Consider the following 72,089-nt stretch of genomic DNA (forward strand, 5'->3'; position numbering starts at 1 on the left):
AGTTGTGTTACTTTCCTCTGGTGAATCCAGAATGACAGATTTGTGCTGGAGTCTTTCCTCTTCCACTTGTAAACACAGAGCACGACACGACTGTGAAGTGTTGTTCTGACGTCACCGGACGTTTGGCCCCTCGCCGTGTCCCACAGCCGGAGTCCAGCACCTGTCCAGCACCTGTCCAGCACCTGTCCAGCACCTGTCCATCATCTGTCCAGCACCTGTCCAGCATCTGTCCAGCATCTGTCCATCACCTGTCCAGCACCTGTCCAGCACCTGTCCAGCACCTGTCCAGCATCTGTCCAGCACCTGTCCAGCATCTGTCCATCACCTGTCCAGCATCTGTCCAGCATCTGTCCATCACCTGTCCAGCATCTGTCCAGCATCTGTCCATCATCTGTCCAGCACCTGTCCAGCACCTGTCCAGCATCTGTCCATCATCTGTCCAGCACCTGTCCAGCACCTGTCCAGCATCTGTCCAGCATCTGTCCAGCACCTGTCCAGCACCTGGGTCAAATGTCCAGATAAAGATCGGACGCTTAAGTTTCCGAACGACTCGAAGACGATCTGTGTTTTTCTCACTCATCTCGATATTGAAGCGTTTCCATAGTGACCGCAGTGTGTCATTTACTTTATTTCTGAATTTTCTCTGTTCTCTTTTTATGTCCAGTTTGTGTTGTCTTTATTGTTTAATGTCTCCACCTGAACATTTATGAGATAAATCCTGTGACTTCAGGTGAAACACGTTTACAACAAACGCAACACCACAATAATGTGAAACTATTATTTATTAGAGTTCACGTAGGATTTTTCACATCTGTTTAAAATACTGCATTGGGCTGGTCAGTTGGTTCTGGTCAGTTGGTTCTGGTCAGTTGGTTCTGGTCAGTTGGTTCTGGTCAGTTGGTTCTGGTCAGTTGGTTCTGGTCAGTTGGTTCTGGTCAGTTGGTTCTGGTCAGTTGGTTCTGGTCAGTTGGTTCTGGTCATAGAGTTGTTCTGTTGTTGTTCCAGACGCTGAAGCGATGTCGACGTCTGCAGTGAATCGCTCCAGACCAGAGAAGAAGAGCAGCTTCTTCAAGGTATTTACACTTTACACCGACTTAACTCTCCAGCTCACGCTCTTATTGTGACGGACTGAACGCACTGAACGCTCTTATTGTGACGGACTGAACGCTCTTATTGTGACGGACTGAACGCTCTTATTGTGACGGACTGAACGCTCTTATTGTGACGGACTGAACGCTCTTATTGTGACGGACTGAACGCTCTTATTGTGACGGACTGAACGCTCTTATTGTGACGGACTGAACGCTCTTATTGTGACGGACTGAACGCTCTCATTGTGACGGACTGAACGCTCTCATTGTGACGGACTGAACGCTCTTATTGTGACGGACTGAACGCTCTCATTGTGACGGACTGAACGCTCTCATTGTGACGGACTGAACGCTCTCATTGTGACGGACTGAACGCTCTCATTGTGACGGACTGAACGCTCTCATTGTGACGGACTGAACGCTCTCATTGTGACGGACTGAACGCTCTTATTGTGACGGACTGAACGCTCTTATTGTGACGGACTGAACGCTCCCCTCCGAGCCTCAGAAACACTCCGTATAACTGACCATTTCTCCATCTGTGACGTGAGAATCTTCTGCTGTTTTTAACTCGGTGAATCATCTCCAGACTCGCTCTGAGACTCTCGACCGTCTAATCAGGATCAGGACAACTGCTCGCCGACATTAGCGCGTGTAATTCCCTCTGCTGCCAGGAGGTGGAGCCAGCTTTTGTGTTTTAAACCTTTTCTTTAGTTCTAAAACATGAGATGCCAAACTAAAGGCCCTCAAGAGTGAGTTTAAAGGGCAATAACAACAGAAATAATGCATAATATTTGTCCTTTAAGTGCCACTGCTGTATGGACAGAGTTTGTAGTAATTTATTGTCATATTTTTGGGGGTAAATTATACAAATTTGGGAAAAGAATCTGGAAAAACTGGCTCAAAACTTTAATGAAATATGAGATGCATCAATTAAAGTCAAATATCTGATTCAGCCCTTAAACACTTGTAGTTGTGGCAGTAAAAACAGTTTAAATTGCTCTGGGACGAGTTTGGACTGGAGCGAAGGCGGAGTCACTCTGTGGTTTGGCCTCATTTCACTGTTTTTAACTTCAGCCTCTCCAAATGTGATGGAATAAACGTGAATAAAACACTTTAGCCAGAGATCGACAGCAAAATGCTCCAAATCTGAATCTGCAAAACAAAAACTTGTCAAACTCGTGCTTTTGGATGATTCCGGTGTGACTTTCCTCTGGAGGACGGAGCGAGTGACTGAATGAACTCTGTATCTTCTGCTCTGACCCAAAAGGACCCAAAATGAAGCGGTTCTCAGATCCGGGCCCTGAAGAGGTTCTTTGTGCCTTTACTTTGGGGGATAATCACAGACTCTGTCACGAGCTCCGCCTTCTTCCTTTCACTGCAGAAATGCACCTTAAACCTGGAAAAAGACACTTGTTTCAGGTTGAAATGAGTGAAATTATCCTTTTTTTAACAAGAGGCTTTTTTAACAAGGGGCTTTTTTTTAACAAGGGGCTTTGATACATGTTATAAAAAGCTAAAATACTTATTCTAAATTCAAAATAAAGCATAAAACACTTAATAACTTAAGCAAAATGTCACAAACACACTCTTAACACTTGTTTTTCATGTATTCTTATCAGGCATGGAGCAATAATAGTTTTATCTTTACCTTCATTGTTTTGTTGCAGTAAAAAACTCAAAGGACTACATAGACCATGATCCTTTGCTCCATCTCCAACATTATACAGTTGTTTAGCACGTTTATGTCGTAATGATTTGCACAAACTCAAGTCGTTTTAAAGGTTAAAGCTGCGTTTCTACTGCTCTTTTAGACTCCACCCACAATATCACTGTAAATATAATTATATCATACTGTGAGATTTGCATATTGTAATGTCCCTAAACAAATCTTACTAGTTTATAAAAGCTAGTTACATAATCGCACACATGTAGATCAGATTTAAGGTCATAAATGTTAAGAGCGATTTAGAGCGATTCATGTGCGTTAGAATCATCTTTATTCAGCGTTTGTTCAATCACGAGATTCAGGGACTAAAAACGTGAATAATAAAGTGCTTTTCTGGCCTTTTTTCCGTATAAAAGCCCTGTATATCTGTAGTTTTTGTACAGTTCAGTGCTACAGACATCAACACGTGTGATTCTCCGACGTGTTTAGCAGTTCATATTTCAGTCTTTTCTCAAATGCTGATTAAAAACGTAAACATCATTCAGCATTTTCTTCATTTTATAATTTCTTTTGAACATTTTTCAAAAGATTAAACCTTTAAACACAAAAACCAAAAGTCTCATTTGGTTCAAATTAAGTTTGAAGGTCATTTTTTCCATGCAGCGTTTTAACACCTTTAACAATCTTTTTACAAATACTTGTTAACTTGAATATAATTGTGTTAAATGAGAGTGTTTGTTTTCCCTGTTGCAGTTGATCGAGTCGTTTGCCGTGGAACTCGGGACGTTGAAGAAGGAGCTGGGCCACAAGTCCGAGCCGTCCCACTGCAGCTCTGAGCCTCTGCACGGGTGAGCGCAGTGACAGAGCGCACCACACGAGGGCGCAGTGACAGAGCGCACCACACGAGGGCGCAGTGACAGAGCGCACCACACGAGGGCGCAGTGACAGAGCGCACCACACGAGGGCGCAGTGACAGAGCGCACCACACGAGGGCGCAGTGACAGAGCGCACCACACGAGGGCGCAGTGACAGAGCGCACCACACGAGGGCGCAGTGACAGAACGCACCACACGAGGGCGCAGTGACAGAACGCACCGCACGAGGGCGCAGTGACAGAGCGCACCAGACGAGGGCGCAGTGACAGAGCGCACCACACGAGGGCGCAGTGACAGAGCGCACCAGACGAGGGCGCAGTGACAGAGCGCACCGCACGAGGGCGCAGTGACAGAGCGCTAGACCTGAGCTAGACCAGGGCCAGACCAGGGCCAGACCTGAGCTAGACCAGGGCCAGACCTGAGCTAGACCAGGGCCAGACCTGAGCCAGACCAGGGCCAGACCTGAGCTAGACCAGGGCCAGACCTGAGCCAGACCAGGGCCAGACCTGAGCCAGACCAGGGCCAGACCTGAGCTAGACCAGGGCCAGACCTGAGCCAGACCAGGGCCAGACCTGAGCCAGACCAGGGCCAGACCTGAGCTAGACCAGGGCCAGACCTGAGCTAGACCAGGGCCAGACCTGAGCTAGACCCGAGCCAGACCTGAGCTAGACCCGAGCTAGACCTGAGCCAGACCAGGGCCAGACCTGAGCTAGACCAGGGCCAGACCTGAGCCAGACCAGGGCCAGACCTGAACTAGACCAGGGCCAGACCTGAGCTAGACCAGGGCCAGACCTGAGCTAGACCAGGGCCAGACCTGAGCTAGACCCGAGCCAGACCTGAGCTAGACCTGAGCTAGACCTGAGCCAGACCAGGGCCAGACCTGAGCTAGACCAGGGCCAGACCTGAGCTAGACCTGAGCTAGACCTGAGCTAGACCTGAGCTAGACCTGAGCTAGACCTGAGCTAGACCAGGGCCAGACCTGAGCCAGACCTGAGCTAGACCGGGGCAAGACCGGGGCCAGACCAGAGCTAGACCAGAGCTAGACCGGGGCCAGACCGAGGCCAGACCAGAGCTAGACTGGGGCCAGACCAGAGCTAGACTGGGGCCAGACTGGGGCCAGACCGGGGCCAGACCAGGGCTAGACCAGGGCCAGACCTGAGCTAGACCAGGGCCAGGGCCACACCAGGGCTAGACCTGAGCTAGACCTGAGCTAGACCTGGGCCGGACCAGGGCCAGACCTGGGCCAGATCTGAGCTGGACCGGAGCTGGACCTGAACTAGAACAAACTAATTCAGTTCTAGCCCTGGACCAGAACCAGAACCAGAACCAGAACCAGAACAAATCCAGAACCAGACCAGATCAGAGCAGAACCAGACCAGGACTTAAATGCTCCTCTAACCCCCTTGTGCCTCCCTGTGTCCCACAGTCTGGAGGAGGACGTGGGGGGCCTCTTCCTGCGCGCCTCCCCCAGCTCGGGCCTCTGCTCTGGCGACAACTCTCCGCTCGGGACGGGCCTCTCCGGGTACTCTGGGCTCCGGGACTCCGGGTACTCGGGCTCGCTCCGCAGAAAGCCCACGGTTTTGGAGCGACTCATACGGACTCACTCTGTCTGGCTGCAGCTCGGGCTGGACCAGCAGGGGGCGCTCAAGATCCTCAGGAACCAGCCTCCCGGGGTGAGAGCGCCACAGGACACATTAGATTTCACATTTGACTCGACATTTTTGCACATTTGTCCCAGTTTGACCGTTTGTGTATTCCACAGCTGTTGCCATAGCAACCAGACTGTAAACAAGAGCCACACTCCACATAAACGACACAAGAGTTCAGATCTGACACACAATAAGACCATAAAACACCTTTATTTAGTCCAACCATGGTTTAAACTGTCTCTGTGTCGCACACTGATGACATCACAGAGGGATCCACTCCACTTCCTGTCATTTTAAACTCTTATGTTTCTAAATGTCTTCACAAACTGCAACTTAACGGAAGTAAAACTGTGATAAACTTTTACCACAGATGCCCTCCCACCACACTCAGAATTATAGAAACTTCATGTGGACTTTATAAGTTAAATGGAACTTAAACTGAACACTAAACACACACTCTTAAACCAGGACTAAACCAGGACTAAACACACACTCCTAAACCAGGACTAAACCAGGACTAAACACACACTCCTAAACCAGGACTAAACCAGGACTAAACCAGGACTAAACCAGGACTAAACCAGGACTAAACCAGGACTAAACCAGGACTAAACACACACTCTTAAACCAGGACTAAACCAGGACTAAACACACACTCTTAAACCAGGACTAAACCAGGACTAAACACACACACCTAAACCAGGACTAAACCAGGACTAAACACACACTCCTAAACCAGGACTAAACCAGGACTAAACCAGGACTAAACCAGGACTAAACACACACTCCTAAACCAGGACTAAACCAGGACTAAACCAGGACTAAACCAGGACTAAACCAGGACTAAACACAGACTCTTAAACCAGGACTAAACCAGGATTAAACCAGGACTATACCAGGTCTAAACCAGGACTAAACCAGGACTAAACCAGGACTAAACCAGGACTAAACCAGGACTAAACCAGGACTAAACACAGACTCTTAAACCAGGACTAAACCAGGATTAAACCAGGACTATACCAGGTCTAAACCAGGACTAAACCAGGACTAAACCAGGACTAAACCAGGACTAAACCAGGACTAAACCAGGACTAAATGCAGACTCTTAAACCAGGACTAAACCAGGACTAAACCAGGACTAAACCAAGACTAAACCAAGACTAAACCAAGACTAAACCAAGACTAAACCAAGACTAAACCAAGACTAAACACTAAACCAAGACTAAACCAAGACTAAACCAAGACTAAACCAAGACTAAACCAAGACTAAACCAAGACTAAACCAAGACTAAACCAAGACTAAACCAAGACCGAACCAGGACTGAACCAGGTCTGGTTTTGTCTGGTTCTCCCGCTCAGACGTTCGTGGTTCTGACTCTTTGCTCTGGTTTTGTCTGGTTCTCCCGCTCAGACGTTCGTGGTTCTGACTCTTTGCTCTGGTTTTGTCTGGTTCTCCCGCTCAGACGTTCGTGGTTCTGACTCTTTGCTCTGGTTTTGTCTGGTTCTCCCGCTCAGACGTTCGTGGTTCTGACTCTTTGCTCTGGTTTTGTCTGGTTCTCCCGCTCAGACGTTCGTGGTTCTGACTCTTTGCTCTGGTTTTGTCTGGTTCTCCCGCTCAGACGTTCGTGGTTCTGACTCTTTGCTCTGGTTTTGTCTGGTTCTCCCGCTCAGACGTTCGTGGTTCTGACTCTTTGCTCTGGTTTTGTCTGGTTCTCCCGCTCAGACGTTCGTGGTTCTGACTCTTTGCTCTGGTTTTGTCTGGTTCTCCCGCTCAGACGTTCGTGGTTCTGACTCTTTGCTCTGGTTTTGTCTGGTTCTCCCGCTCAGACGTTCGTGGTTCTGACTCTTTGCTCTGGTTTTGTCTGGTTCTCCCGCTCAGACGTTCGTGGTTCTGACTCTTTGCTCTGGTTTTGTCTGGTTCTCCCGCTCAGACGTTCGTGGTTCTGACTCTTTGCTCTGGTTTTGTCTGGTTCTCCCGCTCAGACGTTCGTGGTTCTGACTCTTTGCTCTGGTTTTGTCTGGTTCTCCCGCTCAGACGTTCGTGGTTCTGACTCTTTGCTCTGGTTTTGTCTGGTTCTCCCGCTCAGACGTTCGTGGTTCTGACTCTTTGCTCTGGTTTTGTCTGGTTCTCCCGCTCAGACGTTCGTGGTTCTGACTCTTTGCTCTGGTTTTGTCTGGTTCTCCCGCTCAGACGTTCGTGGTTCTGACTCTTTGCTCTGGTTTTGTCTGGTTCTCCCGCTCAGACGTTCGTGGTTCGCCGCTCCAGCTCGCTGCAGAGGAAAGCGCTCAGTGTGAGGATGGACTCGGACTCGGACTCGGATCTGGTCCAGGACTTCGCCGTGAGAGAGAGCCAGTGCTGTGAGTGACGCTGCAGTTCACTGTTTCATAACCATCAAACTGAATTATCCGTGCCACATGTTGATTTCCACTGAACTCGTTAGTGGGAAGGTTCCGGTCGATACTGTGAAACAAACGAGGCTCAGACCTGTCGAGACACAAACACGTGAAATCATACTTACTGTAACTGTCTTTCAAATGTCTTAGAAATTATAAGACAGCCACGCTCTAAATGCCCTTAGTTTATTATCAATTGTTAAACGTGGCTGTTATTATTGGGCAGACATAATTAGGCTGTATAAACACAGAATAGCCTCATAATACAGTGGTATTTAACAATGTAAAACTGCTACATAAAACTGTTATACAGTTAACTTCATAATAACTCAAATAAAACTTTTTCACAAGGTCCAAAATAAGTCAGATTTAGACCAGATTCTTAATTTAATTAGTCCATTTCCAAGTTCATTGTGTGACTTATTAGAAAAATATAAAAATAAAAGAACTTTGAAATTTTTTTTTATTTTATTTTTTAAATTGTTTTATTGTATTTACTGTATTTAATTTTATTGATTTGATGGATTTCTTTTTTTTTTTTTTATTTAGAAAAAATATATTTATTTTATTTATTTTATTTATTTTATTTATTTTATTTATCTTATTTATCTTATTTATCTTATTTATCTTTCTTTTTTGAATATACTAAATAGAAGTAGACCTGCAGGATTATCAGCACTTCTAAATACTTTATTGGTCATATTATTGAGACGAGCTCCATGGTAACGCTCAGGGGGAGGGGCTTGAGAGTGCTGCTGGTGCCGACCGCCGCGTCCAGCTCAAAATGTTACATATTGTGCTTTAAAAGGCCAAAGTGATGCACAATAAGTACGAGCATTTTGAAGTATTAGTACTGCAGTATATGAGTATATTAGTACTGCAGTATTACGTAGTATATTAGTACTGCAGTATTACGTAGTATATTAGTACTGCAGTATTACGTAGTATATTAGTACTGCAGTATGTGAGTATATTAGTACTGCAGTATTACGTAGTATATTAGTACTGCAGTATGTGAGTATATTAGTACTGCAGTAGTACGTAGTATATTAGTACTGCAGTATTACGTAGTATATTAGTACTGCAGTATGTGAGTATATTAGTACTGCAGTATGTGAGTATATTAGTACTGCAGTATGTGAGTATATTAGTACTGCAGTATTACGTAGTATATTAGTACTGCAGTATGTGAGTATATTAGTACTGCAGTATGTGAGTATATTAGTACTGCAGTATTACGTAGTATATTAGTACTGCAGTATGTGAGTATATTAGTACTGCAGTATGTGAGTATATTAGTACTGCAGTATTACGTAGTATATTAGTACTGCAGTATGTGAGTATATTAGTACTGCAGTAGTACGTAGTATATTAGTACTGCAGTATGTGAGTATATTAGTACTGCAGTAGTACGTCGTATATTAGTACTGCAGTATTACGTAGTATATTAGTACTGCAGTATGTGAGTATATTAGTACTGCAGTAGTACGTAGTATATTAGTACTGCAGTATTACGTAGTATATTAGTACTGCAGTATGTGAGTATATTAGTACTGCAGTATTAAGTAGTATATTAGTACTGCAGTATGTGAGTATATTAGTACTGCAGTAGTACGTAGTATATTAGTACTGCAGTATTACGTAGTATATTAGTACTGCAGTATGTGAGTATATTAGTACTGCAGTAGTACGTAGTATATTAGTACTGCAGTAGTACGTAGTATATTAGTACTGCAGTATGTGAGTATATTAGTACTGCAGTAGTACGTAGTATATTAGTACTGCAGTATTACGTAGTATATTAGTACTGCAGTATGTGAGTATATATATTAGTACTGCAGTATTACGTAGTATATTAGTACTGCAGTATGTGAGTATATTAGTACTGCAGTATTACGTAGTATATTAGTACTGCAGTATGTGAGTATATTAGTACTGCAGTAGTACGTAGTATATTAGTACTGCAGTATGAGTATATTAGTACTGCAGTAGTACGTAGTATATTAGTACTGCAGTATTACGTAGTATATTAGTACTGCAGTATGTGAGTATATTAGTACTGCAGTAGTACGTAGTATATTAGTACTGCAGTATTACGTAGTATATTAGTACTGCAGTATTACGTAGTATATTAGTACTGCAGTAGTACGTAGTATATTAGTACTGCAGTATGTGAGTATATTAGTACTGCAGTAGTACGTAGTATATTAGTACTGCAGTAGTACTGTATAAGTCATGTTTACTCTTGAAGTACAAATGGATTCTGAGGAAAGTGGTTTTGAGTCTGAGCCAGAGGTTGACGTGATGTCGACATAAATCTGAAGCGTGAGTGGGACGTTTCTAAACTGTTACCACACGTTTTTGCCGCAGGAAAAACAAAAAAAAGGGTGTGAAAAATGCACAAAGATGAGGACGAAAAGCAAAAGTGAACTTCAGCAGAAACTTCTTTGTCCAACGTTTTCTCGCCACAAACAGTGAAGCTGACGCCGTCTGTTTGTCGGGAAAAACCCTGATGACTCGACATGTGGACTGTTCTATCGAGTGTTCCACATACGCATGTCTCTGTGTCGTTTACACTCTATTGTCTATTGTCTTATTGTCTTATTATTGTCTTATTATTGTCTTATTATTGTCTTATTATTGTCTTATTATTGTCTCATGTGGTGTATTGTCCTCGTGTCTCTGCAGCGTTCTCTCTAGAAGGATCTGGACTCAGTTTTGCAGATCTGTTTCGTCTCGTGGCCTTTTGTTGCCTCAGCAGGTCAGTGCCAACTACGAGGGCACCAAGGGTCAAACGGAGTGACTGTGTAGGGCATAGGGCACCAGCCAGACTGTGTAGGGCATAGAGCACCAACCAGACTGTGTAGGGCATAGAGCACCAGGGCATAGAGCACCAACCAGACTGTGTAGGGCATAGAGCACCAACCAGACTGTGTAGGGCATAGGGCACCAGGGCATAGAGCACCAACCAGACTGTGTAGGGCATAGAGCACCAACCAGACTGTGTAGGGCATAGGGCACCAGCCAGACTGTGTAGGGCATAGAGCACCAACCAGACTGTGTAGGGCATAGGGCACCAGCCAGACTGTGTAGGGCATAGGGCACCAGCCAGACTGTGTAGGGCATAGGGCACCAGCCAGACTGTGTAGGGCATAGAGCACCAACCAGACTGTGTAGGGCATAGGGCACCAGCCAGACTGTGTAGGGCATAGAGCACCAACCAGACTGTGTAGGGCATAGAGCACCAACCAGACTGTGTAGGGCATAGAGCACCAACCAGACTGTGTAGGGCATAGAGCACCAACCAGACTGTGTAGGGCATAGGGCACCAGCCAGACTGTGTAGGGCATAGGGCACCAGCCAGACTGTGTAGGGCATGGAGCACCAACCAGACTGTGTAGGGCATAGGGCGCCAGCCAGACTGTGTAGGGCATAGGGCACCAACCAGACTGTGTAGGGCATAGGGCGCCAGCCAGACTGTGTAGGGCATAGGGCGCCAGCCAGACTGTGTAGGGCATAGGGCACCAGCCAGACTGTGTAGGGCATGGAGCACCAACCAGACTGTGTAGGGCATAGAGCACCAACCAGACTGTGTAGGGCATAGGGACTTTAAGGCATAGGGAACCAGCCAGACTCTCCTCCTCCCTCCACAGTCTTATCTTCTCTCTCTTCTTGCAGAGACGTTTTGCCATTTCCTCTCAAACTCCCAGAGTCGATCGCCTCGGCTCAGACTTCTGCAGAACTCGATCTGATCTCCAAACAAGGACCAGGTACGTGTCTCTGTAGAATACTACGTGTGAGTTAGAACAAGGACCAGGTACGTGTCTCTGTAGAATACTACGTGTGAGTTAGAACAAGGACCAGGTACGTGTCTCTGTAGAATACTACGTGTGAGTTAGAACAAGGACCAGGTACGTGTCTCTGTAGAATACTACATGTGAGTTAGAACAAGGACCAGGTACGTGTCTCTGTAGAATACTACATGTGAGTTAGAACAAGGACCAGGTACGTGTCTCTGTAGAATACTACATGTGAGTTAGAACAAGGACCAGGTACGTGTCTCTGTAGAATACTACGTGTGAGTCATTGTGGCTTTAGTAGTTTCTCTCTGTTTTATTGTGGGATGTCGACCACAGAACAACATGAAGCAGTTGATGAATCAAGAGCTTTTGTGCCGTTCACCTGAAGATGAACACTTTTTAATTTCATTTTGTTTCATATTAGAGGAGTTTTATTGAGTTTGGGACGATGATTAAACCTGGACTAAACCTGGACTAAACCTGGACTAAACCTGGACTAAAACTGGACTAAACCTGGACTGAACCTGGACTAAACCTGGACTAAACCTGGACTAAACCTGGACTAAACCTGGACTAAACCTGGACTAAAACTGGACTAAAACTGGACTAAACCTGGACTGAACCTGGACTGAACCTGGACTGAACCTGGACTAAACCTGGACTGAACCTGGACTGAACCTGGACTGAACCTGGACTGAACCTGGACTGAACCTGGACTAAACCTGGACTAAACCTGGACTAAACCTGGACTAAACCTGGACTAAACCTGGACTAAACCTGGACTAAACCTGGACTAAACCTGGACTAAAACTGGACTAAACCTGGACTGAACCTGGACTGAACCTGGACCGAACCTGGACCGAACCTGGACCGAACCTGGACCGAACCTGGACTAAACCTGGACTAAACCTGGACTAAACCACCTGAATTACTCTGATATTTAGGTGAAATAATGTAAACTTGAACTAAAGTTCCTTTAATCAACATAAAATAATAGTTTGTTTTAAAGTGAATGTAGTATTTTATTGTCTTGGGGCAGAAAACACGTATATCATATATAAGTTTATTGCTGTAGCTGCTGATGAGGCGTTTCCTCAGGTTTATGACTAAACTCTCTAAATAAGCAGTTTTTTTATCATGATGAAGCCTGAGGTGAAGTTATGTCTTTTATAACTCACATAAAGACAAAAACTCATCCAAACCCACATTTAAAAGTCTAAGAATTAAGTCTAAAGAATAAAGTCTAAAGAATAAAGTCTAAAGAATAAAGTCTAAAGAATAAAGTCTAAAGAATAAAGTCTAAAGAATAAAGCCTAAAGAATAAAGTCTAAAGAATAAAGTCTAAAGAATAAAGTCTAAAAATACTTTATTCCCCTCCCCCCTGTACCTCCGTAAGCCGTTATGTACCTGTATAAGCTGTTTTGAACCCATTTTAAGCCATTTTGAACCCGTTTTAAGCCATTTTGAACCCGTTTTAAGCCATTTTGAACCCGTTTTAAGCCGTTTTGAACCCGTTTTAAGCCGTTTTGAACCTGTTTTAAGCCTTTTTAGATCAATATTGTAGTTTACAATAAACAAAATGTAAAAATAAGGATCTCAGATATCATGTTTCAACACTAAACACCAGAAAAAGAGCATAATTAATCTTTCATACTGAACACACTGTATTTTCTGACCTAAACGCTGACTCTGAACTGTCCTGCAGCGTCCGTGTGTTTTTACTTTCCACACACGTGTTTTTGTTCAGTCGTGACGCTCGTAAAGTCTTTTCTCCTCCCGCAGAGAAGTTTAACGGGCAAACTCTGGAATGACGCTCGAAAACCTCGAAAACCTGGATCCGTCTCACTAAAGCTTTTGTTTATATTTGTCATTTCCAGAACGTGACTTTGACAGAAAGTTAAAGTAAAGTTGTTTTTATATTTGCTGTAGCTGTTTATTAAGAGTTTCTGTTGTAAAATACTCAATGTTGTTCAGTAAAAGTGCAGAAAGTACTCGAGTAAAAGTGTAAATCAACAAGTCCTAAATGAGCCTTGAGTCAATCTTAGTTTTGTCAATATTTAGGCTTTTTTTTTTAGTTTGACTTCATAAATTAAGACTTAAACCTCTGAAATGACAAAATGTGTTTAAAGTATTGTAATAATATGGATTTTGCAGTATTTAAACCAGTATTGAAAACCAGGGATAGTTTGAGTTTTCCATTCATAAATCAGACTGTGGTGCCCCCCGTAGTCTGATTTATGAATAAAGTGTTTAAAGATTGAATAGAAGCAATAACTGACATTTAAACATTCCATTTAGGTTTATTTTTGATCATTTGTTTTGTTTTCCCACTTTTATATTGTGTCGTTTTCCAATTTTTACAACATAAAACCCAATAAAAACACATGTAATTAAGTCTAAATTGATGAGTCAATTTAATCAGTTAAACATATTATTTAATCTTTCTTCTTGTTCAAACAGAAACTGGAGCCTGGTTTTAGGTCTTTGGGTTTCCAGAGTAGAAATATACAGTTTTCTAGACTGAATAGAGCCAATAAGTGACATTTTTAATCCAACATTTGTGTGAAATCAAAACGTGTCCAAATCTGTGGGAAAAACAAAATGCGCTGGACAAACATTATTATTGGAAGAAAACACATCTTGACTCGACTTGAAAATGGACTAATCCGACCGACACTATTTTCTACACTTATTTTATTTTCATTTTCTGCTTCTCTTTGTCCGTTTTTTGTCACTTTGTGTTGTTAAAGATGAAAAAACAAAGCTGTAAAACACTGCAAACACTCACACGTCCTCTTTTCACTCTCGAATGTTTCAGTCCCATCGATTAAAGTCACGTATGACAGGTTTTTACAATGTTCTAATTGTGACTTTATTTAGTGTATTTACACCTGTCGTACATATAAATGATAGTTTTACACCGATCGAGCAGGTATTTGTGGAGAAAACGCTGAAAAATCTGTAGAAAATGACAGGAAGGGACATCACACCAGGGACAGGAAGTGACATCACATCAGGGACACTCATTCCAATCAAAGTTTATGCAGAATTTACACAAAAAAAACAACTTTTTTGACTCTAAACATTAATTCAACAAAATAAAGTCGCCCTCATTTATTTTTTTTCGTCAAATAAAAACATGTTGATCATTAGATGAGTTTTGGCCCAGTGTTCTCTGGGTAATTTCCTAGTGTGATGTCATCAATTACAAACAGGAAGTGACGTTATAAACTTAAAACATTTGCTATTCTGTGATCAAATGTTGTTATTATATTTAGACAAATTCAAAATATATTTATCTTACCATCTGCATGCTAGTTCCATGAGTGGTCCGACCTGTAGGGGGCGCTTTAAACCTGCACGGAAGTAAAAAAAAACCTTTTGTCTCGTGTTGGTTTCGCCCCGTCGCCGAGTTGTTTCAGCGAGTCTTTAGTGTCTTTGTCGTCTTTGTGTCGTCAGTCTGAGTCACGCCAAACACTGCCCAGTTTGTCCCGTTCAAACACCACAGTGGGCCGTCTCTGTCTGCGATGTGGGCCGTCTCTGTCTGCAATGTGGGCCGTCTCTGTCTGCGATGTGGGCCGTCTCTGTGTGCGATGTGGGCCGTCTCTGTGTGCGATGTGGGCCGTCTCTGTCTGCGATGTGGGCCGTCTCTGTCTGCGATGTGGGCCGTCTCTGTCTGCGATGTGGGCCGTCTCTTTCTGCGATGTGGGCCGTCTCTGTGTGCGATGTGGGCCGTCTCTGTGTGCGATGTGGGCCGTCTCTGTGTGCGATGTGGGCCGTCTCTGTCTGCGATGTGGGCCGTCTCTGTGTGCGATGTGGGCCGTCTGTGTGCGATGTGGGCCGTCTTGTTTTGCAATGTGGGCCGTCTCTGTCTGCAATGTGGGCCATCCCTGTGTGCAATGTGGGCCGTCCCTGTCTGCGATGTGGGCCGTCCCTGTGTGCAATGTGGGCCGTCTCTGTCTGCGATGTGGGCCGTCCCTGTGTGCAATGTGGGCCGTCTCTGTCTGCGATGTGGGCCGTCTCTGTGTGTGATGTGGGCCGTCTCTGTGTGTGATGTGGGCCGTCTCTGTGTGTGATGTGGGCCGTCTCTGTCTGCAATGTGGGCCAGTTTTTAAATACTAGTTACGACTCAAACAAACATCCACAGTGGAAAAAACAAATGAAATTTTCCGGACTATAAGTCGCACATTTTTTTCATAGTTTTGGCCGGGGTGCGACTTATACTCCAGAGCGACTTGTATGTGATATTATTCGTTATTTTCACACTGACAACCACAAGAGGGCGCTCTAGGCTCTAAGCGACGCAGAAGAAGAATCTGCACTTCCTCTTCCTCTGGAGTTTGTGGAGTTGTTTAGAAGTGACACAGAGGAAGAAGAATTACATGGATTTAGTGATTTGGGGTAAAACTGATGCTTTGGTAAACTTGTTAGCATATTCTTTATGCTATAGTTATCTGAATAACTGTTCATATGTTACGTCAACATACCAGACACTTACCACAGTTCTGCGTCATGTAGCTGAAGGTGTTAGCGTTAGCATACGTCATGTAGCTGAAGGTGTTAGCGTTAGCATACGTCATGTAGCTGAAGGTGTTAGCGTTAGCATACGTCATGTAGCTGAAGGTGTTAGCGTTAGCATACGTCATGTAGCTGAAGGTGTTAGCGTTTGCATATGTCATGTAGCTGAAGATGTTAGCGTTAGCATACGTCATGTAGCTGAAGGTGTTAGCGTTAGCATAAGTCATGTAGCTGACGGTGTTAGCGTTAGCATACGTCATGTTGCTGAAGGTGTTAGCGTTAGCATACGTCATGTAGCTGAAGGTGTTAGCGTTAGCATACGTCATGTAGCTGAAGGTGTTAGCGTTAGCATACGTCATGTAGCTGAAGGTGTTAGCGTTAGCATACGTCATGTAGCTGAAGGTGTTAGCGTTAGCATACGTCATGTAGCCGAAGGTGTTAGCGTTAGCATACGTCATGTAGCCGAAGGTGTTAGCGTTAGCATACGTCATGTAGCTGAAGGTGTTAGCGTTAGCATACGTCATGTAGCTGAAGGTGTTAGCGTTAGCATACGTCATGTAGCTGAAGGTGTTAGCATTAGCATACGTCATGTAGCTGAAGGTGTTAACTTTAGCATACGTCATGTAGCTGAAGGTGTTAGCATTAGCATACGTCATGTAGCTGAAGGTGTTAACTTTAGCATACGTCATGTAGCTGAAGGTGTTAGCGTTAGCATACGTCATGTAGCTGAAGGTGTTAGCGTTAGCATACGTCATGTAGCTGAAGGTGTTAGCGTTAGCATACGTCATGTAGCTGAAGGTGTTAGCGTTAGCATACGTCATGTAGCTGAAGGTGTTAGCGTTAGCATACGTCATGTAGCTGAAGGTGTTAGCGTTAGCATACGTACACGTAGCTGAAGGTGTTAGCGTTAGCATACGTACACCTATTCACCATGTTCTCTCATCTGTTATTATTTTAAACTGCATTAACAGATGAAAAATGAGACTTATACTCCAGTGCGACTTGTATATGTTTTTTGCTTCTCTATTATGCATTTTTTGGCTGGTGCGACTTATAGTTCGGAAAATACAGTACTTTTATTTCAGTCTGTTTTTGGTTCAAATGTGACGTTCTAAAGAGACTTGTGTCATTGGTGTCAGAGCGATGATGAAACGTCTATTCCTGCTCGCCGCTCGCTCGCTCGGCGCTCGCCCGCCGCTCGCTCGGCGCTCGCCCTCCGCTCGCTCGGCGCTCGCCCTCCGCTCGCTCCGGTTCGGCTGCATTCCTCTGAGACAAAAGCTTCACAGACAAAAGTATTTGAAGCTAGAACTTGAATTACAGTCAAAGTACTGAGGGTTCAAGTGCCTGGACTGTAACGTGCAGAAAGACGAGTTCAGAACGGCGTTTAGAAGATTACACTGAGTTTATGTTTTCAGCTCTTTTTGCAGCCTTTTTGTATTCTAGACCATTTATTCTAATTTAGCAAATTTCAAAATAAGACTTGAATAAAAGAAGCCTCATCTGACTGAGACGGTCAGATGAGGCGGATACTGGTCTTGGCAGTAACCATGGTAACCATGGGCGTTGTGTCAGTTTTATTTCATTCAATTTAATTTTTCAGATTTTATTATTATTCTTTAGTAGTTTCTTTGTAGTTGTAAACTCCCGGCGCCTGAACACACCACAGAGGCCGTCTTCCCGTAACATTTCTCTCATCAAATGGCTCCAACTTCCTTCCCTGAATATTTAGTATTATTAGTATTATGTTTGGACTGTTGTGGTGAAGAAGGAGCTCCAAACACAAAGCTCTGGATTTACCGGTCACTGTATGTTCCTGACCTCACCTATGGTCATGAGCTTTGGTAATGACCCAAAGGACAAGATCGCGGATACAAGCGGTCGAAATGAGTTTCCTCCACCGTGTGGCTGGGCGCTCCCTTAGAGATAAGGTGAGGAGCTCGGAGTAGAGCCGCTGCTCCTCCAGCTGAGGTGGCTGAAGAGGCCCCGGAGAAGACTCTCGAGTCATTTGGACTTATTGTCCACAGTAAAGAAACAACAGGAGCCTTGAAATGAAATAACACGGCACGTAACGATTGCATTTATTCAATTTAATTAATTAAGTAATGAAATTAATGAACAACTGCATTTTTGCATCCAAATTAAAATATTTCTAACAAAAAAATAAAGACGTTGAAAATAATCAAATATGAATTTACAACGCACTGGGACAGATAAAGAGACACACAGAAGAGGGAAGAGAGAGAGATAAAGGGGAGGAGAGAGAGAGAGAGAGAAGGGGGAGGAGAGAGAGAGAGAGAGAGAAGGGGGAGGAGAGAGAGAGAGATAAAGGGGAGGAGAGAGAGAGAAAAGGGGGAGGAGAGAGAGAGAAAAGGGGGAGGAGAGAGAGAGAGAAGGGGGAGGAGAGAGAGAGAGATAAAGAGGAGGAGAGAGAGAGAGAAGGGGGAGGAGAGAGAGAGAGAGAGAAGGGGGAGGAGAGAGAGAGAGAGAGAAGGGGGAGGAGAGAGAGCGAGATAAAGGGGAGGAGAGAGAGAGAAGGGGGAGGAGAGAGAGAGATAAAGGGGAAGAGAGAGAGAGAGAAGGGGGAGGAGAGAGAGAGAGCTAAAGGGGAGGAGAGAGAGAGAAAGGGGAGGAGAGAGAGAGAGAAGGGGGAGGAGAGAGAGAGAGCTAAAGGGGAGGAGAGAGAGAGAAAGGGGAGGAGAGAGAGAGAGATAAAGGGGAGGAGAGAGAGAGAGAGAAAGGGGAGGAGAGAGAGAAAGGAGCAAAGTGGGAGGAGAAGAGTCAGTCTGAGCTCTGAGTCAGAGTCAGATCAAACAGAACGACAGCGTGTGAAGAGCCGGTCCAAACGTGTGAGTACTGCTACTGTGAGTACTACTGTGAGGAGTACTGTGAGTACTACTGTGAGGAGTACTGTGAGTACTGCTGTGAGTACTGCTGTGAGTACTGCTGTGAGTACTGCTGTGAGTACTGCTGTGAGTACTGCTGCAGTGTGGAGTACTGCAGTGTGGAGTACTGCAGTGTGGAGTACTGCAGTGTGGAGTACTGCAGTGTGGAGTACTGCAGTGAGTACTACTGCTGTGAGTACTACTGCTGTGAGTACTACTGCTGTGAGTACTACTGCTGTGTGTACTACTGCTGTGTGTACTACTGCTGTGAGTACTACAGCTGTGAGTACTACAGCTGTGAGTACTACTGCTGTGAGTACTGCTGTGAGTACTATTGTGAGTACTATTGTGAGTACTACTGTGAGTACTACTACTGTGAGTACTACTACTGTGAGTACTACTACTGTGAGTACTACTACTGTGAGTACTACTGTAAGTACTACTGTGAGTACTGCTGAGTACTGCTGAGTACTACTGTGAGTACTACTGCTGTGAGTACTACTGTGAGTACTACTGCTGTGAGTACTACTGTGAGTACTACTGTGAAAACTACTGTGAGTACTACTGTGAGTACTACTGTGAGTACTACTACTGTGAGTACTACTGCTGTGAGTACTACTGTGAGTACTACTGCTGTGAGTACTACTGCTGTGAGTACTACTGCTGTGAGTACTACTGCTGTGAGTACTACTACTGTGAGTACTACTGCTGTGAGTACTACTACTGTGAGTATTACTGTGAGTACTGCTGTGAGTATTACTGTGAGTACTACTACTGTGAGTACTACTGTGAGTACTACTGCTGTGAGTACTACTGTGAGTACTACTGCTGTGAGTACTACTGTGAGTACTACTGCTGTGAGTACTACTGCTGTGAGTACTACTACTGTGAGTACTACTACTGTGAGTATTACTGTGAGTACTACTACTGTGAGTACTGCTGTGAGTACTACTACTGTGAGTACTACTGTGAGTATTACTACTGTGAGACTACTACTGTGAGTATTACTGTGAGTACTACTACTGTGAGTACTACTACTGTGAGTACTACTACTGTGAGTACTACTGTGAGTACTACTACTGTGAGTACTACTACTGTGAGTACTGCAGTGAGTACTGCTGTGAGTACTACTACTGTGAGTACTACTGTGAGTACTACTGCTGTGAGTACTACTGTAAGTACTACTACTGTGAGTATTACTGTGAGTACTACTACTGTGAGTACTACTACTGTGAGTACTGCAGTGAGTACTACTACTGTGAGTACTACTGTGAGTATTACTACTGTGAGACTACTACTGTGAGTATTACTGTGAGTACTACTACTGTGAGTACTACTACTGTGAGTACTACTGTGAGTACTACTACTGTGAGTACTACTACTGTGAGTACTACTGCAGTGAGTACTGCTGTGAGTACTACTGCTGTGAGTACTACTGTGAGTACTACTGTGAGTACTACTGTGAGTACTACTACTGTGAGTACTACTACTGTGAGTACTACTACTGTGAGTACTACTACTGTGAGTACTACTGTGAGTACTACTGTGAGTACTACTGTGAGTACTACTGTGAGTACTACTACTGTGAGTACTACTGTGAGTACTACTGTGAGTACTACTACTGTGAGTACTACTGTGAGTACTACTGTGAGTACTACTGTGAGTACTACTACTGTGAGTACTACTGTGAGTACTACTGTGAGTACTACTGTGAGTACTACTGTGAGTACTACTACTGTGAGTACTACTGTGAGTACTACTGTGAGTACTACTACTGTGAGTACTACTGTGAGTACTACTGTGAGTACTACTGTGAGTACTACTGTGAGTACTACTTTTGCTGCAGAGCTTTAGTTTCACAGTTTGAGTTGTTTTCTGAAACTTCATTTTCCACATTTTAAATTATGGGAAAATCTGAGGTTCAGATGTGTTCATGGTTTGTGTTTTTATTGTTTTTTACATTCTTTATTTTTTTCAAATGCACAGAGAATGTTCAGTTTGACTCCAATTGGGGCTCACAATACACTGCAAAATTTTAATCCCAATAATAATAATAAATATAGCCGCAAGCGGCAATGATCGGCCCTCGCCACGCCGCCGCCACACCGCCGCCACGCCGCAAGAGGAGGGGGCGCTAACGCGCCCCAATTGTCCTTTTATTACGCTAAACATAACTAAACATTTAACCTCCATATAAAATCTGTAGGGGGCGCTGTGGCGCCAAATGAATTTATTTCACTTCAAGTAGGTTTAGGGCAAAGAGTTTAACAACTGATTTTAATTTGACGCAATTCGGACTTTATCTGCGCAAACGGCAGAAATGTTAAATTGGGGAGATTTCTGAAATTCTAGCTACAGTTTGCGGCTTCGCCGCACCGAGACCGTGAGAGGTATCAATGTAATTTGGATAACTTTTGATGTCCCACTCCTCAGTAGCATTTTCACCAAATTTCAGCTTTTTAGGGCCAACGCCCTGGGAGGAGTTCGTAAAAGTACGACGTTTGGAAAAACTCCGAAGTCATGTTTAGCCATTTTTGAAGCAATATGGCCGACATTTGGTTCGGGGGACGGCGTTGCCGTAATAATATTTTTTACTTCTCTTGTCACCATCTACCTCTGCGCCAAATTTCATGATTCTACGATCAGATTTTTTTTGGGTCATTTCCCATCTCTCAATGCATTTTTGGTACATTTGGGGGCGCTGACGCGCCAATTTTTTTTATTTTAGAAAAGGGAAATAGCCAGAATGTAGAGAGGCACGATTTTTAGAGGTGTGCAAATTTTTGTGACTTTTCGTCAATGTTCACTGGGTGAAAAATAGGGGGGTTGGTCCCGAGAAGAAGAAGAAGAAAGAAAGAAAGAAAGAAAGAATAATATTCCGATGCGAAAACAATGTTTCCCATTTTTCAAATATCATAAACTATACATTTTCGGAAAGCGCTCGCGCTTTCCTACCTCATGGTGTGGGTCCCTGGTCACTGACGGGTACTTTCGATAATTTTGAGTGGGCTCCGCCCACTTTGTGTTTTTGGCCCTCTATACAGTAATAATGTTCAATTTTTGCATTACATGCTTATATGCACGGAACATGCAAGAGATGGGGAACGTATTCGTGAGCTACTTAGCGCAAATGAGTGCTTTATATGGGGATGACGGTCGTCATCCCAATGTAAAGTGCTCGTTTAGTGCGAACTTTTGCACGGGCTTCGCCCGTTTACAACGGTAATGTTCCATTTTCCTACAACTAATTAGTATGCACGGGGCGTGCATGAGTGGAGGAGTGCGTTAGTGAGTGTTTGGAAGTGGGCGAGCGCTTCGCGCTCGATTTCGTGCGCACTACGTGCGCACTTTCGCAGCCGTGCTTCGCACGGCCTTACGAGATTAATAGGCCTCTCGCCAGCTTGTGGCGCTCGGGCCTAATAATAATAATGATAATGACAACAACTCTGTCCAAACTCTGTCCAAACTCTGCCTTTGGTGTGAGTCAAATCCTGCTTATTTTGGGACGTTTGTGACTCATGACTTCTCCCTTTGTGTGAGCTCAGAGTTAGTTAGCCACGACGCTAACGGGCTGAATGGGCTAATCCTACGACGCGCTGACGGTAAAGCGCTAACAGTAAAGCACTAACGGTAAAGCGCTAACGTAAAGCGCTGACTGGACCCTGAGCCGTGTCACGGGGAAGTGTGGTTTGTAGAGTCCAGGCTCCAGGTTTGTGGAGCGCTGCAGAGCTTGAAATGCCAAAACAAAACTCATTTTTGTTTCATCCTGTAGAATTTCTTAATCGTTTTGCCGGTTGGCGTTGGCGACATGGAAAGAATCACTGTTTGTTACCCGTCTTGTGTTGCGTTTTCTGATTCCCACAAGCTGCAAAAGCTTTACGTCGACCGCACTGAACAAGCGCTGCAGCAGAAAGTCGTGTTCTGGTCATGGCATTTGTCATCTGGACTTTAAAACACGTATGAAAAGACCTTTTAGAACAAAGACAGTGGCATTATTGAATCATAATGTCATAAAAGAATAAATCACTTTGGATTTTCATCAGTATTACACTTTACACATGGATTTTCTCCATCTAGAAGCCACATTTCAACTTTTTAATTGGTTTATTTGGTCTCAATGTACAAATAGAAATACCATATTTTCTGGACTATAAGTCGCATCAGCCAAAAAATGCATAATACAGAAGAAAAAAACATATACAAGTCTCACTGGAGTATAAGTCACGTTTTTGGGGACATTTATTTGATAAAATCCAAGACCAAGAACAGACATTTCATCTGTAAATACAGTTTAAAATAATAACATTATTATTATTACCAGAACATGGTGAATAGGTGTACGTATGCTAATGCTAACACCTTCAGCTACATGACGTATGCTAACGCTAACACCTTCAGCTACATGACGTATGCTAACGCTAACACCTTCAGCTACATGACGTATGCTAATGCTAACACCTTCAGCTACATGACGTATGCTAACGCTAACACCTTCAGCTACATGACGTATGCTAACGCTAACATCTTCAGCTACATGACGTATGCTAATGCTAACACCTTCAGCTACATGACGTATGCTAACGCTAACACCTTCAGCTACATGACGTATGCTAACGCTAACACCTTCAGCTACATGACGTATGCTAACGCTAACACCTTCAGCTACATGACGTATGCTAACGCTAACACCTTCAGCTACATGACGTATGCTAACGCTAACACCTTCAGCTACATGACGTATGCTAACGCTAACATCTTCAGCTACATGATGTATGCTAACGCTAGCACCTTCAGCTACATTACGTATGCTAACGCTAACACCTTCAGCTACATGACGTATGCTAACGCTAACACCTTTCAGCTACATGACGTATGCTAACGCTAACACCTTCAGCTACATGACATATGCAAACGCTAACACCTTCAGCTACATGACATATGCTAACGCTAACACCTTCAGCTACATGACGCACAGACAGAACTGTGGTGTCTGGTATGTTAACGTAACATATGAACAGTTATTCAGATAACTATAGCATAAAGAACATGCTAACAAGTTTAGCAAAGCATCAGTTTTACCCCAAATCACTAAATCCATGTAATTCTTCTTCCTCTGTGTCACTTCTAAACAACTCCATAAACTCCAGAGGAAGATGAAGTGCAGATTCTTCTTCTGCGTCGCTTAGAGCCTAGAGCGCCCTCTTGTGGTTGTCAGTGTGAAAATAACGAATAATATCACATATAAGTCGCACCCCGGACAAAACTATGAAAAAAGATGTGACTTATAGTCCAGAAAATACGGTATATTACTTTGCAATGACACATATTTCCAGCTGAACTTTGTCTTTGTTCCCTTCAGGTTTCTGGGACGCTCAATCCACCTCCAAGAGAAAAAGTTCGGGGTTCTCCGCTCCGGACCGCCCCCCGCCGCCCGCCCACAGAGCCCCTCCCGCATTTTCGACCATCTCGACGATATCTTCGCCGCAAATTTGCCCGAAACTCCAAACGCGTTCGCCCTCCGAACTCGAACGCTGTCAATCCAACGGCGCCCTGTGCTTCATCAACCCGCTGTTCATTAAAGTCCACCAGGAAGACGCCGGGCGAACTGAAAATGACGACCCAGAACGAGAATGCCGACCCGTAGAATCGGACGGTAACGTTGAACTCGACGATAGCCCCGTGAGTCCGAGCGATACTGAAAACGGCTCTTTCCATCGATCTCCTCCTCCTCCTCGACCGCCGCCGCCTCGCTTCGCTAACGCCCGCTCCGCTCGGCTAACGCGAGCCAGGAGCATGCCCGAAAAAGTCCCGTGGATCGCCGTCTCCAAGGAGAAATCGGAAGAGCGGGATCGGAAAAGCAAAGAGGGGAGTTTGCTGTCCAGACTGGGCTCGTCGCTCAGCATAAGCCCGTCCACGTCGCCGCCCAAAAGGATCTTCAGCATCAGCTCGCCGATCACCATCCCCAAGCCGTCCCTCCCGCTGTCGCTGGCGTCCTTCTCTTCCTCGCCGCGGCGCTCGTTCAAGATGTCGCCGTCTTCGTCGAGTCTAGAGGACGCGCAGTGCCACCTCGCCATGCAGGACCACGTGATCGAGCGGGCGCTGCGGCGTGCGCGGCTGCAGAGGAGCGCGGCGTTCACGGAGCGGGACGACGGCAAGGAAAGCGACGCGGCGGACGAGGAGAAACGGGACGGGGGTCAGCGTCTGAGCGACATGAGCCTGTCCAGCGAGTCGGACGATTCGGTCGACTTCCCGCGAGCCAACTTCTTCTTCCCGCCGCTGCACGAGCCGAACTTGCCGACCGTGGAGATGATGAACGCCGACCTGCCGCTGTCCCTGCCGCCGTCGCTGCCGCTGTCCCTGCCGCCGTACTCGAGCATGGAGGAGGACGACGAAGACGAGGACGACGAGGAGGATTACGGCGTCGGGCTGGAGAGCGACCAGGAGCAGGACCAGGACCAGGATCTGACGCTGGTGCCTCCCGGGCATCGGGCCAAGCGCAGGAGCAGCGCCGGCGCCGTGGTCATTCAGAACGCCTTAAAGGGCCAGCTGCGCAAAATGAGCGGCGTGTTTAACTCGCTCCTGACGCCGGAGAAAAGGGCCGTGAGGAAGGTGCTGGAGCTGTCCCGGGACAAAAGCACGTACTTCGGGGGTTTGGTGCAGGACTTCCTGGGCTACATGACGGACCAAGGACAGGAACAAGGTGAGGAGGACGCTTTATACTCCCGGGTTGAACAGTTTCTTTTGTATTAACAAAGAAACTTGAAGTTTATAATGGAATCTTGAATCCCTGGAGAGGTCGACGCCCAGGGCATTCAGATGATAATCTGTTACACAGTGAAGAAAGTGTGAGCCAGGGACAATAGGAGGCTGATAGCCCATTAAAGGGCTGATAGAAAACAGAGGTTTAGTTCTTGGTGAAACCAATAACACCTTTTTATCAGGAGGTCCTGCCCGGTGGGATAAATATCCGAGTTCCCGGTCTTGATTCGCGAGAGTGGCAACGTTGAGAATGACTCAATCTGAACAAAGGAACATCAAGTTTAGTGTCACTGTTTTGTAAATTAACTCATTAACTTAGAGATTCAATAATGCCCAGAGTCTTAGGAAGAAATATATAAAAATTATTGTCCACGAAGTTATAATTCAGCTTTTGTTTTCCATTGCCGTAATAAAAAATATATTAAAAACTTGAATAAACATTTATTTTAGGGTTCAGGAACATCTTCTAATCACAAACTCATTAACATTTGACCCGGTTCCATTCCGTCCGTCTTTGACCTTGACCTTGACCCTCACGGTGCTGGTCTTGTGCTGCAGGTCTGGGCTTCGATTCGGGCTCCGAGCTGCTGCAGACGGTCAGACAGTTCCTGACCCAGATGAAGAGTTACCTGAGGCAAAGCTCTGAGCTGGAGCCCCCCATCGAGAGCTTCATCCCGGAGGACCAGATCGGTGAGTGAGGGCGACGCCCACCCGCCACGAACGAGGCGGTTTCCGAGGCGATGTCAGGTCATGTGTCGTTTTTCATGTTTGGTCCATTTTTACGGTAGATGAATTTAGACTGAAACAAGTTCATCGATTAATCGTTAGCGATGCGCAGATTAAAACACGGAGAAAAGAGTTTTGATTTCCAAAATAATTGTAGCCCTTTAGTATAGATGAGCATGGTTACTATGACAGCAGACAACAAAACAAACAAAACATTTTATCAAGACTTTTTTAAACTTATGTTCTAATCTTGAGTTTCGATCAATTTTTCCTATTTTAAAACAAATAAAAATGCCCTTTAACAGTCAGGTTTTGTTTCAGGTCGTTAGCAGCTAATGCTAACGCTAGTGGCTATGCTAATAAACGTTAGCCTACAGCAGACAGTTTTAAGGAGCCTCATTTCCAACTGTCCAGGTGTTATATTTAGGATCAGACACAAAGCTTTGAGGGCGTGTTCGGTGCAGAGGGCGTGTTCGGTGCAGAGGGCGTGTTCGGTGCAGAGGGCGTGTTCGGTGCAGAGGGCGTTGTCCGGTGCAGAGGGTGTGTTCGGTGCAGAGGTCGTGTTCGGTGCAGAGGTCGTGTACGGTGCAGAGGTCGTGTTCGGTGCAGAGGTCGTGTTCGGTGCAGAGGGCGTGTCCGGTGCAGAGGGCGTGTCCGGTGCAGAGGGCGTGTTCGGTGCAGAGGGCGTGTTCGGTGCAGAGGGCGTGTTCGGTGCAGAGGGCGTGTCCGGTGCAGAGGGCGTGTCCGGTGCAGAGGGCGGCGTGTCCGGTGCAGAGGGCGGCATGTCCGGTGCAGAGGGCGGCGTGTCCGGTGCAGGCGGCGTGTCCGGTGCAGAGGGCGTGTCCGGTGCAGAGGGCGTGTCCGGTGCAGAGGGCGTGTCCGGTGCATGTGATTGAAAGCGATGAATAGAAATGGTTTAGTTTCTGAGCAGATCCAAACTTGAATCCGATATAACTTTGGGAGTAACGCGCTCGACTATGCGATTCTTGACCATGAGGCGTGACCGGACAGTTCGACCTCTGACCTCAGCGCGAGCCTTAATCACAGTAATCATGTGCATCACTCTGACATCACCGCCGCTCGGCACGATTCAGAGTCTTTTATGTGAACGCAAGTGGAAATTGTGTCAGAAGGATGTGAGCGCGGCGTGCAGCGGCGGCACATTCACTTCCACGTTTGACTAAATATAAACTCACGTGGATTCAGGACGCCGAGCGGGACTGTGGCCTTAAAGCGCCCCCTACAGGTTGACTCATTCAGACTCATTGAACTAGAATGAGTTCAGTTTTGTATATTTAAAATGATGCTACAACTTATAAAAATGTTACCACAGAAGAGCACATTTTTTTAGGTTTATAAACTTTCTGTTTGTAATTGATGACATCACAATAGGAAATTACCCAGCAAACACTGGGCCAAAACTCATCTAATGTCACTATCCTTTTTATTCGACAAATAAAAATATATGAGAGCGACTTTATTTTGTTGAATTAACGTTTAGAGGGTGAAAAAAGACTTTGACTGGAATGAGTCTCCCTGGTGTGATGTCACTTCCTGTCGTTTTTTGAACTGGCCCTGAGTCTCCACACGACGGCGTTAAAAACATTTTCAAATGTATTAAACCATCACGAGGTTCTGTATCTGCCTTTACTGCGGCGCTGCGGCCAGAGCTCTGTCTGACCCGGAGCTGGACGTAAACAAAAGTGTGAATGAGACAGGAAGTAGAGGAGGCTCGTCCCCGAATCACTAGTCCTGATTGGACGAGACGGTCATAAAGATGCGAGTGAGGCGAGTTTGGCAAAAGTTCAGCCGCATCTGTGTTTGAGAGAGAAGAGAGAGAGAGAGAGAGAGGGGGGGAGGGGGAGGGAGAGGGAGAGAGAGAGAGGGGGGTCGAACGAGAGGACAGAGGAAGAGAGAGAGGAAGAGCTTTACTATTGAGCAACACGAGTAACAACAACACTTTCTTAGAAAAGCAAGAACTTAGAGTTTTACGATCAAAACAAAAGGTGTTGCCAAATAAAAAAATGCTTGTTACGTCGTTGTTGTTGTTGTTGTGCTCGGGCCTCAGCTGTGTTGTTGTTGTTGTTGTGCTCGGGCCTCAGCTGTGTTGTTGTTGTTGTTGTGCTCGGGCCTCAGCTGTGTTGTTGTTGTTGTTGTGCTCGGGCCTCAGCTGTGTTGTTGTTGTTGTTGTGCTCGGGCCTCAGCTGTGTTGTTGTTGTTGTTGTTGTGCTCGGGCCTCAGCTGTGTTGTTGTTGTTGTTGTGCTCGGGCCTCAGCTGTGTTGTTGTTGTTGTTGTGCTCGGGCCTCAGCTGTGTTGTTGTTGTTGTTGTGCTCGGGCCTCAGCTGTGTTGTTGTTGTTGTTGTGCTCGGGCCTCAGCTGTGTTGTTGTTGTTGTTGTGCTCGGGCCTCAGCTGTGTTGTTGTTGTTGTTGTGCTCGGGCCTCAGCTGTGTTGTTGTTGTTGTTGTGCTCGGGCCTCAGCTGTGTTGTTGTTGTTGTTGTGCTCGGGCCTCAGCTGTGTTGTTGTTGTTGTTGTGCTCGGGCCTCAGCTGTGTTGTTGTTGTGCTCGGGCCTCAACTGTGTTGTTGTTGTTGTTGTTGTTGTGCTCGGGCCTCAGCTGTGTTCTGGAGGATGTTGGCGTGTGTAGGAGCTGAGGTCAGTGAATAACGCTCTGTTCCTCTCACTCACAAACACAAAGCTGTTCATTCAAGTCCGAGTCTGATTCATGGAGAAACCAGACACAACGGCTTCTACTACGACCAGTATCACGCCCAACAGAGTACTTCAGAGTACTTCAGAGTACTTCAGTGTCACGCTCAACAACCCGAGTACTTCTTCAGAGTCAGTATCACAACCCGAGTACTTCTTCAGAGTCACTATCACGCTCAGAGTACTTCTTCAGAGTCAGTATCACGCTCAGAGTACTTCTTCAGAGTCACTATCACGCTCAGAGTACTTCTTCAGAGTCAGTATCACGCTCAGAGTACTTCTTCAGAGTCACTATCACGCTCAGAGTACTTCTTCAGAGTCAGTATCACGCTCAGAGTACTTCTTCAGAGTCAGTATCACGCTCAGAGTACTTCTGGCAGAGAAGCAGAGCTGCTTGGAGAGGGTTATTTCTTCAACAAAAATACACCCAAGAGTCACTATGTGGCTCTTTAGTCTCACTATGTGGCTCTTTAGTCTCACTATGTGGCTCTTTAGTCTCACTATGTGGCTCTTTAGTCTCACTATGTGGCTCTCTTTAGTCTCACTATGTGGCTCTCTTTAGTCTCACTATGTGGCTCTCTTTAGTCTCACTATGTGGCTCTTTAGTCTCACTATGTGGCTCTTTAGTCTCACTATGTGACTCTTTAGTCTCACTATGTGACTCTTTAGTCTCACTATGTGGCTCTTTAGTCTCACTATGTGGCTCTATTTAGTCTCACTATGTGGCTCTTTAGTCTCACTATGTGGCTCTTTAGTCTCACTATGTGGCTCTTTAGTCTCACTATGTGGCTCTCTTTAGTCTCATTATGTGGCTCTTTAGTCTCACTATGTGGCTCTTTAGTCTCATTATGTGGCTCTTTAGTCTCACTATGTGGCTCTTTAGTCTCACTATGTGGCTCTTTAGTCTCACTATGTGGCTCTCTTTAGTCTCACTATGTGGCTCTCTTTAGTCTCACTATGTGGCTCTTTAGTCTCACTATGTGGCTCTTTAGTCTCACTATGTGGCTCTCTAGTCTCACTATGTGGCTCTTTAGTCTCACTATGTGGCTCTTTAGTCTCACTATGTGGCTCTCTTTAGTCTCACTATGTGGCTCTTTAGTCTCATTATGTGGCTCTTTAGTCTCATTATGTGGCTCTTTAGTCTCACTATGTGGCTCTTTAGTCTCACTATGTGGCTCTTTAGTCTCACTATGTGGCTCTTTAGTCTCACTATGTGGCTCTCTTTAGTCTCACTATGTGGCTCTCTTTAGTCTCACTATCTGGCTCTCTTTAGTCTCACTATGTGGCTCTTTAGTCTCATTATGTGGCTCTTTAGTCTCACTATGTGGCTCTTTAGTCTCACTATGTGGCTCTTTAGTCTCATTATGTGGCTCTTTAGTCTCACTATGTGGCTCTTTAGTCTCATTATGTGGCTCTCTTTAGTCTCACTATGTGGCTCTCTTTAGTCTCATTATGTGGCTCTCTTTAGTCTCACTATGTGGCGCTCTCTTTAGTCTCACTATGTGGCTCTCTTTAGTCTCACTATGTGGCTCTTTAGTCCCACTATGTGGCTCTTTAGTCTCACTATGTGGCTCTTTAGTCTCACTATGTGGCTCTTTAGTCTCACTATGTGGCTCTCTTTAGTCTCACTATGTGGCTCTTTAGTCTCACTATGTGGCTCTTTAGTCCCACTATGTGGCTCTTTAGTCTCACTATGTGGCTCTCTTTAGTCTCACTATGTGGCTCTCTAGTCTCACTATGTGGCTCTTTAGTCTCACTATGTGGCTCTCTTTAGTCTCACTATGTGGCTCTCTTTAGTCTCACTATGTGGCTCTTTAGTCTCATTATGTGGCTCTCTTTAGTCTCACTATGTGGCTCTCTTTAGTCTCATTATGTGGCTCTTTAGTCTCACTATGTGGCTCTTTAGTCTCACTATGTGGCTATCTTTAGTCTCACTATGTGGCTCTCTTTAGTCTCACTATGTGGCTCTTTAGTCTCACTATGTGGCTCTTTAGTCTCACTATGTGGCTCTCTTTAGTCTCACTATGTGGCTCTTTAGTCTCACTATGTGGCTCTTTAGTCTCACTATGTGGCTCTCTTTAGTCTCACTATGTGGCTCTCTTTAGTCTCATTATGTGGCTCTTTAGTCTCACTATGTGGCTCTTTAGTCTCACTATGTGGCTCTTTAGTCTCACTATGTGGCTATCTTTAGTCTCACTATGTGGCTCTCTTTAGTCTCACTATGTGGCTATCTTTAGTCTCACTATGTGGCTCTCTTTAGTCTCACTATGTGGCTATCTTTAGTCTCACTATGTGGCTCTCTTTAGTCTCACTATGTGGCTCTCTTTAGTCTCACTATGTGGCTATCTTTAGTCTCACTATGTGGCTCTCTTTAGTCTCACTATGTGGCTCTTTAGTCTCACTATGTGGCTCTTTAGTCTCACTATGTGGCTATCTTTAGTCTCACTATGTGGCTCTCTTTAGTCTCACTATGTGGCTCTTTAGTCTCACTATGTGGCTCTCTTTAGTCCCACTATGTAGCTCTTTACACCTTTCCTCACGTCATTAGACAGAGTAAACTACATTGCTCTGTTTTTGTGTCGCTTCATGTCTTTAGGATGAACCAGTTTCCAAAGTGTTTTCTGGTTTAAAATAAACCGGGATTTCGGAGGGAGAGTTCATCAAACTGTGAATGAAGCTAAACGTGTTTGTGACGAGGAACGGAGCGAGAATGTGGTTAAGATAAGATAAGATATTCCTTTATTGTCCCACATGGGGAAATTTCATTGGTGCAACGCAGGTAGATACAGAGGCAGATACAGAAGAAAAGAACAGATCACTTATAGGAAGTCTGAAAAACACTTTCAGTAGAAGATCTCCTATAAACAAAAACTCCCATAGACAAATAAATAAATACATAAATACCATTGCATGTGATCACGACAGTAATTGCACAATGTATATGTGTCACGACAGCACATAGATTGCACATGAATTTCACAGTAATTGCACATATGACAGAATTGCACATCAGTATTAGGTTAGGTCAGTATTGCGAGTGTTCAGTACTAACAGTTTTTGTTATAAAGTCTGACAGCAGCAGGAAGGAAAGACCTATGGAACCTTTCCTTCACACAGCGAGGGTGGATCAGTCTGTCACTGAAGCTGCTCTCCAGAGCGGACAGAGTGTCCTGCAGGGGGTGACACTCATGGTCCAGCATAGATGTGAATCTAGCCAGGACCCTCCTGTCCCCCACCTCCTGCACCGAGTCCAGAGCACAGCCCAGGACGGAGCTGGACTTCTTGATGACTCTGTCCAGCCTCTTCCTCTCCCTCTCTGTGATGCTGCTGCTCCAGCAGGCCACACCATACAGGAGGGCCGATGCCACCACAGAGTCGTAGAAGGTCTTCAGGAGTGGCCCTGTCACTCCAAAAGACCTGAGTCTCCTCAGGAGGTAGAGCCGACTCTGGCTCTTCCTGTACAGTGCGTCTGTGTTATGAGTCCAGTCCAGTTTGTGGTTCAGATGAACACCCAGGTACTTGTATGAGTCCACTCTCTCAATGTCCCGTCCCTGGATGTTCACTGGTGAGGGGGCAGTGGGGTGGCGTCTGCGGAAATCCACCACCATCTCCTTGGTCTTCCCCGCGTTGATGAGGAGGTGGTTCCGCTGACACCAGTCCACAAAGTCCTGCGCCAGTCCTCTGTACTCCGCGTCATCGTCGTCCGTGATGAGTCCGATGATGGCAGAGTCGTCAGAGAACTTCTGCAGGACACAGCTGTCCGTGTCATGTCTGAAGTCTGCAGTGTAAAGAGTGAAGAGAAAGGGCGCGAGGACAGTGCCCTGGGGTGCCCCCACACTGCAGGTCCGAGTGTCAGACACACAGTTCCGGGCTCTAACAAACTGGGGTTGGTCTGTGAGGTAGTCCAGGATCCACTCTGCCAGGTCATACTCCACACCAGCCGTCTCCAGCTTGTCCCTCAGGAGCAGCGGCTGGATGGTGTTGAAGGCGCTGGAAAGATCGAAGAACAGAATCCTCACAGAGCTGCCAGGCTTTTCCAGGTGAGAGAGAGAGCGGTGCAGCAGGGAGATGACGGCGTCCTCCACTCCGACGCCAGACCGATATGCAAACTGCAGCGGGTCCATGGCTGAGCTCACGGTGGAGCGGAGGTGGTCCAGGACTAGCCGCTCCAGTGTCTTCATCAGGTGGGACGTGAGAGCCACTGGCCTGAAGCTGTTGAGGTCTTTGGGGCGCGGTGTCTTAGGCACAGGTACCAGACAGGAGGTCTTCCAGACCTGTGGTACCAGCCTCAGCTTCAGGCTCATGTTGAAGACATGCTCCATAACTCCACACAGTTCATCTGCGCAGGACTTAAGGAGCCTGGGGCTGATGCCATCAGGTCCTGCTGCCTTCCTCACTTTAATCCTCTTCAGCTCACTCCTCACCTGTGCTGCTGTGACAGTCAGTGGTTGGCAGGGGAATGTGTGCTGGGGGGATGGGTGAGTCCAGGTGAAGTGGGGAGCTGATGGTCCGGGGCAGATAAGCGAAGAGGAACAGATGCAGGGCATTGTCCAGCTGTGGAAGAGGGAGCATGCAGCTGTGCAAGGGGAGGGGCGGGTGACCGATCAAACCTCAAGAAGTGAGCATTTAAATCATTCACCCACTGTAGATCCCCCTCTGTCTGGGCAGGGGGGATTTTGAAGCCCGAGATGGTTTTCAGGCTCCTCCACACTCCCTGAATGTTCTTTTGCTGCAGCTGCTCCTCCATCCTCCTCTTGTAGCCGGCCTCAGCCTGCCTGATCTTCCTCCTCAGCTCCTTCTGCACAGTCCTCAGCTCCTCCTTGTTCCCTGACCTGAAGGCTCTCTTCTTCTCCTTCAGCAGAGCATTCAGTTCACGGTTAATCCATGGCTTGTTGTTTGGAAAACACCGCACCGTCCGGGAGGGAACAATGTTGTCAAAACAGAAGTTGATGTAGTCCGTGATGCACTCTGTGATGGTGTTGATGTCCTCCCCATGTGGGTCATAAAGCTGAGTCCAGACAGTGGTGCTGAAGCAGTCCCTCAGAGCCTCCTCGCTCTCAGCAGACCACATCCTCACCTCACGGGACACCACAGGCTGCCTGCGCACGATGGGTTCATACACAGGCCTCAGATGTACAAGGTTGTGGTCCGAGCTGCCCAGGGGAGGGAGGGGGGAAGAAGAATAAGCCTCCTTGGTGTTGGCAAAAAACAAGTCCAATGTTCTATTCTCTCTGGTGGGGCAGGTAACATACTGGGTGTATGTTGGTAGAACAGAAGAGGGAGAAGCGTGGTTAAAGTCACCAGAGATGAGGAAGAGAGCCTGTGGATGCTGTGTTTGCAGCCTACAAGTGCAGGAGAGCAGTGCTTCACAAGCATCTTCAGCATTGGCAGACGGGGCCACATAGACTGCGATCAAAATCACATGTGAGAACTCCCGGGGCAGATAATATGGCCTCATGCCAATAGCCAATAGTTCAATATCCCTGTTACATAGCTGCTCCTTCACTGTGCAGTGTTCGGGTTTGGACCAGCTCGTGTTCACATACACCGCCAGACCTCCACCTCTTTTCTTCCCGGATTCTCTCGTTCTGTCCGCCCGCAGCAGATGAAAATTGTCCAAACCTACAATAGAGACTGGCATTTCTGCTGTTAACCAGGTCTCTGTGAAAATCAAGACGCTGCTGTCCCTATAAATCCTCTGGGACCGCATGAGGCTCGCTATTTCCGTCATTTTATTTTGAAGGGACCTCACGTTACCCATGACTACGGCGGGAACCGACTTCCTGTTTGTCCCTCTCTTCTCTCGGAGTTTACGTCCAGCCCGTCTGCTTCGTTGCGTTTTCCTTAGGATGTCCGCCGGGATAACGTGACGATCTCCGGGTAAGACGACTGTTCTCCGCAGTTTCATGAGTTCCTCCTTTGTGTAAACGCGGTACGGCGCCGGGCGGGGGGCGGGGCCGGAGCCGGGGGACTCAGAGCCAAGACACATCGCAACGACACGACGAAAACACTCAATCCAGCCGAATAAAGTCAAAACAAGTTAATTTAAAGCGATTCCAGTGCGTGTCCCGATCGTTCGTGAAGTTCCTCTTTCATATAAACGTGTATATAAACGTGTACCGACGACACGCCGTACTTTAGCGCGGCCGGAGGGCGCGGGGGGGGGGGGGGGGGGGGGGCTGGTGGGCTCGCTCGGAGCTAGCTCATGTCACAACAACACAACAAACGCAACGAAAAACGCTCAAATCCAGCCGAAAAAAGTCAAAAACAGTTGAATTAAAAAACTATTCCAGCGCGTGTCCCTATCGTACAGTAAAATAGAAAAAATATACTAACTATATTTACAAAATATAGGAGATAAAGCACAATAAGTGTGAGAAAGAAGAGAGAGCGTTTACACCGGGCTGCCAGCTGTACCAGCGCCTTATGACGTATGCTGAACTGAAGTGTCAGTTCAGCATGATACACGTCGACTTTCAATCTGAAGGCACTGGCCCGGGAAACCAGCAGCTGCTAAAGATGGCGACTCTGATTGGTTTGTGATGGACGGGCTTTTATAATCCCGTCCTGTAGACTCCAGTGAGACTCCAGTGAGTCTACAGTGAGACTCCAGTGAGTCTACAGTGAGACTCCAGTGAGTCTACAGTGAGACTCCAGTGAGTCTAGAGTCTACAGTGAGACTCCAGTGAGTCTACAGTGAGACTCCAGTGAGTCTACAGTGAGTCTACAGTGAGTCTACAGTGAGTCTACAGTGAGACTCCAGTGAGTCTACAGTGAGTCTACAGTGAGTCTACAGTGAGACTCCAGTGAGACTCCAGTGAGACTCCAGTGAGTCTACAGTGAGACTCCAGTGAGACTCCAGTGAGTCTACAGTGAGACTCCAGTGAGACTCCAGTGAGTCTACAGTGAGTCTACAGTGAGTCTACAGTGAGACTCCAGTGAGTCTACAGTGAGTCTCCAGTGAGACTCCAGTGACACTCCAGTGAGTCTACAGTGAGACTCCAGTGAGTCTACAGTGAGTCTACAGTGAGTCTACAGTGAGACTCCAGTGAGTCTAGAGTCTACAGTGAGACTCCAGTGAGACTCCAGTGAGACTCCAGTGAGACTCCAGTGAGACTCCAGTGAGTCTACAGTGAGTCTACAGTGAGTCTACAGTGAGACTCCAGTGAGACTCCAGTGAGACTCCAGTGAGACTCCAGTGAGACTCCAGTGAGTCTACAGTGAGTCTACAGTGAGTCTACAGTGAGTCTACAGTGAGACTCCAGTGAGACTCCAGTGAGACTCCAGTGAGACTCCAGTGAGTCTACAGTGAGACTACAGTCTACAGCTCTTATCTGAACACGGATATTTTAAACTCTATTATCTCTGACGTGACAGACGAGACTGATGGCGAGTTCAGTTCAACCGGAAGAACAACTCTTCCTGTTACAGACTCCGGATCAGAACCGGCTCCATGTGAAACGGGCCGTGCATTTCATCGAGTACCGCAACATGTGGCAAACGCACGGGAACGCCACTAATACATGTCGCAACTACTTTTAGAATCTAATAAGTACAAATACATAAAAAGGTAACGACAAAAACCCACTAATGATCAGAATGTTAAAGTGGGCTTGAGACGCTCCAGCGTGGGCCGTTTTGAACCGTCCAATCAGGTTAATTTGGTCTTTTTTCCGACCACAAGAGAACGAATGATGCGTCAAAGCGTCATGTTTGTTCTGTTCCTGTTTGTGGAGGATATTAGTGCTTTTCCCGACTCTGGAACTCTAAAATTCCATATTTCTGTCATTCGGAAACTCGGGCAACATTCCAGAACTCTAGAGTTGATCAGAGTCGGACGATCCGACATGTCTGTGTCCTGCGTTTGGACAAAACGTCCAACAGGCAAAATATTGATAGTTCTTGTACTGTTTTATCTCTAGTTTCTCTCTTCTGCCCCCTGCTGTCACTTTCCCCTCGTTCATAAACTGTAATCCACGTTGTTTGTCCGATTTGACACTGGGACACAAATACTTAAAGCAAAAGGACGAGGGCGGCGGGATGCGTGAGGGCGGCGGGACGAGGACGCGTGAGGGCGGCGGGACGAGGACGCGTGAGGGCGGTGGGACGCGTGAGGGCGGCGGGACGCGTGAGGGCGGCGGGACGAGGACGCGCGAGGGCGGCGGGACGAGGATGCGCGAGGGCGGCGGGACGAGGATGCGCGAGGGCGGCGGGACGAGGACGCGCGAGGGCGGCGGGACGGGCACTTGTGAGGGCGGCGGGACGGGGACGCGTGAGGGCATCTGACACTAACAAAAGAAACAGCAGATATACCGTTTTCGGGCCGTTTCTAACAGTCTTTTAATGTTGAGCTTTGACTCTTTTACTAGCGAAGATTTAAGGACTTAAAAATATAGGCAGAATATGACGAGGAGGAGGATGACTAAAGGAGCGGCTAAAGGAGCGGCTAAAGGAGCGGCTAAAGGAGCGGCTAAAGGAGCGGCTAAAGGAGCGGCTAAAGGAGCGGCTAAAGGAGCGGCTAAAGGAGCGGCTAAAGGAGCGGCTAAAGGAGCGGTTAAAGGAGCGGCTAAAGGAGCGGCTAAAGGAGCGGAGCGGCTAAAGGAGCGGCTAAGGGAGCGGCTAAGGGAGCGGCTAAGGGAGCGGCTAAGGGAGCGACTAAAGGGGCGGCTAAAGGGGCGGCTAAAGGAGCGGCTAAAGGAGCGACTAAAGGAGCTAAAGGAGCTAAAGGAGCGGAGCGGCTAAAGGGGCGACTAAAGGGGCGGCTAAAGGGGCGACTAAAGGAGCGGCTAAAGGGGCGGCTAAAGGAGCGGCTAAAGGGGCGGCTAAAGGGGCGGCTAAAGGGGCGACTAAAGGAGCGGCTAAAGGAGCGGCTAAAGGAGCGACTAAAGGAGCTAAAGGAGCGGAGCCGCTAAAGGGGCGACTAAAGGGGCGACTAAAGGAGCGGGGCGGCTAAATGAGCGGCTAAAGGAGCGGAGCGGCTAAAGGAGCGACTAAAGGGGCGACTAAAGGAGCGGCTAAAGGAGCGGCTAAAGGAGCTAAAGGAGCGGAGCGGCTAAAGGAGCAGCTAAAGGAGCGGCTAAAGGAGCTAAAGGAGCGGAGCGGCTAAAGGAGCGACTAAAGGGGCGACTAAAGGAGCGGAGCGGCTAAAGGGGCGACTAAAGGAGCGACTAAAGGAGCTAAAGGAGCTAAAGGAGCGACTAAAGGAGCAACTAAAGGAGCGACTAAAGGAGCGACTAAAGGAGCTAAAGGAGCGACTAAAGGAGCGTGAATAAAGCCTCATAAAACACTGATACAACAACGTGCGATGGTGAAAAGAACGTGTTGCACAATGTGTCCTTTAAAACCATTACAACACAAACATGAGGCTCCTTCTGCTTTCTCATTGGCCATTATAAAGCTTTTGTAAATAGTAATATTCTCTAATCGTGCTTCCCAGCAGGCGCCGTCTTGCCTTTGTAACTCCGCCCACACCTGGCAAAGTAAACACACTCAATTCAAAGAAATAAACTCAAAAAAACATTGAAATCGTCTCAATTTTCATCATATTTAGGTCGAGTTTGTGTAAATATTGCCAGCCCTTGTTCCAATAAAAGAAAAGTCTGATTTAAAGATGCAATAAGTGTCTTTTCTGGTCATATTTACGTCCACAAACTGTCTTTGGATTATTACTTTGTCTAGAGAGTTCCGCATTATTGCATTAAAATACATCTTCTTCTCATGTTTTACAACTTAAAATATCGTACGTTTCAGCCGGGCGTTCCCTCATCGTGATCGTGTGTTTTCGCTCCATCTGCTGCCAGCAGATGGAGCGAAGTTTTAAGTTTTAGACAATAAACATTTTCAATCTCTTTTTTAATTAAACATTGTGGTCTTATAGTAACCCTAGTTCTCATAAAGCTCAAGCTCATTGTTCAGGAAAGGTCACATTTTGTCCTGTACGTGTGTTTTTTTTTAGTATAGGTTTGGTATTTTTTGACACTTTTGACGACACGTTTAACCGAGCGTGAATCAAAAACTCGTTTCAAAGCTCCAAAAGTCCCGTTGACCTTGTGTGTGTCTAAAACGACGCTCGTTTCCTGCTCGTACTTTTGGCATTCGCTGCGTCTGTCGTTTGTGAACGTCGTTATCTTTTATCTCCGTGTAAACATGAAGACGTTTCCTGGACACGCTCGAGGTCAGCGCGCAGTAAACACGCCACACAACCAGGAAGTGAGCTAAACTTAGACTCGGCACAGATTTAACCTAACGGGAGAAACGTGGACGAGTGTTTTGACGAGCGTTTAAACGAGCGTTTAAACGTGGACGAGCGTTTAAACGTGGACGAGCGTTTAAACGTGGACGAGTGTCGAGCGTCGACTCATGACCAAACGACGGCAAAAAACTTTTCAAAAAATATTTCCCGGACAATAAGTCGCATTTTCATAGTTTATGTATGTCTTGGTATATACTTATATTTATACTTATACTTATATGCGACTTATATGTGATATTATTTGTTATTTTCACACTTGCAACATCATTTCATTCTCCAGTGCAACTTATATATGTTTATTTCTTTTCTAATATGCCTTTTTTGGCTGGTGCGACTTATACTCCAGAAAATATGGCAATTTCCCTTTGTTAACAACAACTTATAATATGTTCGTTAACACAAACAACCATCTATGAAAGCTTTTTGCATTCAGGTTTACTTCTTTACAGTATAGATTGAACTGAAATAAAAGTGTCTGTATGATTCATATTGTGACCTGAAGGATCATAATTATACATTTTATTCACCATTTTCACATCCTTCTAGATTCAATTGTATTCTATATTTTTAGATTATTTTGTATTTAATTTATTCCAAATGTTCTTGATATTTTTGATACATTTATCTTTGTATTTATTTTTCAACCATTTATTGATCTTTGAACACTTTGTGGATTCCATTCACTGTTTTTGTCCTTTGCTGCCTCACATTTATTTCCACATTATTATTATTATTATTAGGCCCGAGCCCCAGCAGGGCGGAGGGCCTATTGCTCCCGCAACGCTGCCGAAGGCAGCGTTGCAACTGTCCCCGTCGCCCCTGGCAAGTACAGTGAACTAGCCCATGCCGAAGGCATGGATCATGCATACTTACTCCTGCTATGACAGAAATAGTCAACAATGAGTGAATGGGCGTAGCCCATTCACTCATTGTTGACAACAGCAGCGCGAAGCGCTGCATTCCTCCAAAATCACTCCTGGCATCGTCCCGTCTGCTCAAATCAATGGAAGTCTATGAGGAGTGGGCGGGGCATCCCGACGGAATAGGGATTGACGAGCGCGTAAGCGCTCGTAATGATGATTCCACCCCATGGCGGCATCGGGAAGGCTTAGAGCTTTCAAACAATGTATAATTTGTTGTTATAGTGGAAACGGCTATATTGTTTTTGCTAAAAATATTATTATTTTTATTATTAGGCCCGAGCGCCACAAGCTGGCGAGAGGCCTATTAATCTCGTAAGGCCGTGCGAAGCACGGCTGCGAAAGTGCGCACGTAGTGCGCACAAAATCGAGCGCGAAGCGCTCGCCCACTTCCAAACACTCACTAACGCACTCCTCCACTCATGCACGCCCCGTGCATACTAATTAGTTGTAGGAAAATGGAACATTACCGTTGTAAACGGGCGAAGCCCGTGCAAAAGTTCGCACTAAACGAGCACTTTACATTGGGATGACGACCGCGAAGCGGTCGTCATCCCCATATAAAGCACTCATTTGCGCTAAGTAGCTCACGAATATGTTCCCCATCTCTTGCATGTTCCGTGCATATAAGCATGTAAGGCAAAAATTTAACATTATTACTGTATAGAGGGCCAAAAACACAAAGTGGGCGGAGCCCACTCAAAATTATCGAAAGTACCCGTCAGTGACCAGGGACCCACACCATGAGGTAGGAAAGCGCGAGCGCTTTCCGAAAATGTATAGTTTATGATATTTGAAAAATGGGAAACATTGTTTTCGCATCGGAATATTATTCTTTCTTTCTTTCTTCTTCTTCTTCTTCTTCTCGGGACCAACCCCCCTATTTTTCACCCAGTGAACATTGACGAAAAGTCACATAAATTTGCACGCCTCTAAAAATCGTGCCTCTCTACATTCTGGCTATTTCCCTTTTCTAAAATTAAAAAAATTGGCGCGTCAGCGCCCCCAAATGTACCAAAAATGCATTGAGAGATGGGAAATGACCCAAAAAAAATCTGATCGTAGAATCATGAAATTTGGCGCCGAGGTAGATGGTGACAAGAGAAGTAAAAAATATTATTACGGCAATGCCGTCCGCCCAACCAAATGTCGGCCATATTGCTTCAAAAATGGCTAAACATGACTTCGGAGTTTTTCCAAACGTCGTACTTTTACGAACTCCTCCCAGGGCGTTGGCCCTAAAAAGCTGAAATTTGGTGAAAATGCTACTGAGGAGTGGGACATCAAAAGTTATCCAAATTACATTGATACCTCTCACGGTCTCGGTGCGGCGAAGCCGCAAACTGTAGCTAGAATTTCAGAAATCTCCCATATTTAAAATTTCTGCCGTTTGCGCAGATAAAGTCCGAATTGCGTCAAATTAGAATCAGTTGTTAAACTCTTTGCCCTAAACCTACTTGAAGTGAAATAAATTCATTTGGCGCCACAGCGCCCCCTACAGATTTTATATGGAGGTTAAATGTTTAGTTTTGCGAAATTATATGAAATTTGACACACAACTCAATTTTAGCATCCCCATCAAAAAAGTCAATGACTCATGTCATAAGTGTTATGGCGTTGCCGTAACGATGACCGAAACCTTTCATGTTATTCCAATGGGGAAATCGCCAGAACATGTTTACACTTTAGACTTTCACAAACTCCTCCCAGGGCGTCAGCCCTATTAACCTGAAATTTGGTGAGACTCATCTTCAAGACCATCAAAAGTTATCCACATTTTCATTCAAAGAGTCACGGTGTCTGTGCGGCAAAGCCGCACATTTTGCCAAGAATTCAAAATAAAATTGCTTTTTGATGGTAAAACAAAGGGGAGAAGATGTGACAGCGTCACAGATTCAGCAGTAGGCGTAATAAAAGGACAATTGGGGCGCGTTAGCGCCCCCTCCTCTTGCGGCGTGGCGGCGGTGTGGCGGCGGCGTGGCGGCGGCGTGGCGAGGGCCGATCATTGCTGCTTGCGGCTATATTTATTTCTCTTGTTCTTCTTCAGCGCTTTGATCTCTAATTTGACCCCCTGAACATGCTCAAAAACTCACCAAACTTTGCCCAAAATTCAGAATCGGCGAAAAATTTTATTTTTTCTGGGCCATTTTTTTTTTTCGTTAAAAAATGGCGCGACAGCGCCACCGACAAAAGTCAAAATACATTGCGCCTATGGGAGACGCCCCGAGGTCAACTTTGGCGTAAAGCTACGAAATTCGGGACACGCATTCCTCTCGTGAGGACAAAGAAAAAAAATCATTGTGGCCACGCCCCCAGACTTACCCTATGGCCGCCATCTTCCTTTGAAAATGAAAACACGCTGTGTTAGCCATTTTGTTCACGTCAAACTTTGACGAACTCCTCCTAGGGCGTTTTGCCCACCAACTTCAAAATTGGCGTACGTCCTCTGGACAAGTGGGGCATCTAAAGTTATCCAATTTTTGGAGATACCTTTTACGGTCTGTGTGCGGCGCAGCCGCAAAGTTGGACAACTTATTTTGGAATATTGCAGGTCTAAAAATTGCTCCCATTTGATCAAAACCAGTCCGATTATGACCAAATTTGAATCAGTTGTTCAACTTTCTAGTTTGGACCAGTTTATGATGACAAAATTTAAATGGGCGCGATAGCGCCCCCTACAGAGTGACCTTTAAATTAACATTGAAGGTCAAAAATTAGTTTGACCAAAATGTTCTAAACTTTACCCAAAATTCTATTTTGGCGTCCCGATCAAAAAAGCCAATCAGACAAATGCCTTAATTTTTACGGCGTAGTCGTAGCGATGACATAAACTTCCCATGTTATCCCTATGGGAATACCGCTAAATCTCTCGAATATCAACATTTTTCTGTTTCACACTTTAACGAACTCCTCCTAGTGCGTTTTGCCCACCAACCCCAAAATCGGTGTACGTCCTCTAGACAAGTGGGGCATCTAAAGTTATCCACATTTTAAGGATAGCTTTTACGGTCTCTGTGCGACGGAGCCGCAAACGTTTCCCAGAATTCTGACTATTTGGCCTTCAGAGTGGCCTATAAGCAATAGAGTTTTTCCAAATGTCATGATATTTTGAACAAAATTCTAATTTGCCATCCTGATCATGAAAGTATGAGAGCCAAAGTCATATTTTGTACGGCGTAACCGTAGCGATGACAGAAACATCCCATGTTATCCTTATGGGAAAATCGTTGAATCGCTCAAATCACCACATTTTTACGCTTCACACTTTAACGAACTCCTCCTAGGGCGATTGTCCGATCAAGTTCATATTTGGAGAATATCATCTACACAAGCGGGGCATCAAAACGTATCCATATTTTGATTCTAAGTGCTACGGTCTCTGTGTGGCGGACCCGCAAATATATGTCAGAAATGGGAAAACAGCGAAATCTCTAAAATTACCACATTTTTACGCTTCACACTTTAACGAACTCCTCCCAGGGCGATTGCCCGATCAAGCTCATATTTGGGGAAAATCATCTACACAAACGGGGCATCAAAAGTTATCCATATTTTGATTTTAAGTGGTACGGTCTCTGTGCCATGGAGCTGCAAATATACTGTCACAAATGGGAAAAACGCCAAATCCTTGAAATGTTCACATTTACGCTTCACACTTTAACCAACTCCTCCTAGTGCGTTTGGCCCACCGATCTCAAAATCGGTGTACCTCCTCTATACAAGTGGGGCATCAAAAGTTATTCAAATTTTATGGATAACATTTACGGTCTCTGTGCAGCTGAGCCGCAAACTTTTCGCAGAATTTGGACTATTTGGCCTTCAGAGTGGCCTATAAACAAGAGTTTTTCCAAATGACATGACATTTTGCACACAATTCTCATTTGCCATCCCCAAAATAAAAGTATGGGAGCCAAAGTCATATTTGGTAAAGCGTAGCCGTAGCGATGACAGAAACATCCCATGTTATCCCTATGGGGAAACCGCAAAATCTCTAAAATGACCACATTTTTACGCTTCACACTTTAACAAACTCCTCCTAGGGCGAATACCCGATCAAGTTCATATTTGGGGAGAATCATCTACACAAGCGGAGCATCAAAAGTTATCCATATTTTGATTCCAAGTGTCACGGTCTCTGTGCGCTGGAGCTGCACATTTGACCGATATTTGTCTTCATTTGCACTGGTTAAGCACAGCATTGTACATGTCCAATGTGTCACTGTCTTAGTTCTTAGACAATTGCGTTAGCGCCATCTCTGTAAAATGCAGAGAGCAGAGTCGGAAGGCCGGCGGCCCGCGAGGGCCGTTGGATGCCGCTTGCGGCTTTAATTATTATTATTGTCTCACAAAAGCGTCCTTTAGATGTCGACCTCATTTGACCCTGAGATTGAAACTAACATCAGAGCCAGTTATACAATCATATGTAAACAATATTCACATGTGGTGTGGTTTCCCGACAGTGGAACGTGAATGTGGCTGAGCAGGTTAGACTTCATCACGACGAGTCAAGTTTGTGTGAGAAGCAGCTGCGAGTTACGGAAACTGTCTGAGAACCTGCCAAGATATTTCACCTGCCAAGATATTTCACCTGCCAAGATATTTCACCTGCCAAGATATTTCACCTGCCAAGATATTTCACCGGAGGTTCTAGTTTATTCACAACCTGCACTCGACTCAAAAGGAACGCTCATGCTTATCTGAGCCCCTTTGTGCCGTTTTTAGTCTGTGTTTGGAGGTAATATTGACTCAAAATGTCTCTACGTCCATTTTACGTAGAGATTGGATTGTTTTCTACAATTAAAAAGTAAAAAAACACAAAATAAACTGGCGTAAAGACGTGACTTGTGAGTGCGGCCCTGAAGATCAACCAGGGTGACTTTAATATTCATGTCAACGACCCATCGATCTGCACTACTGTCTGACCAACGGTACATTTTGTGTTTTTGCGCCAAAGTATTTGGACTAAAGTGATTTTGAAGCTGCTGCTCTTCGTGTTTGTGGCATAAAACATCTAAAACCTAAAACCATTGAAAATAGAATAACAACTTGAAGGAATTGAAAGGTTCTTGTCATATTCCGTCTGCATTTCCTTATTAAAGTTTGTAAAGACGACGACTGACATGGCTTTTCCCTCACGAATCCTCACAAAAACAGGGCTAATTTCACATCTAACGGTGCTTAATGTTGTCCTAACTCGTCTCCTCCTCCTTCGCAGACCATGTTTTGGAGAAGGCGATGCACAAGTGCGTCCTGAAGCCGCTGAAATGCGTGATAGCCGACGCCCTGCAGGGGTCCATGGTCCGCAGCGGCGCCTGGGCCGAGCTCAAAGACAACATGAACCTGGCCAAGACCAAGCCCCCCGCCGAGATGGGCGTGTCGGATGCCCTCCCGCCGGACGCCGTCGCCATAGAGAAGATCCGGCAGAAGTTCCTGGCCATGTGTAAACTGTACTCGCCCGAGAAGAAGGTGGTGCGGCTGCTGCAGGTGTGCAAGCTCGTCTACACCGTCATGGAGGACAACTCAGGTACGAGCGCCCGCGATCGCCACAGCTAACGTAACACTGCGCAAACGTGGCGCCGCGTTCAAACGTGACGCCGCGCGCAAACGTGACGCCGCTCGCAAACGTGACGCCGCGCGCAAACGTGGCGCCGCGCGCAAACGTGGCGCCGCGCTCAAACGTGGCGCCGCGTTCAAACGTGACGCCGCGCGCAAACGTGACGCCGCGCTCAAACGTGACGCCGCGCGCAAACGTGACGCCGCGCGCAAACGTGACGCCGCGCGCAAACTTAGCAGTGTGCAAACGTAGTAGTGCACGCAAACTATTCCGTCATTCAGGTGCGTATAACTGATGAGAATAGAGTGTTTATTCTTCCATTATTATTAGTAGTATTATCTTGTCTTACGCTAGCTGTTTTTTATTTATTTTATATATTATATATTATATTTTATTTATTTATTTGTTTTTTATTTCTTTCTTTATTATTTTTCCCCTCCATCCCTTGTTGGGAAATGGGAGGTTTTATTTATAGGAGATCTTCTACTGAAAGTGTTTTTCAGACTTCCTATAAGTGATCTGTTCTTCTGTATCTACCTGCGTTGCACCAATGAAATTCCCCCATGCGGGACAATAAAGGAATATCTTATCTTATCTTATCTTAAACGTAACGCACGTCGTAACGTCGCACGAGCGTAACGCTGTGCAAACTCGCTCAATTGCAACTTTGCATATTGAAATGAACTAAGAAAGTCGCTCCTTAAACTCCAGCCAACTCACTCTTATAATATTGTATATCCAAACAAAGAGGTATTCACCTTGTTCACTATCGCCCCGCCCTCATGCCCCGCCCTCATGCCCCGCCCTCATGCCGCGCCTTAAACTGCATCACTTCTTCTCCTCGTCCTAAATAAACATGACCTAATTAACTCTTGTCAATCATGAATTGACAGCTAAACTTCTGCCAAAATGTCATTAAAACATGATCCAAATCAAATAACTTTCCCTGAACAGGAACACCACGTACGGCCGGGTGTGTTTACGAGTCGGCTCACCTGTTGCTTGCATTTCCAGGCCGTTTGTTCGGGGCAGACGACTTCCTGCCCATGTTGACCTTCGTGTTGGCCCAGTGCGACCTGCCTCAGCTGGACAACGAGATCCTGTACATGATGGAGCTGCTGGACCCGGCGCTGCTCAGCGGAGAAGGTAAACCAAGCTAACATCAAGCTAACGAAGGCTAACGAAGGCTAACGAACTGTAACGATGATGACGAGGCCTTGTCTGACCGCTCGCTCGTCCTGTGCGTCTCAGGAGGATACTATCTGACCAGTGCGTACGGCGCCATGTCGCTCATCAAGAACTTCCAGGAGGAGCAGGCGGCGCGCGTCCTGAGCTCCCAAACACGAGACACGCTGCACCAGTGGCACCGCAGGAGGACGGTGCAGAGGACGACGCCCTCTATAGACGACTTCCAGGTGAGCGCAGCACTTTAGGACAGGTTCTGCTTCTGCAAACGAGGCGCAGCGTTCACCACCATCTCCTGAGACGCTGTGACGCGACTATAAGTGGCTCCAGCCAAAAAAATGCACAATGTAGAAGAAAAAAACATATTTAAGTCACACTGGAGTATGAAATGCGGTTGCGTGTGTGAAAATAACAAATAATATCACATATAAGTCGCTCCGGAGTATCAGTATAGAAGTATAAGTATAAATATGAGTATAAGTCGCATCCCGGCCAAAACTATGAAAAAAGGTGCAACTTATAGTCCAGAAAATACAGTAAGCAACTTTTATTATTATTATTATTATTATTATCATCATATCCATGGCTAACGTTAGCGACGCGCACTCGCACAACTCGACAGCACAAACATAATCTTCCTCTCGCCGTCTTTCCTCAGAACTACCTGCGAGTGGCGCTGCAGGAGCTGGACAGCGGCTGCACGGCCAAAACGCTGCCCGTGCGTCCCCAGGCCACGGCCGACGAGGTGTGCTCGCTCTGCGCCGCCAAGTTTTCCGTGGCGGAGCCGGAGAAGTACGGCCTCTTCCTGGTCACGGGGGGGAGTGGTCAGCAGCTGGCGCCCGACACGCACCCGCAGAAGATCAAGGCCGAGCTGCACAGCCGAGACCAGCCCGACACCTTTCACTTTGTGTACCGCCGGATGGACTTCAACGCCGCGTCCAACGGAGCCGACGGCGCTATGGATGCTAATGCTAACCCGACAACGACGATGCCTGACCACGAAAACAACCTGAGTCCAAGGTTAAGCCTAAGTGTGCCTCAAGGAAGCGTCCATTCTGTCTCAATCTGAGCCACTAACCAGGCTAACGGGGCTAACGATGCTAATGATGCTAATGCTAACCCGACAACAACAACGACACCTGACCATGAAAACAACCTGAGTCCAAGGTTAAGCCTAAGTGTGCCTCAAGGAAACATCCATTCTGTCTCAATCTGAGCTACTAATTATATGAAACGCCACATGTAACCAGGCTAACGAGGCTAATGATGCTAATGATGCTAATTCAGAAACAATACCCAACCAACAAAACATGAATCCAAGGTTAGGCTCAAATTTACCTCACGGAAACGACCATTCAGTCTCAATCTGAAGCACTGAATGTTTGAAACGCTGCATCTAACCAGGCTAACGAGGCTAATGATGCTAATGCTAACCCGACAATAACAATACCCAACAAACAAAACATTGATCCAAGGTTAAGCCCAAGTTTACCTCAAGAAAACATCAATTCTCCCTCAATCTGAGCCACAGAATAAATAAAATGCTACATCCAACGAGGCTAACGAGGCTAATGATGCTAACGCTAACCCAACAAAAACAAACAAAACATTAAGGCTGGACTTTGGAAACAAATGAAGCCTGTTTCATTGGACTAAGTTATCATTCTGTTTTATTTCAAGGACATTATTGGATAAACTCTTGAAAATGAGACATATATTTCTCAAACTTCATCAGAATCAGAATCGGATGTTTTTGAGGCACAAGATGCGTCAGCGTTTTGGAGAATCTCAACATCTCTGGACTTCAATCGTGCAGAATGTGCCACAAACTTCTGCTTTTTGTGTCTTTGCTCATGGAAACCGGAGTCAAACCCAAACAGATGAAGCGGAAGCAGCAAAAGAGAAGGAAACACCTTGTTTTTCCTGCATTTTTACAAACGCACGCAATGCTCCGGACTCTAAACAGACGTTGTCATGGAGACGCTGAACCAAACAGTTTCTGGTAAACTGTGGATATTCTTAGGAACGTGATAATGTTATAGTTTATTCTTCTTCTTCTGTGTTTTGTGAACGGCCAGTGAAGCTGCAGCGCCTTTGATTTGAGAAATATTCACAGAAACATGAATTCTGTCCCACGTTTGGTCCATTTAGATCAAGAAAATGTGATATAAATGTGCATTTTTATATTCAAATACAAAGCGTGTTCAAATGTTGAGCAGGATTTATAAACACTCCAAAGTAAAGTTAAAGTTCTTCTTCTTGTTCTGCCACAAAAGCGTCAAATCACAACGTTTAAGGATCTTTATGAAGACCATTTTTACTCTTTAAACATATTCAACACGTTTGACTTTTACAAATCAATATTTTTAATCATAAATGTTCAAACTAGAATGAGATTATTCAGTTTAAAATGCCATTTGATTTCTTTCAAAAGTAAAGGTTCTGGTGCTGTTTCTGTCGCAGGCGCCATTTTGAGGACTTTTCAGTGACAATTCACAAAAGTACTTTTTTTTTTTTAAATTACTGATATGACCTAATTATAATTTTTTGCTCTGAAATCCACAGATAAATGAATCAATAAATGACATTTTAATAATGAGTCCTGACAGATGAAAGTGTCAAATGTGACTTTAAAACCACTTTATTATTATTATCATTATCGTTATTATTCTCCTGTGAAATCTTCAGTGATCAGTCTTGGTTGAAAGCCCATGAAACACTGCCCTCAGGTGGACAGTCGCGGTACTGAAACTTCAGCCATATTGCACTTCTTTTACAAAAACGACACATTTTCCAGATCGTACAAACTGCAGCCTTGAAATACAAACAAAGTCTTGTGTATTCTGTGTTTCTTTGGTAATTTAATTCAGATAAACGAGTCGATGTTGCATGTTCTTGATCGTTGATCGTCACTGGTGATACTTTTATTATATTTTTCGGGGCATTTTTCTGACAGTTTTATATATTATTAATGTTCGGGCCTTTTAGCTGGTCTGAGGTCTGTGTATGAAATCACACGCTCTGTAAAAAGGTTTTCGGGGGTTTTACGTTGGAAAATAAAGAACGTGAAAATGTAACGTCTAAAATGTAAAAGGTTTTGACTTTTTGCTGTTTTTGCCGACACTTTTATGGTTTAACATCATCATTTATCACACACGTGTCACTTTCCATTTCCTGTTCAGCGACGCAACAAATGCTGAGAGTAAAGTTACTTCAAAGTGATGTTACGAGTATTTCGAGTACACGTTTATACTGAGCGGAGCCAAATCCAAACAGAAATGTGCAATCAGGCTTGTTCGTTTTTGTGACTTGAGAGAAACGCCGATCGGTTCTGGAAGATGAATATCCAATAATTTATCCAATAGAGGCGGGACTGTCGAGCTGCATTGATTAATTTGACGCATGCCTGTCCCTGATTGGCCGGTCCGCCTGTCAATCACACCCACCTGAACTCCCGGAGATGAAAACAGAAAACAGAGTCGCATAGATCTGCACGAAATACTGATTCTGGACACGGCGAATGTTCAAAATGTGAATTATTACGTAACATAGTTCATTGGTTGATCCATTTGCACATTAATATTAAGTTAATAATCACAGTTCTGTGTTTTTGGGCCTGAGCTTAACTTTAGGATGAATGTTAATGTTTCATTCATAAATGACACAAAATCCTGTCAAACATAATGAGACTTTAGACGAACGACGTGAAACCGTTCCATTCACAAGACGTTTTCCTCTTCACTTCTCGACCCTCGTGTCGGTATTTGAGCTGCTCAAAGTCAAAACGCAGACGTGTGAGTCGTGGCGTGATGTTTGAGTCGTGGCGTGATGTTTGAGTCGTGGCGTGATGTTTGAGTCGTGGCGTGATGTTTGAGGCGTGATGTTTGAGTCGTGGCGTGATGTTTGAGTCGTGGCGTGATGTTTGAGTCGTGGCGTGATGTTTGAGTCGTGGCGTGATGTTTGAGTCGTGGCGTGATGTTTGAGTCGTGGCGTGACGTTTGAGTCGTGGCGTGACGTTTGAGTCGTGGCGTGACGTTTGAGTCGTGGCGTGATGTTTGAGTCGTGGCGTGATGTTTGAGTCGTGGCGTGATGTTTGAGTCGTGGCGTGATGTTTGAGTCGTGGCGTGACGTTTGAGTCGTGGCGTGATGTTTGAGTCGTGGCGTGATGTTTGAGTCGTGGCGTGATGTTTGAGTCGTGGCGTGATGTTTGAGTCGTGGCGTGATGTTTGAGGCGTGATGTTTGAGTCGTGGCGTGATGTTTGAGTCGTGGCGTGATGTTTGAGTCGTGGCGTGATGTTTGAGGCGTGGCGTGATGTTTGAGGCGTGATGTTTGAGTCGTGGCGTGATGTTTGAGTCGTGGCGTGATGTTTGAGTCGTGGCGTGATGTTTGAGTCGTGGCGTGATGTTTGAGTCGTGGCGTGATGTTTGAGTCGTGGCGTGATGTTTGAGGCGTGGCGTGATGTTTGAGGCGTGATGTTTGAGTCGTGGCGTGATGTTTGAGTCGTGGCGTGATGTTTGAGTCGTGGCGTGATGTTTGAGTCGTGGCGTGATGTTTGAGGCGTGATGTTTGAGTCGTGGCGTGATGTTTGAGTCGTGGCGTGATGTTTGAGTCGTGGCGTGATGTTTGAGTCGTGGCGTGATGTTTGAGGCGTGGCGTGATGTTTGAGGCGTGATGTTTGAGTCGTGGCGTGATGTTTGAGTCGTGGCGTGATGTTTGAGTCGTGGCGTGATGTTTGAGTCGTGGCGTGATGTTTGAGTCGTGGCGTGACGTTTGAGTCGTGGCGTGACGTTTGAGTCGTGGCGTGACGTTTGAGTCGTGGCGTGATGTTTGAGTCGTGGCGTGATGTTTGAGTCGTGGCGTGATGTTTGAGTCGTGGCGTGACGTTTGAGTCGTGGCGTGATGTTTGAGTCGTGGCGTGATGTTTGAGTCGTGGCGTGATGTTTGAGTCGTGGCGTGATGTTTGAGTCGTGGCGTGATGTTTGAGGCGTGATGTTTGAGTCGTGGCGTGATGTTTGAGTCGTGGCGTGATGTTTGAGTCGTGGCGTGATGTTTGAGTCGTGGCGTGATGTTTGAGGCGTGATGTTTGAGTCGTGGCGTGATGTTTGAGTCGTGGCGTGATGTTTGAGTCGTGGCGTGATGTTTGAGTCGTGGCGTGATGTTTGAGTCGTGGCGTGATGTTTGCTGATGTTTGACGTTTGTGAGCGACGCCCGAAGCGTGAGGGGCGTGTCATATTTATGAGGGTCTGTGCGGGGGATTTCACAGACGCTTTTGTGACATTGACTTTGTACCGTCGCTGGAAATGTGGCACTTAATAAACTTTGGATGTGAAAATTCAAACTGAACGCCTTTGATCTTCTCTCACAGGATCCACCGAACTTTTTGTTCCTCAAAACATGTTTTCATGTGTGTCATCCCAGTCAAACACTTATTACACTAAGGTCACACTATTATTACACTGTTATTACACTAAGGTCACACTATTATTACACTGTTATTACACTAAGGTCACACTATTATTACACTGTTATTACACTAAGGTCACACTATTATTACACTGTTATTACACTAAGGTCACACTATTATTACACTGTTATTACACTAAGGTCACACTGTTATTACACTAAGCTCACACTATTATTACACTATTATTACACTAAGGTCACGATCATACGCAGGTCACACTGTTATTACACTAAGGGGACACTATTATTACACTGTTATTACACTAAGGTCACACTATTACACTCTTATTACACGTAACGTCACTATTACATGCAGGTCACACTGTTATTACACTAAGGTCACACTGTTATTAGACTCTTATTACACTAAGGTCACACTGTTATTACACTAAGGTCACACTGTTATTAGACTCTTATTACACTAAGGTCACACTGTTATTACACTAAGGTCACACTGTTATTAGACTCTTATTACACTAAGGTCACACTGTTATTACACTAAGGTCACACTGTTATTAGACTCTTATTACACTAAGGTCACACTGTTATTACACTAAGGTCACACTGTTATTAGACTCTTATTACACTAAGGTCACACTGTTATTACACTAAGGTCACACTGTTATTAGACTCTTATTACACTAAGGTCACACTGTTATTACACTAAGGTCACACTGTTATTAGACTCTTATTACACTAAGGTCACACTGTTATTACACTAAGGTCACACTGTTATTAGACTCTTATTACACTAAGGTCACACTGTTATTAGACTCTTATTACACTAAGGTCACACTGTTATTACACTAAGGTCACACTGTTATTAGACTCTTATTACACTAAGGTCACACTGTTATTACACTAAGGTCACACTGTTATTAGACTCTTATTACACTAAGGTCACACTGTTATTACACTAAGGTCACACTGTTATTAGACTCTTATTACACTAAGGTCACACTGTTATTACACTAAGGTCACACTGTTATTAGACTCTTATTACACTAAGGTCACACTGTTATTACACTAAGGTCACACTGTTATTAGACTCTTATTACACTAAGGTCACACTGTTATTACACTAAGGTCACACTGTTATTAGACTCTTATTACACTAAGGTCACACTGTTATTACACTAAGGTCACACTGTTATTAGACTCTTATTACACTAAGGTCACACTGTTATTACACTAAGGTCACACTGTTATTAGACTCTTATTACACTAAGGTCACACTGTTATTACACTAAGGTCACACTGTTATTAGACTCTTATTACACTAAGGTCACACTGTTATTAGACTGATTTTGTTAACATATAATTAATGCAAAGCAACAATAACTATTATTAAATTGACCATTTAAAGGTCTAGAAGTTTCGCTCTGGAAAAACGATGATGTGCTGGTGTGTTAACCACTCTGCCACTGTAAACGTCACAGAAAGAGTCGAGTCCAGATGTTCTTCCCTGTAGCAGAGACTTTATTGATGCAGAGGAAGCCAAATTTAAACTTTTTCACAATAAAATATTTCCCAAAACATTTGAAAGTGTCACCACTTTGGCGCCCCCTGTGGCCGCGCTCTAAACACACACTTCTACCTCAAAGTATTCACCAGTTTGAGTCTTTCATGCGAAAGGACTCGAAACACACGAGGTCTAAGCTCTAAGAAAATATAGAATCCAAACGTTCAGACAAAAAATAAATGTACACGAGTCATTTTTGTTACAAATGTACAGCTCCTTCCAAAGTCCATGTGAATATCACAAAGTATGTCCTCAACCAGACGCCGGGCGGAGTCAACCAGACGCCGGGCGGAGTCTTCCAGTGTGTGAGAAAAAGCAGCAAAACAAATGAGAAAACACACGGTTTTATATTAAAATCATGTGGAAAGAACACGTTTGAGTCGAGTGTTTTCAAAATGTCAAGATGAAATGTTTTGTCAAGAGCATAAAATAAATTCCACTTTTATTGTCATTTTAACTGTTTTAACATTTATAGAAATAATAATGACATTTTAAAAGGTTCAACATATTTAGACGGTGTTAACTTTAACTTTACAAATGTATTTTATGTTTAAAGATGTTTCCAGTGTAATAAAACTTTGAATTTGCTTTGAAGTTAAAGGCTCTAAACCTGATTTTGACTGTTTTGAAACGTGACAAACAGAAATACTTCATGTTTTACACAAATCTGTGGTAAAAGTGTTTTAAAACGCTTTCTCTGCGTCTGAATATAGAGCCTTTTATTCTCAGAAGCAGGAAGTACGCCGTTAGCATGCTAATGTTTGTTAGCATGCTAATGTTTATTAGCATGCTAATGTTTGTTAGCTTCACCTGCGACTCGCTCTGAGACTGGTGAAAAGTGATTTTAAAGTGAATATTCCAGACGTTCTGAATACTTTATATAAGTGTGAAGAGTTTAACATGATCCAGTTCACTGAGCGCTCACTGACCGCTCACTGACTGATCACTGACCGCTCACTGACTGATCACTGACCGCTCACTGACCGCTCACTGACTGATCACTGACCGCTCACTGACCGCTCACTGACTGATCACTGACCGATCACTGACCGCTCACTGACCGCTCACTGACTGATCACTGACCGATCACTGACCGCTCACTGACCGCTCACTGACTGATCACTGACCGCTCACTGACCGCTCACTGACTGATCACTGAGCGATCATGGACTCTGCTGCGGCGTAACTCTAAGTTTGACGATGTTGTTGAAGTTCAAACTGTATATATATTGTAGGACGTTATTCCACTTTTACAGCTTTTAGATGAGGGTCGCCTGTGACAAACTCGTGGACACTTGAGGTCAGAGCTGAAGGTCAGAGCTGAAGGTCAGAACTGAAGGTCAGAGCTGAGGTCAGAGCTGAAGGTCAGAGCTGAAGGTCAGAGCTGAAGGTCAGAACTGAAGGTCAGAGCTGAGGTCAGAGCTGAAGGTCAGAGCTGAAGGTCAGAGCTGAAAGTAAAGGCTGAAGGTCAGAGCTGAAGGTCAAAGCTGAAGGTCAGAACTGAAGGTCAGAGCTGAAGGTAAAGGCTGAAGGTCAAAGCTGAAGGTCAGAGCTGAAGGTCAGAGCTGAAGGTCAAAGCTGAAGGTCAGAACTGAAGGTCAGAGCTGAAGGTAAAAGCTGAAAGTCAAAGCTGAAGGTCAGAACTGAAGGTCAGAGCTGAAGGTCAGAACTGAAGGTCAGAGCTGAAAGTAAAGGCTGAAGGTCAGAGCTGAAGGTCAAAGCTGAAGGTCAAAGCAGAAGGTCAGAGCTGAAGGTCAGAGCTGAAGGTCAAAGCAGAAGGTCAGAGCTGAAGGTCAGAGCTGAAGGTCAAAGCTGAAGGTCAGAACTGAAGGTCAGAGCTGAAGGTAAAGGCTGAAGGTCAAAGCTAAAGGTCAAATCTGAAGGTCAGAACTGAAGGTCAAAGCTGAAGGTCAAAGCAGAAGGTCAGAGCTGAAGGTCAGAGCTGAAGGTCAAAGCAGAAGGTCAGAGCTGAAGGTCAGAGCTGAAGGTCAAAGCTGAAGGTCAGAACTGAAGGTCAGAGCTGAAGGTAAAGGCTGAAGGTCAAAGCTAAAGGTCAAATCTGAAGGTCAAAGCTGAAGGTCAGAGCTGAAGGTCAAAGCTGAAGGTCAGAACTGAAGGTCAGAGCTGAAGGTCAAAGCTGAAGGTCAGAGCTGAAGGTCAAAGCTGAAGGTCAGAGCTGAAGGTCAAAGCTGAAGGTCAAAACTGAAGGTCTGAAGGTCAGAGCTGAAGGTCAGCACTGTCTGACCTGTCCAGAAGGATGAAAGTCGAGCTTTGAATTGAAATACAATATTTAAAATATTAAATCATGTTTATAGTTTGAATATGTTCTAGTTTTTCAGCTTCGTAGTTTTATAGTTTTACTCTATTTTATGATATTTTACACCTTTAGTGACTTAATCAAAGTATATTCTAATATTCTAATGAAAAGTAGACTCAAATCTAACTGTTTTATACTTCTTCTTTATTTTGATTGCATATTTTTTAATTTCTCTTGACATTTGTGTTGCACCAAATAATAATAATATCGTAAAATTAGTTTGTGCCTTTTGATTCCATCAGATGGAGTTTTCCTCCTTAAGTGTCACTCATGTGTGACTAACGTGTCACTCACGTGTCAGTCACATGTCATGTGTCAGTCAAGTGTCTGTCACGTGTCACTCATGTGTCAGTCACATGTCACTCACGTGTCAGTCACGTGTCAGTCACATGTCAGTCACGTGTCACTCACGTGTCACTCACGTGTCAGTCACATGTCACTCACGTGTCAGTCACATGTCACGTGTCAGTCACGTGTCTGTCACGTGTCAGTCACATGTCACGTGTCAGTCACATGTCACGCGTCAGTCACGTGTCTGTCACGTGTCACTCACGTATCAGTCACATGTCACTCACGTGTCTGTCACGTGTCACTCACGTGTCACGTGTCAGTCACGTGTCACGTGTCACTCACGTGTCAGTCACATGTCACGTGTCAGTCACGTGTCACTCACGTGTCAGTCACATGTCACGTGTCAGTCACGTGTCTGTCACGTGTCACTCACGTGTCACTCACGTGTCACTCACGTGTCACGTGTCATTCACGTGTCATTCACGTGTCACTCACGTGTCAGTCACATGTCACGTGTCAGTCACGTGTCTGTCACGTGTCACTCACGTGTCAATCACATGTCACTCACGTGTCAGTCACATGTCACGTGTCACACACGTGTCTGTCACGTGCCAGTCACATGTCACGTGTCAGTCACATGTCACGCGTCAGTCACGTGTCTGTCACGTGTCACTCACGTGTCACGTGTCAGTCACGTGTCACGTGTCAGTCACGTGTCACTCACGTGTCAGTCACATGTCACTCACGTGTCTGTCACGTGTCACTCACGTGTCACGTGTCACTCACGTGTCACTCACGTGTCACGTGTCATTCACGTGTCAGTCACATGTCACTCACGTGTCAGTCACATGTCACTCACGTGTCAGTCACGTGTCAGTCACATGTCACGTGTCTGTCACGTGTCACTCACGTATCAGTCACATGTCACTCACGTGTCTGTCACGTGTCACTCACGTGTCACGTGTCAGTCACGTGTCACTCACGTGTCACTCACGTGTCATTCACATGTCAGTCACGTATCAGTCACATGTCACGTGTCAGTCACGTGTCTGTCACGTGTCACTCACGTATCAGTCACATTTCACTCACGTGTCTGTCACGTGTCACTCACGTGTCACGTGTCAGTCACATGTCACTCACGTGTCTGTCACATGTCACGTGTCAGTCAGAGGAGCAGAAACATTTCATTTACACTTTAAACTCTTTTCTGTTCAATAAACTTTGTACACATCATTATTACACATTGTTAACATGTTATTAACATGTTATTAACATGTTATTATTGCATCAGTGAAACACAGTTTGACCCTGTTTTTCCCGTAGTTTTAAAAACAAAATGTAAAGAATAAAAAAACATGATCATTTGTACATTCAAAATACAATATTCTATAGAAACATTTATAAAGATCAGGTCGTAATAAATAAATGTGAGTTTGAGAGGAAAGTGCGGCTGCGTTTGTGCTCGAGCAGGAAATGGAACCAAAGTTTGATCATTTTTAAAAGTGCAGTGTTGGAGCAGGAAAGTCAGAACCAAAAAGTATTTTCCTCTGGTTTAAACCCAAGAATAACGGCTCCAGCCAAAATCACACAAAATACAGAGATTTTAAACAAATATTTTTTTTATCAAATTATTTTATGTCGATCAAAACCATTTTAATTTTATTTTTTGACGACTTAAAACTTGTACTTTTAATTAACACGTAATATATATTTATGTTAAAGGAGAAAGTCGCTACAAACATGTTCTTTATTAAAGGCCGTGGCTGCAGAGGACAAATGGCCCAGCAGTTTCAGGAGCCGCGGCACTGCCATATAGCCTCATGGCTAACGCTAACCCTAACCCTAACCCTGCCATATAGCCTCATGGCTAACGCTAACCCTAACCACTAACCCTAACCCTAACCCATAGCCTCATGGCTAACCCTAACCTTAACCCTAACCCTGCCATATAGCCTCATGGCTAACGCTAACCCTAACCACTAACCCTAACCCATAGCCTCATGGCTAACCCTAACCCTGCCATATAGCCTCATGGCTAACCCTAACCCTAACCTTTTCAGGAGCCGCGGCACTGCCATATAGCCTCATGGCTAACCCTAACCCTAACCCTGCCATATAGCCTCATGGCTAACCCTAACCCTAAGCCATATAGCCTCATGGCTAACCCTAACCCTAACCTTAACCCTAACCTTAACCCCCCTAACCTTAACCCTAACCTTAACCCTAACCTTAACCCTAACCTTAACCCTAACCCCCTTAACCCTAACGCCCCTAACCCTAACCTTAACCCTAACCCTTTCAGGAGCCGCGGCACTGCCATATAGCCTCATGGCTAACCCTAACCCTGCCATATAGCCTCATGGCTAACCCTAACCCTAAGCCATATAGCCTCATGGCTAACCCTAACCTTAACCCTAACCCTGCCATATAGCCTCATGGATAACGCTAACCCTAACCCTAACCCCTAACCCTAACCCATAGCCTCATGGCTAACCCTAACCCTGCCATATAGCCTCATGGCTAACCCTAACCCTTTCAGGAGCCGCGGCACTGCCATATAGCCTCATGGCTAACCCTAACCGTAACCCTGCCATATAGCCTCATGGCTAACCCTAACCCTAAGCCATATAGCCTCATGGCTAACCCTAACCCTAGCCCTGCCATATAGCCTCATGGCTAACCCTAACCCTAACCCTGCCATATAGCCTCATGGCTAACCCTAACCCTAACCCTGCCATATAGCCTCATGGCTAACCCTAAACCTAACCCTAAGCCTCATGGCTAACCCTAACCCTAAGCCATATAGCCTCATGACTAACCCTAACCCTAACCTTAACCCTAGCCTCATGGCTAACCCTAACCCTAACCCTAACCTTAACCCTAACCTTAACCCTAACCTTAACCCCTCTAACCTTAACCCTAACCTTAACCCTAACCTTAACCCTAACCCCCTTAACCCTAACGCCCCTAACCCTAACCTTAACCTTAACCCTAACCCTTTCAGGAGCCGCGGCACTGCCATATAGCCTCATGGCTAACCCTAACCCTGCCATATAGCCTCATGGCTAACCATAACCCTAAGCCATATAGCCTCATGGCTAACCCTAACCCTAACCCTTACCCTGCCATATAGCCTCATGGCTAACCCTAACCCTAAGCCATATAGCCTCATGGCTAACCCTAACCCTAACCCTGCCATATAGCCTCATGGCTAACCCTAACCCTAACCCAACCCTAACCCTCATGGCTAACCCTAACCCTAACCCTAAGCCATATAGCCTCATGGCTAACCCTAACCTTAACCCTAGCCTCATGGCTAACCCTAACCCTAACCCTAGCCTCATGGCTAACTAACCCTAACCTTAACTCTTAACCTTAACCCTAACCCTGCCATACAGCCTCATGGCTAACCCTAACCTTAACCCTAACCCCCCTAACCCTAACCTTAACCCTAACCTTAACCCTAACCTTAACCCTAACCTTAACCCTAACCTTAACCTTAACCTTAACCTTAACCTTAACCTTAACCCTAACCTTAACCCTAACCTTAACCCTAACCTCAACCCTAACCTTAACCCTAACCTTAACCTGGCGCGGTTTAACCCGGCGCGGTCAAATAGCGCAGCAGTTTCAGTAGCTGCGGCACAAAAAACCCACGCAGTTTCGGCCGCGGCTCTGTCGACACTCCCTTAAAATATCACGTACGCATCGTTACGTCGCTAAAATTTATGTTGCTAATATTTACGTTGCTAATATTTACGTCGCTAATATTTATGTCACTAATATTTACGTTGCTTAAATCTAGTCGCACAGAAAGACAAAATAAACATAATATAAAATAGAATAATACTGATGATGTGAACAGTGTGAACTACAACAGCTGCATTATTATTATTATTGTGCAAAACGCTGCTAAATATTGCTTGCTAATTTTAGCTCGATGTGGCTAGGCTCAAGAAAAGCCAGCTAAAGCTAATGCCAACGCTAATGCTAATGCTAACGCTAATGCTAACGTTTATGCTAACGCAAATGCTAACGCAAATGCTAACGCAAATGCTAACGCTAATGCTAACACAAACTGAAAGCTGATTGGAGAAAACGCCTGAACACTGAAGAGCGCCGCAGCAGGTTTTATGGTCTTATTTAAAGGCGCAGTGCGTGACTTTTGTGGAGATGCTATTGCTTCGCCCGAAATGTTCCACAGTACGGCATTAAACCTTCACCTCAAAGGTCAAAGGTCAAATTACTCGTCAGATCTCAAATCGTTCTACATAAATTGCTTGTTCATTACGATTACGTCTTTGTTCATGCTTCATTAAGGCTAATTAAGGTGCAGTTATGATGAAGTAATACAGGAAAGTACCACAGTGCACCTTTAAATACAATGATTTTAAATTTAGTCGCGTCTCGTCTTTCTTTAAATATGATTATTAACGACAAAAAGATGGTGCCAAAAACGTCCAAACAAAAACGGATCGGTTCCATTTTCCCGTCGGCGCAAACGCAGCCAAACGCAGAGAGAAGGCGCCTCTTTGTCGACTTTAAAAACCCGGAGGACTCACAAACCACGTTCACATGCTCTAAAACTATCACCACGGAGGCAACGAGCGTGGACAGAGTTTGTACAAAATGCATCGACGCGTCACACGGCATCTTAGTCTAACAAGAATGAACTAACACGCTAAAAATACCTGCTTTTTACTCTTAAATAGAACCACCACGTTGTTGTTGTTGTTGTTGTTGTTTTTCAGTATTTGGTCTTCGAAAAGAGGAAAAAAGTTTGAAAAAGTGGCGTCATTTTACCAGGAAAGTCTCCTCGTAATCGGCACAAAACGCTCCTTTTTTCCGGACTCCAGTGACATCTTTGTGCTTGTGGAAAAGTCTCAAACGGGCCCCGCCTCCAAGCCCCTCCCCCGTGCCAAGCCCCTCCCCCGTGCCAAGCCCCTCCCCCGTCGCGTGACGTGATAAATCCATACATAATAAATAATAGGACGTCTCGGTCACATATTTACAAGGCTATGTACACATAAAATATCTATTCGTCTATAAAGCTAATCGTTTCCGTAGAAAAAACGTCAACGCTACAGCTGCGGTGCTAACGACGGTCGCTAGCGCTAGCATAATGCCCTGGTTCTGAGAGATTTGAAACACAATAAATAATAAATTCGATACAAAACAGTTTGGTAGAAAGTGGCAGTGGAAGTCTGGACCCTGGACGTTTGTTTGTGCGTGAAAAGCGTAAAGTGGATCGCTAACGTGCTAATAATGCTAATCGGTGCTAATCTGTTGCTAGCGCGCGGCCAAAACATGCTAACGCTAACTTGGCTAGTGGTTGACGTTAAAATACTGTCCTCGTTTCCACAGAGGCGGGTGGAATGGAGAGTTTTTGAGTTACTTTTTAAAAATATAATTGTAGTTTTTACACAATTTAGTGATATTTTGTACAGATTATATTTAACTCGAGTAAAAGTGTGAGTAAAAAGCTTTATTTTAACGATGTTTAAATGATTTGACACGTTCTTTTCTTTCAACCGTGACGCAGTTTTTCCTCATTTCTACGTCGATAATCTGAAAATACCAGATTTTCCTTGTACTTGTACTTGTACTTTCGCTGTAGTAGTTTGTGGCTTTTCCACCCGCCTCTGACCAACTAACGCCGCGCTTTTATTTTGCCAAAACACGATCTGAACCTAAAGATTCAACGTTCGGTATTTATACCGGTGATGTTTGATATGAAATGTGTGATTGTTTCCACGGCGACGCAGGTCCTGTTTATGCTGGTTTGAAATGATAAATAACACCATCTTTAAAAAGGTCCTATAATATGCAGAATGTGGAGTTCCAGCAAACCTTGTGATGTCATCAGGTGCCGACTCGGTAAGTGCTTCTCGGCGTTTTTAAAGCCGTCACCAAACTCGTTCTGATCAGTGAACGCGGCAGCTAATGTTGCAATCCTTATTTACACTGTTCACTACTCTATGTCCTTTTAGGCGCTAAAGGACGCTAAAGGAGGCTAAAGAAGGCTAAAGGAGGAGGCTAAAAGATGGTAAAGGAGGCTAACAGACGCTAAAGGAGGCTAAAGGAGGCTAAGATAATCCTTTATTGTCCCACATGGGTAAATTCTAAAGGGATAAGAATGACGTTATCTTGTTTGTTTTTTCCCGATATTTCGTCATTTTTAAGCCATAACTGCATAATATAAGACCTTCAAACACATTTACACATAAATAATGCGAGTTCGGCTTGTGTCAGTTTTTGGTCACGTTAAAACTACAATAACATAGTACGAGGTCGAGTCGACCGGCAGTGGAACGTGGCGTTTTCTTTGCGGCGCACGTTTTTCGCACCAAAAAAAAACAAAAACGTGTCCAAACGAGCGCCGGAACCTTCCAGAGACTGACCGACGCCCGACCGACGCCCGCTCGGCCCGAAAAGCACCCGTGTCCAGCTCAAATCAAAGTGTGGCGTCTCGTCCCTGCGCCACAACAGAAAAAGTCCCCGCGGCGGTGGCGGTAGCTCGTCTCGTCCTGCGGGTGGCGCTGCGCCGGGCGGAGACGTCCCGCTCGCCTGTCACTCGTCCTCGCGGCACGTGGGCAGGTTGACGAAGGTGAAGATGTTGTACTCGATGAGGCAGGAGAAGCAGAGGAAGACGGAGTAGAGCATCAGGCACAGGAGGCCCAGGCGCCGATCCAGAGTCCACTTGTTCAGGTGGACCCCCAGCACCTGCCCAACGACACCAGACCCGGGACTTTAGAAGCAACCGGGCTAAAGGAGGCTAAAGGAGGCTAAGGAGGCTAAAGGAGACTAAAGGAGACTAAAGGTGGACCCCCAGCACCTGCCCAACGACACCAGACCCGGGACTTTAGAAGCAACCGGGCTAAAGGAGGCTAAAGGAGGCTAAGGAGGCTAAAGGAGACTAAAGGAGACTAAAGGTGGACCCCCAGCACCTGCCCAACGACACCAGACCCGGGACTTTAGAAGCAACCGGGCTAAAGGAGGCTAAAGGAGGCTAAGGAGGCTAAAGGAGACTAAAGGAGACTAAAGGAGGCTAAGGAGGCTAAAGGAGACTAAAGGAGACTAAAGGTGGACCCCCAGCACCTGCCCAACGACACCAGACCCGGGACTTTAGAAGCAACCGGGATAAAGGAGGCTAAAGGAGGCTAAGGAGGCTAAAGGAGGCTAAAGGAGACTAAAGGAGACTAAAGGAGGCTAAAGGAGGCTAAAGGAGGAGGCTAAAGGAGGCTAAAGGAGACTAAAGGAGGCTAAAGGAGAATAAAGGTGGACCCCCAGCACCTGTCCAACGACACCAGACCCGGGACTTTAGAAGCAACCGGGCTAAACGAGGCTAAAGGAGGCTAAGGAGGCTAAAGGAGGCTAAAGGAGACTAAAGGAGACTAAAGGAGGCTAAAGGAGGCTAAAGGAGGAGGCTAAGGAGGCTAAAGGAGACTAAAGGAGACTAAAGGTGGACCCCCAGCACCTGCCCAACGACACCAGACCCGGGACTTTAGAAGCAACCGGGCTAAAGGAGGCTAAAGGAGGCTAAGGAGACTAAAGGAGGCTAAAGGAGACTAAAGGAGACTAAAGGAGGCTAAAGGAGGCTAAAGGAGGCTAAAGGAGGCTAAGGAGTCTAAAGGAGGATAAAGGAGGCTAAAGGAGACTAAAGGAGACTAAAGGAGGCTAAAGGAGGATAAAGGAGGCTAAAGAAGGCTAAGGAGTCTAAAGGAGGATACAGGAGGCTAAAGGAGACTAAAGGAGACTAAAGGAGGCTAAAGGAGGCTAAAGGAGGCTAAGGAGGCTAAAGGAGGCTAAGGAGGCTACAGGAGGCTAAAGGAGGCTAAAGGAGACTAAAGAAGACTAAAAGAGACTAAAGGAGGCTAAAGGAGGAGGCTAAAGGAGGCTAAAGGAGACTAAAGGAGACTAAAAGAGGCTAAAGGAGGAGGCTAAAGGAGGCTAAAGGAGATTAAAGGAGGCTAAAGGAGGAGACTAAAGGAGGCTAAAGGAGACTAAAGGTGGCTAAAGGAGGCTAAAGGAGGCTAAAGGAGGCTAAAAGAGACTAAAGGTGGACCCCCAGCACCTGCCCAACAACACCAGACCCCGGGACTTTAGAAGGAGGAGGCTAAAGGAGGCTAAAGGAGGAGACTAAAGGAGGCGGCCAAAGGAGGAGGCTAAAGGAGGAGGCTAAAGGAGGAGGCTAAAGGAGGAGGCTAAAGGAGAAGGCTAAAGGATGCTAAAGGAGGAGGCTAAAGGAGGCTAAAGGAGGAGGCTAAAGGAGGAGGCTAAAGGAGGCTAAAGGAGGAGGCTAAAGGAGGAGGCTAAAGGAGGAGGCTAAAGGAGGCTAAAGGAGGCTAAAGGAGGAGGCTAAAGGATGCTAAAGGAGGCTAAAGGAGGAGGCTAAAGGAGGAGGCTAAAGGAGGCTAAAGGAGGAGGCTAAAGGATGAAAGGATATTTGTAACTTTTGATCATATTTGAAGACAAACTCACGGTTAAAAAGACGGAGGCCAGAAGAAGTCCCACAGAGAAGATCAGACCTTTACTGTACAGCTTGATCTGAGGACACATTACCATGGTTACAAGAGCCAGACCACAAAACCAGTCACTGCAGGGACACAACAATCACACATGTCTAGATGTGTTGCAATGACCTGAACTCTACATGTGTTGTAGTTGTGTTGACCTCAAAAGAGAAAAACAAGATAAATATGAACTTCATAAAGATGTAATTGGGGCTCAAAGCTCCTGCTGTGGACACGATGGATGGAACCAGGAACCAGGAACCAAGAACCAGACCGTCCCAAAGAGAACTGAAGCAACAATGTCACGAAAACATCGTCAAACTGAACATTTCACACAAAAACTAAACTAAAATGTTGCATCAAACAGATTCTTGAGACGCTCTGGACACAGTGACGTCCTGTTGTGACCGCTGTGTCTGTCCAGGTCAAAGGTCAAACAAGTGTCAGTAATGCTCTGGAACACATGTCTCCGAGTTGAGGGCCACATGTTGACACGCGTGCAGTTGAGGGCCACATGTTGACACGCGTGCAGTTGAGGGCCACATGTTGACACGCGTGCAGTTGAGGGCCACATGTTGACACGCGTGCAGTTGAGGGCCACATGTTGACACGCGTGCAGTTGAGGGCCACATGTTGACACGCGAGCAGTATAGGGCCACATGTTGACACGCGAGCAGTTGAGGGCCACATGTTGACACGCGTGCAGTTGAGGGCCACATCTTGACACACGTGGAGTTAAGGGCCACATGTTGACACGCGTGGAGTTGAGGGCCACATGTTGACACATGTGCAGTTGAGGGCCACATGTTGACACGCGTGCAGTTGAGGGCCACATGTGTATTTGATGAGCCTCCACAGCTTTAATAATCCAAACAAGTAAAATTGTTATTTGGACCACGTTTGGCCCGCGAGCCATAGTTTGTTCAGCCCCGTTTTAGACAATAAATAATAGTTCTTTCTTTATTGTGTTTTTTAGGCTCACATTTTGTACTGTACATGTGTTTTTTTTGTACTATCGATACTATGATTCTAGCTTTAGGATCTGTCCTTATGATACTTTTGACGAGCCTGGTCTACGGAGCGGCTGCTCTTGGTCCCGCCTCGTTCTGACCTCAGCACGACAAGCAACACATTTTTACTGCCGTTTTATCCTCGAGAACTCAGGATTCAAACTGAACTCTTGAGTACAAATATGTCAAGTACTGTAAGCACTCCACCACCAGGGGGCAGCGCACAGCCTCAGATATCCACCACCAGGGGGCAGCGCACAGCCTCAGATATCCACCACCAGGGGGCAGTGCACAGCCTCAGATATCCACCACCAGGGGGCAGTGCACAGCCTCAGATATCCACCACCAGGGGGCCGCGCACAGCCTCAGATATCCACCACCAGGGGGCAGTGCACAGCCTCAGATATCCACCACCAGGGGGCAGTGCACAGCCTCAGATATCCACCACCGGGGGCAGCGCACAGCCTCAAATATCCACCACCAGGGGGCAACGCACAGCCTCAGATATCCACCACCAGGGGGCAGCGCACAGCCTCAGATATCCACCACCAGGGGGCAGCGCACAGCCTCATATATCCACCACCAGGGGGCAGCGCACAGCCTCAGATATCCACCACCAGGGGGCAGCGCACAGCCTCAAATATCCACCACCAGGGGGCAGCGCACAGCCTCATATATCCACCACCAGGGGGCAGCGCACAGCCTCATATATCCACCACCAGGGGGCAGCGCACAGCCTCATATATCCACCACCACGGGGCAGCGCACAGCCTCATATATCCACCACCAGGGGGCAGCGCACAGCCTCAAATATCCACCACCAGGGGGCAGCGCACAGCCTCATATATACACCACCAGGGGGCAGCGCACAGCCTCATATATCCACCACCAGGGGGCAGCGCACAGCCTCAGATATCCACCACCAGGGGGCAGCGCACAGCCTCATATATCCACCACCAGGGGGCAGCGCACAGCCTCATATATCCACCACCAGGGGGCAGCGCACAGCCTCATATATCCACCACCAGGGGGCAGCGCACAGCCTCAGATATCCACCACCAGGGGGCAGATTTACTATTATAGGGGCTAGTACTGGTATAATAAGTGTCCTCATGTCTTCATTTATACAGAATGATGTAAAGTGATTCATGTCAAAGTAAATTATACTTTTTTGTCCCAAAGAACGTCGTCATCTCTAATTAAACGTGTGATGTCACGACACAATTAGCCTCATTATTTACTTTGCTTTTATGACTTCAAATATTAAACAGTTGTTTCTCGAATAGTGGCATCAGTTTAGGCCCCGCCCACATCCTCACACAGAGAAGAGGAGGATTATGTTCTATATCGTGTGCAGTCGAGATAATCAATCATATGATTTACGCAGACGAGCGCCAATATTTCCCACAAAGTCAAAACAGAAAACCAACACTGCAGCGGGAGATAAGCAAACGGGTCAAAACGAGTCAAAAGGGGTCGACGAAACCCCCCCGATCAGAGCCGAGCGCGCCGCCGCCTTAAACGAACAGCAGAGGGCGCGCAAAGTCAGTCAGAGTGGACCGGAACGGGAAAGAAAAACAAACGTGGAGGCGGAAAAGAGCCGCATTTGTGTTTGTGTGGAGCGTAAGTGAGCCTGTGCCGGGAGCTAACCACTCTGCCACTCACGTCTGATCCGTAGCTGATGGCGAGAGTCTTGATGCTCCAGGGAAGGCCCAGACCCACCAGGATGTCGAACACGTTACTGCCGATGGAGTTGGACACCGCCATGTCTCCCATGCCTGGAACAGACACAACACTCAACGTCTCCAACATCTTCACCCACAGACGCCAACGCCACTGACGCCGCCAACGCCACCGATGCCACTGACGCCGCCAACGCCACCGATGCCACTGACGCCGCCAACGCCACCGATGCCACTGACGCCGCCAACGCCACCGATGCCACTGACGCCGCCAACGCCACTGACGCCGCCAACGCCACCGATGCCACTGACGCCGCCAACGCCACCGATGCCACTGACGCCGCCAACGCCACCGATGCCACTGACGCCGCCAACGCCACTGACGCCACCAACGCCACCGATGCCACTGACGCCGCCAACGCCACCGATGCCACTGACGCCGCCAACGCCACCGATGCCACTGACGCCGCCAACGCCACCGATGCCACTGACGCCGCCAACGCCACTGACGCCGCCAACGCCACCGATGCCACTGACGCCGCCAACGCCACTGACGACGCCAACGCCACTGACGACACCAACGCCACTGACGCCGCCATCAACGCCACTGACGACGCCAACGCCACTGACGCCGCCATCAACGCCACTGACGACGCCAACGCCACTGACGCCGCCATCAACGCCACTGACGACACCAACGCCGCCAACGCCACTGACGACACCAACGCCACTGACGCCGCCATCAACGCCACTGACGACGCCAACGCCGCCAACGCCACTGACGACACCAACGCCACTGACGCCGCCATCAACGCCACTGACGACGCCAACGCCACTGACGCCGCCATCAACGCCACTGACGCCGCCATCAACGCCACTGACGACGCCATCAACGCCACTGACGCCCGGAGCGGTTGGGAATATAAAAACGCACGTCTTTGGACGTGCGTCCAAAGACGTGCGTTTTTATAAGTGTTTGGACATAAGCCTGTATTTATTAGAGTTACTCGGCTGCCATGGTAACAACACTGTCATGATGAAGAGAAAGAACAACAAGTAAGTAAAGTAAGAGAGAAAGAGAACGAAAACAACTAAAGAACGAAAGAAAGAACAAAAAAATGACGGTAATAAAGAAAGTAAGAGGAGAGTAAGAAAACAAAGAATGACCACAAAAAAGACGTAAAGAAAGTAAGAAAGAACAAAAAAGAAACACATAAAGGATGAAAGAATGAAAACCATATTTGGCTGTGACAGTGCGGTGTGGAATGGGGGTGAGAGCGGGCAGGACATGCAGCAGTGAGGAGTAACACTGACCCTGGCGAGCGACGATGAGGCTGGCCATGCAGTCCGGGACGCTGGTGCCCGCCGCCAGGAACGTGATGCCCATGATGACGTCCGGGATGCCCAGGGTGAAGCCGATCACCGTCACCTGCAGCACATCCAGGTAAGAGGGCGGAGCTTAACACGCAGCACATCCAGGTAAGAGGGCGGAGCTTAACACGCAGCACATCCAGGTAAGAGGGCGGAGCTAAACACGCAGCACATCCAGGTAAGAGGGCGGAGCTTAACACGCAGCACATCCAGGTAAGAGGGCGGAGCTTAACACGCAGCACATCCAGGTAAGAGGGCGGAGCTTAACACGCAGCACATCCAGGTAAGAGGGCGGAGCTTAACACGCAGCACATCCAGGTAAGAGGGCGGAGCTAAACATGCTGCACACGCGTGTTCAAGAACCACAGCCGCAGGAAACGTGATGATAACACACACACTGATAACGACTCTAAACTGGCTCTTCTCAAATGAAAAGCAACACTAAACAACTAATTAAACGACATTTACCGTATTTTCTGGAGTATAAGTCACACCAAAAAAATGCATAATAGAGAATAAAAACACATATAAAAGTCGCATTTTTGGGGAAATTTATTTGATAGAATCCAAGACCAAGAACAGAAAATAATAACAGATGAGAGAACATGGTGAATAGGTTTACGTATGCTAACGCTAACACCTTCAGCTACATGACGTATGCTAACGCTAACACCTTCAGCTACATGACGTATGCTAACGCTAACACCTTCAGCTACATGACGTATGCTAACACCTTCAGCTACATGACGTATGCTAACGCTAACACCTTCAGCTACATGACGTATGCTAACGCTAACACCTTCAGCTACTTGACGTATGCTAACACCTTCAGCTACATGACGTATGCTAACGCTAACACCTTCAGCTACATGACGTATGCTAACGCTAACACCTTCAGCTACATGAGGCACAGACAGAACTGTGGTAAGTGTCTGGTATGTTGACGTAACATATGAACAGTTATTCAGATAACTATAGCATAAAGAACATGCTAACAAGTTTACCAAAGCATCAGTTTTACCCCAAATCACTAAATCCATTGAATTCTTCTTCCTCTGTGTCACTTCTAAACAACTCCACAAACTCCAGAGGAAGAGGAAGTGTAGATTATTCTTCTGCGTCGCTTAGAGCCTAGAGCGCCCTCTTGTGGTTGTCAGTGTTAAAATAATGAGTTAATAATATCACATATAAGTCGCTCTGGAGTATAAGTCGCACCCCAAAACTATGAAAAAAAGGTGTGAATTATAGTCCGGAAAATACGGTAACTGACTAAACGACTCCCGGATGGCGGTCCCGGAATTCAGTGACTTCACATGAAGGTCACGGCGTGCAGAGGTCTAAACTGCAGAGGTCTAAACTGCAGTGATGTTTCTTTGTCCATTCACGTTGCGGTTTGTGGGACATTCTGTTTGCTACATCACCACGGCGACGCTTCGGCCAATCGGCATCTACCGTTCGTCGTGCCGTTCCGCCTTTTCCCGAGCGCATCATGTGTCCACGCTTCATGTGCCAAACTGTCAAAGATCATCTCTGGTGGTCAATCGTTCTGACTGTGTCCAGCTCTGAACTGAATCACAGACACTCACGCTACGTAATATTATAATACTTAAAGTCACTTAAACACATGACACTTTATTGTTATAATTCTGACTTAGTTTAATGGTGTAGAACCTGTGGTAAATGTTTATCATGGTTTTACTTCCGTTAAGTTTGTGAAAAAAAAAAAAAAAAAAAAAAGTTTAAAATGACAGGAAGTTGAGCTGAATCCCTCTGTGATGTCATCAGTGTGCGACACAAAGACAGTTTAAACCATGGTTGGACTAAATAAAGATGCTTATGGTCTTGTGTGTCAGATCAGAACTTAATGTGGAGTTTGGCTCTTGTTTACAGTCTGGTTGCTATGGTGACACCTGTACCCGTGTCACGTCTGTGCTGGTGTCACTCACCATCCAGACCATGATGTAGGACAGTCCTGCGATCCACATGGTCGAGGAGAAGAACGACAGCATGAAGTAGTTTTCCCAGCGCTGAGACGAGCAGTTTGGGATCGTGAAGTAGAAGATCAGACTCAGGGGCCAAGCCAGGAGCCACTTGAACTTATTCAGCACTCCACCTGAAGCACACGGGTTAGACCGGGTTTTAGTCCTGGTATAGTCCTGGTTTAGTCCTGGTTTAGTCCTGGTTTAGACCTGGTTTAGACCTGGTTTGGACCTGGTTTAGACCTGGTTTAGATTGGGTTTAGTCCTGGTTTAGTCCTGGTTTAGAGCGGGTTTAGTCCTGGTTTAGACCTGGTTTAGATTGGGTTTAGTCCTGGTTTAGTCCTGGTTTAGAGCGGGTTTAGTCCGGGTTTAGTCCTGGTTTGGACTGGGTTTAGTCCTGGTTTAGTCCTGGTTTAGACCGGGTTTAGTCCTGGTTTAGTCCTGGTTTGGACCGGGTTTAGTCCTGGTTTAGTCCTGGTTTGGACCGGGTTTAGTCCTGGTTTAGTCCTGGTTTAGTCCTGGTTTAGAGCGGGTTTAGACCGGGTTTAGACCAGGTTTAGAGCGGGTTTAGAGCGGGTTTAGTCCTGGTTTAGTCCTGGTTTAGAGCGCGTTTAGACCGGGTTTAGAGCGGGTTTAGTCCTGGTTTAGTCCTGGTTTAGAGCGGGTTTAGTCCTGGTTTAGTCCTGGTTTAGAGCGGGTTTAGTCCTGGTTTAGACCGGGTTTAGTCCTGGTTTAGACCGGGTTTAGACCTGGTTTAGTCCTGGTTTAGTCCTGGTTTAGAGCGGGTTTAGTCCTGGTTTAGTACTGGTATAGACCTGGTTTAGACCTGGTTTAGTCCTGGTTTAGTCCTGGTTTAGTCCTGGTTTAGTCCTGGTATAGTCCTGGTTTAGACCTGGTTTAGTCCTGGTTTAGTCCTGGTTTAGACCTGGTTTAGTCCTGGTTTAGTCCTGGTTTAGTCC

General features: G+C 46.0%; 2 protein-coding genes across 2 annotated transcripts in view; one reads left to right on the top strand and one right to left on the bottom strand.

Moving 5' to 3' along the window:
• The first annotated feature begins 993 nt into the window (after positions 1-993).
• LOC140351348 (ras and Rab interactor 2-like) lies at positions 994-48,135 on the top strand. Its single transcript, XM_072437155.1, has 12 exons — positions 994-1,073; positions 3,514-3,608; positions 5,062-5,308; positions 7,528-7,642; positions 10,367-10,439; positions 11,357-11,448; positions 24,238-25,578; positions 26,196-26,327; positions 45,458-45,766; positions 46,811-46,942; positions 47,048-47,211; positions 47,640-48,135. The coding sequence occupies exons 1-12, from the start codon at positions 1,017-1,019 to the stop codon at positions 48,048-48,050; spliced, it is 3,168 nt and encodes a 1,055-aa protein (XP_072293256.1). The 5' UTR covers positions 994-1,016; the 3' UTR covers positions 48,051-48,135.
• Positions 48,136-63,145: 15,010 nt separating this feature from the next.
• Positions 63,146-72,089, bottom strand: part of LOC140351552 (sodium/potassium/calcium exchanger 3-like) — an 89,631-nt gene continuing 80,687 nt past the window's right edge. The window contains exons 13-17 of the mRNA XM_072437406.1: positions 71,098-71,264; positions 69,095-69,209; positions 67,764-67,876; positions 65,057-65,122; positions 63,146-63,298 (exon numbers count right to left, since the gene is read on the bottom strand). Coding sequence (XP_072293507.1) covers positions 63,146-63,298; positions 65,057-65,122; positions 67,764-67,876; positions 69,095-69,209; positions 71,098-71,264 — 614 coding nt within the window. The remainder of the gene's footprint in view (positions 63,299-65,056; positions 65,123-67,763; positions 67,877-69,094; positions 69,210-71,097; positions 71,265-72,089) is intronic.

This window comes from Eucyclogobius newberryi, unplaced genomic scaffold (assembly GCF_026437365.1).
Source record: "Eucyclogobius newberryi isolate DKJ021-1_F unplaced genomic scaffold, fEucNew1.0.hap1 SCAF_8, whole genome shotgun sequence".
Classification (NCBI taxonomy): Eukaryota; Metazoa; Chordata; class Actinopteri; order Gobiiformes; family Gobiidae; genus Eucyclogobius; species Eucyclogobius newberryi.

What these genes read in the sequence shown, in the direction of transcription:
- LOC140351348 (XM_072437155.1), top strand. Translation starts at nt 1,017, where the DNA reads ATGTCGACGTCTGCAGTGAATCGCTCCAGACCAGAGAAGAAGAGCAGC. An exon ending in GGACCAAGGACAGGAACAAG is followed by an intron (nt 25,579 to 26,195) that starts GTGAGGAGGACG and finishes CTTGTGCTGCAG; the next exon opens with GTCTGGGCTTCGATTCGGGC. An exon ending in GGCGCTGCTCAGCGGAGAAG is followed by an intron (nt 46,943 to 47,047) that starts GTAAACCAAGCT and finishes TGTGCGTCTCAG; the next exon opens with GAGGATACTATCTGACCAGT.